This window comes from Homo sapiens, chromosome 10 (genome assembly GCF_000001405.40).
Source record: "Homo sapiens chromosome 10, GRCh38.p14 Primary Assembly".
Taxonomy (NCBI): Eukaryota; Metazoa; Chordata; class Mammalia; order Primates; family Hominidae; genus Homo; species Homo sapiens.
In genome coordinates, this window is record NC_000010.11 from 4,375,665 (window position 1) to 4,447,753 (window position 72,089).

At 36.7% G+C, this 72,089-nt stretch overlaps 2 long non-coding RNA genes across 5 annotated transcripts, besides 3 other annotated features; one reads left to right on the top strand and one right to left on the bottom strand.

Annotated features, from left to right (window-relative positions):
• Positions 1 to 8,549: 8,549 nt before the first annotated feature.
• On the bottom strand, positions 8,550 to 30,686 carry LOC105376372 (uncharacterized). Of its 2 annotated transcripts, XR_001747337.1 has the most exons (6): positions 30,461 to 30,686; positions 15,946 to 16,291; positions 14,429 to 14,493; positions 9,919 to 10,182; positions 9,712 to 9,846; positions 8,550 to 8,779 (listed from the first exon to the last, which is right to left on the bottom strand). It is a non-coding gene; the product is annotated as an uncharacterized LOC105376372 (long non-coding RNA). The 2 variants fall into 2 exon arrangements; XR_930592.3 differs by lacking the exon at positions 8,550 to 8,779 and having other exon boundaries at positions 9,476 to 9,846.
• Positions 8,582 to 34,948, top strand: LINC00703 (long intergenic non-protein coding RNA 703). 3 transcript variants are annotated; one of them, NR_108054.1, is made up of 3 exons: positions 8,582 to 8,813; positions 16,060 to 16,162; positions 32,791 to 34,948. It is a non-coding gene; the product is annotated as a long intergenic non-protein coding RNA 703 (long non-coding RNA). The 3 variants fall into 3 exon arrangements; NR_108055.1 differs by lacking the exon at positions 16,060 to 16,162; NR_108056.1 differs by lacking the exons at positions 8,582 to 8,813; positions 16,060 to 16,162 and adding an exon at positions 30,805 to 30,909.
• Positions 8,653 to 8,947: a silencer, noted in NCBI's record as "tiled region #7156; HepG2 Repressive non-DNase unmatched - State 24:Quies". NCBI's record gives its function as "represses a minimal TATA promoter and a strong SV40 promoter by Sharpr-MPRA in HepG2 cells {active_cell/tissue: HepG2}" and the evidence as "EXISTENCE:reporter gene assay evidence [ECO:0000049][PMID:27701403]".
• Positions 31,796 to 32,995: an enhancer, noted in NCBI's record as "P300/CBP strongly-dependent group 1 enhancer chr10:4449652-4450851 (GRCh37/hg19 assembly coordinates)". NCBI's record gives its function as "activates an origin of replication core promoter dependent on BRD2, BRD4, P300/CBP, MED14 and CDK7 cofactors, with strong dependence on P300/CBP, by STARR-seq in HCT116 cells {active_cell/tissue: HCT116}" and the evidence as "EXISTENCE:reporter gene assay evidence [ECO:0000049][PMID:35650434]".
• Positions 55,296 to 56,495: an enhancer, noted in NCBI's record as "CDK7 strongly-dependent group 2 enhancer chr10:4473152-4474351 (GRCh37/hg19 assembly coordinates)". NCBI's record gives its function as "activates an origin of replication core promoter dependent on BRD2, BRD4, P300/CBP, MED14 and CDK7 cofactors, with strong dependence on CDK7, by STARR-seq in HCT116 cells {active_cell/tissue: HCT116}" and the evidence as "EXISTENCE:reporter gene assay evidence [ECO:0000049][PMID:35650434]".

Consider the following 72,089-nt stretch of genomic DNA (forward strand, 5'->3'; position numbering starts at 1 on the left):
TTTACCACATCTTGTTTTGACATAAAAACTTATTAGCTTTATAAAGTAGGTTAGTAATTAATCTCTTTTTAATTTCTCTAGAAAAATATGTACAACTGGTATTAATCACTCTTCAAATATTAGATAGAATGAAAGAATATGTGCTTGGAAATTTCTTTCTTGAGAGCATATACATTTTAAATTCAATTTCCTTGATAGTCCCAGGCCAATTCAGATTGTCTACATCAGTGTGATTGTTTTAGTAGCTTTGGTTTTAAAGAATTGGTACATTTCTTTTAAGCTGCTGAATTTCTGAGCAGAAACTTGCTTGTAGTATTCACTTATTATCCTTTTAATGGCTGTTAGATCTGCCATGATAGCCCATATTGTATTCCTAATATTGGTGATTTGTGCTCTCTTTCTTTTTATTTCTTTAGTGTTTATAAAGGCTTTATTCAGCTCTTTATATTTTTATTTCCTTTGAGACTTCCTCCTTGACCTATGATTATTTATAAATGTGTTTTTAAAATTTTCATGCCTCTAGAGATTTTCCTGTTGTATTCCATTTAATGACTTCTGGTTTCATTCTGTTATGGTCAGAGTATATATTCTGTATGACTTCAATTATTTAAATAGGTGAAGATTTCTGTATGGCCTAGGTTATAGTCTATTTTGGCTAATGCTCCATAAGCCCTTAAAAAAGTGTATATTCTGCTGTTGTTTTTTGGATGTTCAATACACTTCAATTAGACACAGTTGGTTGTTGGTGGTGTAGAGTTTGTCCGTATCAATGCTGATTTCTTCTCTAGAAGTTCTGTCAGTTACTTACATAGAGGTTTTTACATCCCAACTATGATTGTGGAATTGTCTATTTCCTGCTTCAGCTCTATCAGGCTTTGATTCATATATTTTGTGGTTCTACTGTTTGGTGTGCACACATTTGGAATTCCTATGTCTTCACTGTGGACTGATTATTTTATAGTTATGTAACATCTCTCTTTGCATCTAGTGATTTTCCTTGCTTTGAAGTCTATTTTTCACATACTAATATAGTAAATTCTATTCTGTAATGATTAACATTTACATGAGATATCTTCTCCTATTCTTTACTTTCAACCTCCTTATGTCATTAAATTTGAAGTGAGTTTCATATGCACAGAAAAATGACTAGAAGGATTTTAATGTAAAGAGTTGGTCATTCACCTCATAAATGATTGAATTAATAAGAGGACACCAAAGCATTGAAATAAATAGAAAGGAATGAATCCATGATAATAACAATGACTGAGAACTCAGTAGATCTCTGTGGGAGGAGGTTTCTCAGACCTAGTGAGGAAGGCGTGTTTTTTCCCTATCCACTTACTATTAGAAAGGCTCTTAATCAATCCTTTTTGCCTGTTATGCCAGCTCCCCCGCTGTTGCAGGACAAGCTCCCTTTAGATCCTGGCAAGGAATGAGCCCACCTGGGTTACCTTTCATTGCTAGGTTAGGGTCAAAAACATCCAGGCTGGTTCCTCTTGTTCTACTGGGAGGAGGGGAGATGAAATATCTTCCTACCGTATTGGTCCATCAATCCTGGGGTCCTACATCAATTTGCCTCCCTCTTGCCACCTCCCAAATGTCGCCTGTGGTTGCCTGTTGAATAATTTTCAGGAATTATAACTGCACTTAGTTGGGAGGAAAAGGGGATAGAGGAAGACAGGGGAGTCTGTATTATCTGGTCCAGACTGGAATTCCTAGTTGTTTGTTTTTAAATGACAACTGATACTGTTCATAGTTTGACACAAATTAAATATCCGATTGACATAATTTCGTATGATACCAGAAAAATGTCGAAGGATTATGGTCTTAGCACTTAATGTGCATCACAAATGAACAACAATGCTTATTTTCAAAATCCCCAAATCTTGACTTTTAAAGCTTTTTTTCCTATTCTACACAGCAAAACTACACACTTATTTTTTCTCTTATTTGAGTTCTGTGTTTGATAACATGTAACATGCAAAACAGATAGAAATGGGGTTACTTTGCCACAGTGGATCCTTTTCCATGTCCTCCTTCATGTATTACGTACAATACTAGCCCCATGGAAATAATAATCCCCCGCAGCAGTGGTTCCCACAGTTTTCCTCCTGAATCAGCAACGTGAGTATCACCTGAGAATTTGTTAGAAATTCGTATTCTTACGTCCTATTCCAGATTTTCTGAATAAGGAATTCTGAGATGCACGGTCCTGCCATGATGCATGGCCTCTTCCCCCGCCTTTTTTTTTGTTTAGACGGAGTCTCACTCTGTCACCCAGGCTGGAGTGCAGTGGCGCGATCTGGGCTCACTGCAAGCTCCGCCTCCCGGGTCACTCCATTCTCCTGCCTCAGCCTTCCGAGTAGCTGGGACTACAGGCGCCCGCCACCACGCCCGGCTACTTTTTTGTATTTTTAGTAGAGACAGGGTTTCACCGTGTTAGCCAGGATGGTCACCATCTTCTGACCTTGTGATCCGCCCGCCTCGGCCTCCCAAAGTGCTGGGATTACAGGCGTGAGCCACCGCGCCCGGCCCATCCCCCTTTTTTTAAAGACTCAAATGACAGGGGCCAGATTACAGTAGATTCAACTTGACTGGAAAGAGAGGAAATAGAAATAATGAGAATAAACAACTAATAACACTCTTCTTCCTTAGTACCTGATTTGTATTCACACAGAATGACTTTCATTGGTGCATATCAACATACTCATCTATGTGATGAAACTTAAAGTGGTTTTATTTTTTCTACTTATACAGATCTTTACATATTATGAATAAGCATGTACTACATTTCACCAAGGCAAAGAAACAGGAAAAATGCTCTCTTGAGTAATTAGTTTCCAAAAGTTAGATTGACTACATTATCTGTAAAGTAATTGACTGTAATATTCCAGCTATGTATTTTTTACCTTATGGTACTCATTCAACTCTAATTCAGGAGGGTAATGTTCCAACAAGCTGCAACCTCCCCCTTATTATTTACAAGAAACCATAGTTCCTATTTTAGAAAGGCTATTTTTTTCTTTACTGACCCGATATATAATTTAATCAATCAATCAGATCTCCCTTTTATGCCAGCTGCTGTGAAGCATTAAGCAAATTACAGTTGATTGTTGAACAATATAGGTTTAAACTGTACAGGTCACTGAAAGAATTTTCTTCCACCTCTGCCACACCTGAGGCAGCATGACCAACCCCTCCTCTTCCTCCTCCTCCTCAGCCTGCTCAATGAGAGGATGGTGAGGATGAAGCCCTTTGTGATGACCCACTTCCATTTAATGAATTGTAAATATGGTTTTTCCTCCTCATTACTGTCTTAATAACCTTTTTTTCCTCTAGCTTACTTTATTGTAAGAATGTAGTATATATACATAAATATCTGTGAATTGACTATTGATGTTATCAGTAAGGCTTCTGGCCAAGAGCAGGCTACTGTGTTTTTGAGGAATCACAACTTTCACGTGGATTTCTGACTGCGACGTTGCTCAGGGCTCCTGTCCCCACATTGTTCAAGGGTTAGCTGTGATTAATATCTATAATATTATAAAGCACCATGTACCACAGTGGGTCAGAAAACTAATCCTGGGGCATAATTCTTAGGTATTACTCAAGAGAACAATTCTCTGAAGTGTAATGAGTTTGGGAAATTGCAGATTAAATGTAATTGAACGTCAACTTTGGTCTTTCCGTCATTTTATTTTTACTGCTGCGGGAGGTTTCGGCACCTTTAAAGGCTTCTCTAAGCATACAAACTGAAATATTTCCCAGGTTTACCTGTCTCAGAAAGTGCACTCCTGTGTGAGTGTGTTTGGGGTATAGTGTGGTGTGTGTGCATGTATGTGTGTGTGCATAGCGTGTGTACGAGATACTCTTGCAGAAGCAGTACCTCACGGAACATACTCTGCAAACTGAGAAATGCTGCTTGATGGTGCCTTGGTTTATGCCTTTTCCTGAATTTTAAATTCCATGATTTCTTTTTATAAAATTAAAACAAAATTAACATAATAGAGATGGGGACTTACTATGTTGCCCCGTCTGGTCTTGAACTCTTAAGCTCAAGTAATCTTCCTGCCTCAGCCTCCCAAAGTGCTAGGATTACAGGCATGAGCCACCATGCCAGGCTTAAATTCTCTCTCAGATGTTTCAAATGTACATTATTGTCTTTCCTCTGCTGTAAGACAGTATTTTTTTTTTAAATAAAGGAGAGTAAACAAACAACTTATTAAGTCATCATAGGTTAGCACAAATATTTTCTTATTAATTGTAAAGATTGTTGTAAGTATAAGGCTCCCCAGAATGACATTTTGTTTTGGATTATTTTAACCTGCATGCCAAAATTAAATTATAATGTCTTAATTACAAGATGTGTCAAAAAGCAAAATTTTCCAATTAACTAGAAAATACTGGTCACCTGACTTCCCAGAAATGTGCAATTCAAAGATTTCCTGATCATTTTACATTTATGACAACCTTAGTTATTTAAGGAAATAAATTAATAAGCATTAACATATTGTAAGTTTTAGTTCATGTTTTATCCATTTAAATTAAGTCTGTAATATTGGCTAATCAAATGATTGAATTAATAAGAGGACACCAAAGCATTAAAATAAATGGGAAGGAATAGATCCAGGATTGTAACAATGCCTGAATACCAATAACACTATTCTTTCTTAGCCATTTATTTTTTTTAGCCATTTATTTTCTATATATGTATATGTATTATATTATATATATATTCTATATATATACACACACACGCACATACATGCATGCATAATATATAAGTGGAGCTCAACACTCTGTGTCTGAAAAATATTTGAAATACTTTTCAAACACTCTGGATTAGACAAAGAAAATAAGTTCCATCAAATATATTTTCCTTGAATTTTGCACCCCTTGTATTTAGAGGAAAACTTAGTCCATGTGTTTCTGATTATTTAACATTTAACCCATCAAAACATTTGTTTTGAAAATAATACTTATGTCCAAAACTTTCTGAGTCTTTATAATGAGTTCTCCTTTCAAGAATTTGGCATAAATTGAGGAGATTTTAAAAAAGTGGTTTAAGGTATAGTAGTTCTTTCAAACCAATAACTTTTAATAATGAACTATTCTGGATAAATATTTCTCCAATATATATTTGTAATTCTAAATTATAATCTATGTTAAGATAAAATATATATGTATTTTTGTTACCTGAAGATAATCTTTCTATTTATTGTATCTAAGAATATACTTTTAAAAATACTTACAGAACTTAATATCAGATAGAACTATAAGCAAAATTATACTTTAAAGGAAGAAAGAAATGCAGAAGAAAATAGTGGAAGTCATATGTAAAAATATATACAAGATTTTTAGTGCAGAGATATATTATTAATAAATCCAAGATAGTTCTTAACAGAAGTGGTGTTTCTTAATACTTCTTATAATCAGATTGGTTTAACCTTTATTTATAACTAAAATTATAAGATAAAAAATTGATTTTTAAGTGTTTTTAACGTAAAATAACCATACATTAATATTTTATATGCTAGAAGATATAGTTGCTTAATATTATCTAAGCAATGTTGCAGGCAAATGAATTGTACTGGACTTAGGAAATTTAGAGATGTTAATATGAGTGCAAAACCATTTATTACTAGGCACTAATTAATTCAAAGAAAATTAGGATTTGTTAAAATAGAGATCATTAATAGTCTGATATAATATATATTATGTGTTTAATATATAATTAATTATATCTTTAGATGTACTTCTATGTATTTTTAAATTGACCTTTTTCTTTTACCTCATCATTTATCTATGTTTTATGGGAATTATCTCGATCTATGTTGATGTCTATATCCACATCTATCAATCATTTATCAACATTCATATAATCTAGATATATGATCACTTTAAATGGTTTCATAATATTCTATAATGTATGGGTATATCAAAATTGTTTCACTATTTCTTCCTTTAAAAAATATATCATGCTTTAATCCACTACCCTATAAAGAATGTTTAGAACTTTTGCGATGTACAATATGAAAGTTTTTGCAAATTCCATCTCTTTACACTTACAATGGTTCTAGGTGGGAAGACTGCACAAGACTCGCAGGCGATCTTAAATACGTTGTTCTGTATTTTTTTAAAATTGTTGTTGTTGTTGTTGTTCGTTTGTTTTTGAGATGAAGTCTTTCACTCTGTCTCCCAGGCTGGAGTGCAATGGCAAGATCTCAGCTCACTGCAACCTCTACCTTCTGGTTCAAGCTGTTCTCATGTCTCAGCCTCCCGAGTAGCTGAGATTACAGGTGCCACCATGCCCAGCTTTTGTGTGTGTGTGTGTGTGTGTGTGTGTGTGTATTTTTAGTAGAGATGGGGTTTCACCATGTTGGTCAGGCTGGTCTCGAGCTCCTGACCTCGGGCGATCCACCCACTTCAGCCTCTCAAAGGGCTGGGATTACAGGTGTGAGCCACCACGCCCGGCCTATTGATGTCTATTCTAAGTTCAATGGGACACCAATGGAGTCTTTGAAGCAAGCATTCAACATCAGATTTGTGTTGAGAAAAGACTACGATGATTGCAGAGTAGAGAATGGGTTGGAAAACGGTGCTGCTTGCAGAGAGACTCTGGAGAGACTGCTTAGAAAGATTTTTTTTTTAAAGATTTTAGCAAGAAATGTTTGTAGGCTGAATGATAATTTATTGATAGAGAGCAAGAGAAATAAATGCATTGGAGAAAAATTATACAATGAAATCATTGGGACTTGGTTTAGCAGAAGGTAAGTTTGACAAAAGAATGAGATTGAAATACAAGGCTGCAACTAATTATGAAGAAACCTATTACTCTAAGTACTTAAAAGGAGAATTTGAACAGAAATTTCTTTATTAAATCATTATTTTTCTTATTATGAGACTGATGATTAATGAAAATATTTGGTGCTTAAGACAGAGGCACTGGGTTAAGGATGTCTTAGTTTGAGTCGTAGATTCTCCATTTACACACCTTGTGACAAGTGATGTAACCTCTCTAAAAACTTCCAGAATTTTTATTTGTTTTGTTTTTGTTTGTAAAATGGGGCTACCAACCCCATGTGATTGCTGAGAATTAAATAATGAAAAATAGTGCTTAATATGACATGTGACACAAGTCAAAGAACTAAATAAATATTCATTATTACTGATAGGATTTTATCATTATCATTATTAATTGGGGACAATATTCTGACAAGAGTTCATTTTAAAACTACAAATAGAGGCAAGAATCACAGTTTCTATTGATTCAACTGCTATTACTGGGGTGGGGAATTCCCTCTCTTTAAACATGAACTTTCAATGTAAAAGGAGATCAGTGCTAATGTTTGGGAAGATCTGTTTATTTTTGACATTCCCTAGGGAGCTTTAGGAACTCTGGGCATCTCAGCCATGTATTTGTTTACCTTTGGTTTACCCAGGGAACAAAAAATCATGAAGAAATGCTGGACCAATTGTCATGGATTAATCGTTCATTAGTTACATAATTATTAGAGAAATAATCATAACACAGTAGATTTATTTCTAGAATAAATAAAAGAACATGCATTTTATATTAATTGATAGACAATATCATAGATAACACACATTAATATTCACTTCAGGTTTTATCCTGTTATTTCATTAATCTAGAAAACAAACTTTTTTTTGCTGGCTTAAAGTATCAGCTCAGTTTTTCTACTAATTTAAAATTGTACAATATCAGTACACGTATTATAATTGGTTGCCACAGGGTACAGATCACTATTTGTATGTGCAAAGTGGAAACTATAGCAAATACTAAATGCTAATATATGTGCTAAGTCTTAATTCATCATTTTATTTTGGAACAAAGGGAATCAAGGGAAATGTATTTGCCAATAAACTTTAATATATGTCTCCCTGGAGCAATGATTATAAGATTAAATTGCAGAGAAATACAATAGTATGTACACTAAGCGATTCAAAATATGTCATTCCCTACTAATTTGGTCAAAGCCAGGAATTTAGAAAAAGGAAAGATTAGTTTCTGTTGAATTTCATTTTATGCCTTATGTTAGAAATTTGTAAAACTGTCTCTTGCTGGCTCTCAGATTGTGAAATAACAATGAATGCAGCTCCAGGCAAGCTGCCTTTCAGGCAGACCTGTCAGGAGAGAGACAGACAGTTCAGGGTAATTCATTCTTGCCACCGAGTCTCAAGTGACTTGTGAAGGAATCTGGCATTTCTAAAATATAAATAGCATTAACTCACAGCAAGAAAGAGAAAGTGTTCTTCATGCTTACTGAGAGGCAAAAGATCAGCAGTGAGCAACGGAAAGCCATCATGGGGTTTAATGACAGGATTTTTAGAAAAGGGGAATTTCATAGTAACTAACTGTAAAGGACACACCTCACCAAGTCGACGGATTTCCTGAGGGTAATTGATTCCCAGTGTTTTACAAGTCCATGTTCTTCAGGATGATCTTAGTGTGCACAAAAATCATATGCAAATGAATTTTGGATCAAGATACAAAAATAAAATAAACCAGTGAAAATAAAATGAAGGGAACTAGGAAAGCGCAAAACAGACTCAAAGCCTTAATGTTTTTGCTCATTAATTCAGCATGTAACTCACATTCCAATGGAAGCAGAAGAGGTTGAGCCCACAATCAAACTGTCACTGAATTCTAAACCAAAACTGAAGTATGGACTTCTTCTCATTAGGGTCACGTTGCCAGGACTATACAATGAAATGCCTGGCCGTGAGAGTCCAGCAATTTTCTTTGCTCTCAGAGTTCCTGTTTGGAAAAGAAATCTGAGAACTTCATGGTGGTAAGTGTTATTACTTCAAGAATTCACCCCGTGGAATTCATAAATCATTGTATTTCTACTGCTGCTCTATTGAAGGACTAAGGGAAAATATGAGGAAACGTGAGTGAAAGGAGGTGTTAAGGAGGGTTTCCTTCTTTTCTTCTTTCCCTCTTTTTTGCTGCTGTTAATTTACATAGGATCATATGCTAGAACTGTTTCCCATTTGGGTTTTATTTCGCAGAGCCTACTGAGGAAAACATTAAAACATGCTTTAAACAGGTATTTGTCAACAGGAAAGACCAACAAGATAGGAAACGAATGATGTCCACTTAGCACCTATTTGTCACTGTGTCAGGGTAGGAATTGTCTTGGTCTTGTCCCTGGACATCTGTGGGTTGGTCGTTTTATTCAAATCTTTTTCCTACTGATTTCACACTGTTTTTTGGGTGTCATCACATTTTTAATATCAACAGGGTCCATGGCTTGGGATGCTTGACCACCATCAAAAGATCAATATATATGCATGAAGCCAGTCTTGTTAGACTATAGCCTGCCAGGCTATGAGACTCATGATTTCCCATCTCCCAGAGGTTAGAAGCTTTGGTGATCTTAGCATGGGCATAAACCCAGCCACTTACAATCTGTCCCCTGTTCATTTTTTAGGACTTTTATTTATTCTATGATAATATGTTCTGTTAGGCCAATATGCTTTATTATATCTCTTTGATGTCAACACAGCCTATAATCATATAGAGGCAAGGAAACGCCGCTAGATGATGTTCTATTCAGATGTAATGTGGATCAGATGGTGACATTTTATTCTTACTGCATTTGCTACCAACATGACACATGGTAGAAGTACATCCCCCATCTTCCTTGGATCTTATCGCAGGCCTTCCTACCTGACTGTGACTCTCACCTTCCTCACCTGCCTTCCTCTAGAGATGAGTGAGATGGCCAAATGGCCAGCAGCCCTGTTCCCATGGCAACACCTTTCCCAGTGCAAAAGAAGTTTGTGATTTGTGGTTCTCCCTGCTGTTGATGAGGCCTGAAACTGAATGAGATTTCATTTCTTAGACTTGAATAAATTGTATTTGAGGCGTCTTTTCTATCACAGTCAATCTACCTGTTATATTGGTCTCAGTGTCCTCGACTCTGTAAATACCCAGGGTATAGCCCTGGCAGGCGTGATGTGGAAACTCTTGACTGATATTCTTCATTCTTGCTGAAACATGCAAAGGCATGAGCTACAGGCTCAGACGGGAGGTTTACTGCCATGTCCTTTTACAAAGCTCCTTTTCCTCCTCTGTATAAGGGGAGTTGATGTGTGTGTCCTCTCATTTAAGCAGCCGTGCACTGAGCACATGCATCACGCTGCACACTGCTCCAGCTTACAGAGGAAAAAAAGAGAACAAAGCTGCTGTTTATGAAACATACATTCTGGTTGGGGAAGCAATAAACACACAGACAACTATTTGGGGGGATAACAGGAAACACGATCAAGTAAAGTAAAGTGTTAGAGCATGGGGGGTGCACAGCTTTCAACAGAGAAGGTGAAGACAAGAACACCTGCCGCCCACACTGTCAACTAACATGAGAAGTCCCTGCAGAGGTGAAGGGCTGGGAAAAAGGTAACTATTATCATGCTGTTGTGCCCGTTAATGTGGATTTGTGCTCAAAGTAAAAGCAAGCATCACCATCAGATATAGTAACAGAAGTGGTATGAAAACTAAATGATCACATCATGAGTAAAACCCATTCATTCTAATCACTTCTTTAATTTATTGGGCAGCTACCATGTACACCACACTGTAATAGATCATTCATATATAGTATTTTATTTTATGGTATCTACAGTCCTCTTTTACATATTCCCTCCACTTTATGGTTGAGTGGGCTAAGGTAAGAGAAATTAAATGACTTCCCTGGTGGACCGTGGTGTGTGCACTCTGAGATTGGGAATCCACCCAGGCCTCCAATCTCCTAGCTCTGTGCTCCTCCCTTCACATCTTATGACCTCCCTGGAGCTAGTTTCTCCAACTCTAAGAATTCTGCATCAGTGAGTAGGTTATGGATTGGCCATTTCACTTGGTGTTTGGAGAAAACCCTGCCTTGTTACTTATAATGCCCTCTCATATGGTGATGGGTTTGTGAGGTTATGTTGAGAGCTAGGTGTCCCATTGGGTGGGATGGAGTGGGCATCAGGATGAGTCTCTCCGGAGGGGATGGGAATCTCAAATGCCAGCCGCTGAATGATGAGTGGGTGCTCAAACCGGAATCTGGATTTGTGAAGGTGGATCGTAGGCTGGGAAAAAAGGTCATATTTTCTCACTCCAACTCTGATAAGCTGATAGGTTTAGCACAGGGTATGTTTTAACCCTATATTTGAGGTTACATATTTTTCCCCATATTAAGGCTGTGGTATATTTTATATTGTGTATTAGTCCATTTTCACACTGCTATAAAGAACTGCCCAAGACTGGGAAATTTATAAAGAAAAGTAGTTTAATGGACTCATAATTCCACATGGTTGGGGAGGCCTCGGGAAACTTACAATCATGGCAGAGGGTGAAGGAGATGCCAGTACCTTCCTTCACAAGGCCGCAGAAAAAGAGAGCAAACGGGAGATGCCAGACACTTATCAAACAACCAGATCTTGTGAGAGTGCCCTCACTATCATGAGAACAGCATGGGGGAAACCACCCCCACGATCCAATCACCTCTCACCAAGTTCCTCTGTCCACACATGCGGATTACAATTTGAGATGACATTTGGGTGGGGACACAGCCAAACCATATCATATTGAAAAACAAATTATCCAAATTCATAATAATGTATGTCTTCTTTCCATTAGTCTTTAGGAAAATCGTTCTTGACTTAGTTTACTTCTCTATGCTGCCGACAAGATTGATGTTGATGATAATGGTTAGTAAGAGATTATAGACAGCCCAAATTACATGGAAAATCTAATCCAAGCACTGGACCACCACCATGCTGATGAAATGTTTTCTTGGGGATATTCTTAGTGGTATTCCTCAAAATCAAAAGTTAGTTCTAATTGTTCTATTTTAGTAAAATTTACCCCCAAAACAGAGTTTGCTGTCCCCTTGGCTTTTAGAACAGAACGCTGTGATACTTTGGAATTAACTGATTTTTAAAAATGTTCTTTTTCTTACTAAAAAAAATACCCATTAGTATCTCTCCTAACTATTTTCATAGAGTTCAAGTACTGCAGTAAGAGCTCCATTAGGATTTTATTTTAAGCAAATTATTTTTATTCTTTTGACTTTTAAAAAATTTTTAACATTTATTTTAGGTTCGGGGGTACAAGTACAGGTTTCTTATGTAGGTAAATTTTGTGTCATGGGGGTTTGGTGTAAAGAATATTTCATCATTATTTTTTGTCTCAAAAAATATAAAAAAGTATGTATCTTCTTATTACAGAAATAACTTTTAAAAATCATCCTGAGTAGTAAATTATCAGCACTAAAGCATATAGAAATTGGCTTCATAAAATGAGAAAGTGTCTCTGCTACTTTCTGGAAGAGGTCAAAGGGAACTGGTATTTCTTCTTCATTAAATATTTCATGGAATTCACCAGTGAAACCTTTTGGGACTGATTTTTTTAATGTCATTAATTATTAATTCCACCTCTTTAACAGATATAGCACTACTCAAGTTATATAGGTTTCCTTTTATGGGTTTTGGTAGTTTGTGCCTTTTAAGGAATAGATCCATTTCATCTAAATTATCAAATGTATGACATAGAGTTGTACATAGTATTCCTTTAATATCATTTTAATCTCCATAGAATCAGTAGTAAATCTTACTTGATTTCTGGTATTTTTAAATTTTGCCTTCTCACTCTCTCTCTTTTTAAAAAAACTTTTTCTCATTTAACCTGGCTTGAGGTGTTGCAATTTTACTGATCTTTTCAGAGAACCAGGCAGCTTTTTGTGTTGCCGATTTTTTTCCATCGTTTCCTTGTTTTCAGCTTCATTGACTTGTGCTCTAGTGTGTGTTATGTCTTTTCTATGGCTGGCTATAGGCTTACATTGTTCTTTCTTCATTTCTTAGGTGGAAGCTTATGTTATTGATTGTAGATTTTTTTCTAAGTATGCATCCAATCCTATAAAATCCCTTTAAGAACCACTTCTACCACACTCGGCCCATTATATAAGATGCATTTTCCTTTAGTTAAAAATAGTTTTTAACTTTTCTTGAGACTTCTTCTTCGACTTGTAAATTATTTAAAAATATATTGTTTAATTGTCATATATTTGGAGGGTTTTCCAGCTATATTTTGGCTATTGATTTCTAGTTTAATTCCACTGTGTTGTAAACACATACTTTGTTTGATGTCTATTGTTTTAAATTTGTTAAGGAGTGCGTTTTAGACCACAAGATGGTCTATATTGGTGAATATTTCCTGTGAACTTGAAAAGAATGTGTATTCCACTGTTACTAATGTATTCTATATATGTCAATTTGTATGTGTTGATTGATAGTGCTCTTCAGTTCAACCATATCTTTACTGATTTTCTGTCTGCTTAATCTATCAGTTAAAAAAGGTGGGGTGTTGAAGTCTCCAACTGTAGCAGTAGATTTGTGTATTTCTTTCTTCAGTTCCATCAGGTTTTGTCACATGTATTTTTACCCTCAATGGACGCACCTTGAGGATTGTTATGCCACGTGGAAAATTCAACTCTTCATCTCTCAGATAGAGCCTGTGCCTTGCAGTGCATCTGTCTGTAATTCACTGTTATTATATTACGGGCGTGGTGGGGAGGTGGGGAGGAGGGGAGTGTATACCATCTTCCCTTTACATATCAATGTTTCAGGAGACAGTGTCTTGGAGATGTAGCTTTCACAAGTGTCTCTCCAGTGGTATAGCTTTTTTCTCTCCACTATCCTTTCTTCCTTCTATGGCCTTGATATTCTCCATCTATTTCCTTGAAGTCCTGACTGTTATTGCTTGTGGGTTTTGGAGGAATACCCTTCCCCCACGGGGATATGGCTTTGACAGCATCTTTTTCCCTAGTGTGTAGGTCTTTTTTATGGAAAAAGTTATGTGTTTTACAACGATTACTTTTATCTCCCCCCTGAAATGACCAAGAGGCGATGTTTCTCTGATTTTCACTGTAAGAAGTGTGGGTTCCTGGAGGTAAAGTCCAGGAAAGTGCGAGCTCCCCTAAGACTGCAGCGCCACGCTGGACACTAAGCCTCCCGCAGGTCCTCCAGTGACCATGCCAGTGTTCCTAGCCCTCAGGGATCCAGCAGCTTCTGTTCCAGGTGAACACCTCTGGGCTGTGTCTCTCCAGATGAACCTGTCTCTCCAGATGTTGGTGCTGTAGTTTGCTTTGCAACCTCAGTTCTCTGATGGCTCTTATAAAGTTGTTTTCAGTTTTTCCAGATTTTTTCTATTGTAAGGACAGAGTGACAGCTCCAAGTTCTTTCATGTTAAAACTGAAAACCTAAGCCCATACATATTGTATTTTAACAACTGTAGACATATGATTAAACTTGGACATTTTTAGATTAAATATCTTCCCTTAACTAGAGAGCTTACTTGCCAAGATGATGCAGTTATTAAGTGGTATAGAAAATACCTTTAAAATTACACCCAAGCTCATACCTGTAGCTGATAGTGAGTCAAAACTCCACAGATTTTCCAAGTCAAGTCAGTAGGCTTGCTAGAGGCTGGGAAGACAAGAACACAACATCTAATCTTGTCATCAAATTAAAAAGAACATGACGTAAGTATTGAAGAGCCGGGGCAGGCATCTGAAGAATATTAAAATACCCTTGTGTTAATATGAGTAGGATATAGTGAAAAAGTTAAATAGACAGAAGATGAGTCCAGGAAATCACAAGATACCAGGGATCCTGTCTTCATCCAGAGTTTATGAGTTCCTCCTTTTATGACATGCAGGACAAGTGAGCCTGTGGGGGCAGAGCTGATGCACATGTTCAGTAGGGGAAGAACTCACCTCATTTAAGGACACAGCTCTCAACTAATGATGCCATCAGTATGTTGAGTAATGCATCAAACATTATTAACTATTCCAATTAGATAAATTTTAGCCAAGAGGATTTAAACACATGTGGAAATGCTTGCGTAGACAAGCATTCTCATAGATAAAAATTCTACAATTTACTAAAAAGGGGAACTTTTTGAAGCCAACTTTTAGGCACGCAATGGTGAAAACAAACCAAGAAATTAAAAACTCAGAATGGTTTACTCGTGTAGTGGGGGAAGTTGTATTTCTAATCAAACTCACTTGGATTCAAATCCACTTTTGATTTTTACTCATCATACTCCTTAATTTGCTTAATCAATCTGCTTTCTACCTTCAGCTATGAAATACGCCTCCTGTGTATACAGCATAAGAGTGCTATGAATTATCCTACATCCGTTGAAAATTATTAAAAAGTTACTGTGATTCCCCCCATGATCTGTAGTATATTTGATGTCTGGAGTCATACTTTAACCACCTCTGCATCGCCAATGCACAGCCTAGTCTATGGCCCTGGACAGCGTCCAGTGAAAATTTGATGAACTAAATGTCCTCCCTCCTCTGACCATTTTAAACATTGCAAATTAATGTTCTTAAACTCATTCTTCTTTATTCACTATAAAATAACATGTTCACTACTCTGTACTCTACAAGGCATCATAGCAGTCACCAACAATAAATAAATAAATAAAAAGGTAGAAGGTAGTATCATCCTCTCAAGGAACTTACACTCTATCTGCAGAGATAAAAACACCTACACAGGTGTTTATTAACAACCCTGGGTGAGAGCTAATAAAGTACCCAATGAGTAGAGCAGATGTTGTACTGGTATCTATGTCTTACTGCATATGTGACCCAGAAACAAAAACAGGACTCAACCTGCATTCAGTAAAAAGGAGATTGATTGACTCACAAAACTAAAAGGTTAAAAGAAAACCTGGCACCAGACAAAGATGCTGCAGGGCCTGTCTTTGTCTGGGGCTCCATATCACCTGACTGGCTCCATACCCTGCTCTATATGGTGGAGTCTGGCGTCTTTAGTCTCACGTCACAATGGCATCCAGTCTAGAGTAACAGGGAAACTCTCTCCTCCAAAAACACACACAAGAAGTCATGCCCCTCAAGTTTCACTCACCTTATTGCCTTGCTTTGCATTATGTTATTATCAGGCACCAGTTCCTGTGGCTAGAGGGATTGATTATTGCTGATCAAATTCCCCCAGATCAATGCTCATTTCTGCATCTTGCAGATGGACTTGTCCCTGGAAGAATGTTATGAAGACTGTGGTAGGACAGTGCATTTGCTTCTCCTGAGGATCTTGTTAAATGAGATTCAGATTCAGCAGCTCCAAGGTAGAGCCTGAAGTTCTGCCTTTCTAACACCTCCGGGGGGCACTGCCGCTGCTGGGCTGATGCCACACTTCATTTTAGTTAGCAAGGGATTAGAGGAAGTGTTCCCCAGGGACTGCTGGAAAGTTCTTGCTGCAAGAATGAAGGTGGACAATGAGTGGTAGAAATAACAAATGCATATTCAAAGTGAGGGTTGAGAAGGGTAGCCCAGAGTGAGCTGAGGGCTGGTCACGAGTGGTCTTATTAGGATCCTGTGTGAGAGGGTGGCTTGGGAGCCAGGCTTCCCAGCACGGGACTCACATCTTCCACCAGCTACTCTGTGCCTGTTTCCTCCACTGTAAGATTGAAATGATAGAGCTATTATGTCATAGGGCTGTTAGAGGATTAAATTAGTTACTATTTCTAAAATACTTAGAATAATACTGTACATATACAATGTACTCTAAGTTTGCTCAGATGAAAATAACTAAAATCAGCTACATATAAAATAAGTATTTATTGGGGGTAGTGTTTATTTTTTAATTTCTTTTTTGTGAGATGGTCTTGCTCTGTTGCCCAGGCTGTAATGCAATGGCTCAAACACTGTTCATTGCAGGCCCGACCTCCCAGGCTCAAGCAATCCTCCTACCTCAGTCTCCTGAGGAGCTGGTACCCACCCACCATGCCTGGCTATTTCTCTGTTTTTTTTGTATTTTGTTAGTAGAAACAGGGTTTCACCCATTGCCCAGGTTGATCTCAAACTCCTGGGCTCAAGTGATTCGCCCACCCTGGCTCCCAAAGTGCTGGGATTACAGGCATAAGCCACCGCACCTGGCTGGGGATAGTGTTTAAAAAGGCAATATCAATAGGCTAGAGTTAGTGGTTCTCACACTTTAGCATGTATCAAAATTACCTGGAAGGCTTGTTAAAAGAAAGACTGTTGGGCCTCATTCCCGGTGTTTCTGATTCCACAGTTCTCAGGAAGTACCTTAAGCATGTCACTTCTAACAAGTTTTGCATTGATGTTGATGCGGCCGGCGTGGGGACCTAAGTTTGTGAGCCATCAGGCTGGACTGCGTGTCTCAAACAGGAGGGCACATTGAATGGGGACGAGGAACCCAATCCGACACAGAGTGAAAAGGATCTTAAACGCTGCATGTTGAGATAAAGTCTGCAGCTGAGAAAATGATGCTACATGATCATTTATATTCTCCTAACAATTTTTATTCCTACGGCTTGCCGCTGCATAGCAGTGACATAGGGAAATGCAACGAACCAGCAGAAGTGCCTCATTGGTGTTCTCCATGCTTGAATTACCTTCTCAGATTATAAGTTCAAGACATAGAATTCTCCCCTGTTTCCTTGAAGACCTGGTGATTTAATATCCATTCAATCTTCCAGTCTTTGTAATCTAACTTCCATCATGCATCTCCAGGTCAATTAAACACAGTAAAGAAGTGGGAATTAGGAGTCCTCTCTTCTAGCTAAAGCGAAGCCTCCAGCAAAGTCTTGGGCACAGCCCTCAACTCTCCACAGACTCAGGATCCTTGTCAGGTGAAGACGAAAATAAACCACCTCTACGTTCTCTTTCTCCACGCAAAGCTCCAGATTCAGCACTGTGGGATTTGAGTAGCCCATTCTGTTCTCCTGCCTACCTGCCTGCCTGCCTGCCTGGTTATAAAACAAGAAAGACGTTTCTAGTTATAGAACCTTTATTCCAATGTGAGCCATTCATGTTCCATCGAGAAATGTGGAATTTGACATTGAAAATTAACAAGTATAGGTTCCTTTGGCAGCAGAACCTGGTCAATGGTGACGCTCTGAAGTGTGGATTTATGAGGTGGTCCAGCGCCCCTATGTCTTAGGGACTGGCCTTTTAAATTTCACAAATCCTATCAGAAACACTTCCCACACTCTTCATATTTTTTGGTTTATGTTAATTGTGTTTAGGGTCTATTAAATGCAATGACAAAAGCAGCAAATTGTATTTCTACAACTTCATTTTTCCCTGATATATTTTTGTATCCTTAAATACAAATGATTCGCTGAACCTGACATCTGTAAATACACTGAATAAAGGGAGATATAAGTATACAGGACAAGTACCATAGCCTTCACTACAGCAATCTCATTAGACTCCACCCCAATTTTCCAGAGAATTCTTGTAAATGTGGGAGAGTGTTTTATTTTCCACTAAATGTGGGATTAAGATTTAAGCAATTTTATAAAAACCTTCAAGGACAGACTGTCTTGTCATATAAAGGATTTGAGGGCGATCTAGTGAAGGGATATCTTGATAACGTAATAAACTAGACAATCTCCTGAATACACCTGAATTTTAAAAATACGCTCCCTTGAGTGATAGTGCTTCTAACCCCAGTAACTTGTGGTAATCATTTTCTTCCACTCCTCATGACTTTGGCTATATTTTTTTTCCTAGGAGAGATCGGCCTAGTCATCCTTGTTGCCTTTGTTTATTTTTAAGTATAAATGTCCCTCTAGAAATGAAAATACATCCTTCAGATATATTGTTTAAAAAGGACTGTTCAGGGACAGGTGTGGTGTCTCATGCCTGTAATCCTAGCACTTTGGGAGGCCGAGGCGGGCGGATCACTTGAGGCCAGGAGTTCTAGGCCAGCCTGGCCAACATGGTGAAACCCTGTCTCTACTAAAAATACAAAAATTAGTCAAGCATGGTGGTGCATGCCTGTGATCCCAGCTACTTGGGAGGCTGAGGCAAGAGAATCGCTTGAACCTGGGAAGTGAAGGTTACTGTGAGCCAAGATCAAGCCACTGCACTACAGCCTGGGCGACAGAGCAAGACTCCGTCTCAGTAAATAAATAAATAAATAAATAAATAAATAAATAAGATGGACTGTTCAGGAAAATATCTGGTATTATTGGTATGTTGGTTTAATTTTAAATAGTCAGCAAGAGAACATATGTTTATCTAAAAACCTAGATAAACATCATCTGATGTGTTAGAAACTTCTTTAGAAAATTTAAAATTCTAATCTCCATACAATGGAGGGAAGCCCAGGAAAAACACAGAACACATAAACAATGATAGCTGAATCCAAACTAAGATTATCCTTAATCCAAAATGACTAGTGCAATGGAATATATGCTATTACCCCTTTGGGTCCTATGGAGAATGTACATCCCTTTCCAAATCTAAATGTAGCTCTTTCATGTGAGAAAAAGTTAGTTTGAAACAGTTTCATCAAACAATGGTTGAATATGAGAAGTAAGCACTTACTACATATGAAACACATGACTAGTCCTTACAGATAATTTAAAAAAGACTGAACATGACAGTTTTTTTGCTCCTAGGGTACACAAGCCATTGGTAAATAGTATGGGAGGCATGAGAGGAACTCGGTGATCCCACAAAGGTAATTTGGGAATTCAAGAGAAATTGTAGCATTTTAAGTCTGGTATTTTAAAGACGAAAAGGGAATTTAAAATGTAAAATTAACATGAAGATAAAGTTATTCCAAGTGAAGATAAAGTTATTCCAAGTGAATGGGATAAGCATCATGGAATGTATAAAGACAGTTTCAGGGTGTAATAGACTCCGGAGCAGGGTGATTTGTGTGTACTTTAGAATATGTTCATGTGTGGCAGAAGCATACCTCAGGAGATAGTTTGGGAAGGAATCATTGAGGGCCTTGCAGGTCAGACTAAGGAAGCTGCCTTTTATTTTGTATATATAGCGATACTTTGAAACACATTTTCTTGTGTGGGACATTCAGGGGCCCTTGAGCAATTCAGACTTACTATGCTAAAGTATCTCCAATGATTAAGGAACAGAAATAAACTCACGATGATATGCTATGAATATTGCAAAACATTTCTATATACTTTATAGATCAGTAGTGAAGTTTATTCCAAACAGATCCTCCTCGTCATTCTCTTACTTTAGAGTAAGTGCTTTTGGGAAACATTCCCAGGCAACAAACAAAGAAAATGTCATTATTTTAAATATTTTGAATCTAATTCAGTGACTAAGGCCATTAATAATTTTTTTTTTATCTTGGGGAAAATTTTTTCTAAAACAGGAATTTTGTCCACAAACCCAGAAGAATCGCTGAGTGAGAGTCTTTGCCTAAGGGCACAACAGTGGAAATCCTTTGAGTAGTAAATGTGACTGTGTTTTCGATGGACTGCGTTACACTGGCAAATGGCTTCGCACTTCTCTCTCTAGCCACTTAATCACCAGAATAGTGCTGATAAAAGTCATCGCCCATCTTCCCTCCAGGATATTGTGGAGATAAACTCATATCCATAAGAAGTATGCAGCTAATAGAATTCGCCTATGCTAATAACCATAACAGCAGCAAGACAGCATTCTCTTGCTGTGGATTAACATCCGCATATATTGGCATGGATTAACATCCAGATATATTGGCATGGAACTCAACTTGAGGCCCGAGATTGCAGAAATCTATGAGGAGGTGAAGCCCTCGGTAGAACACTCTTGGAGAGGTCCCTTTCTTTAGCTTTGCCATTGAGATGAGAAACATATGTCTATATTGGGAATGGTGAAGAGAGAGTTTATTTTCTCTTTACAGCTTTAAATTTAATAATACATGATGGTGACATTCTACTTTCATCCACATAGAACGGTTTTAAGAATCTAATACACTTGTCACTTTCTCTGTTTTTCTAATTATTTCTTTTTACCTGTTGACAGAAAATTGAACGGAGCGCAAATAGGACTTACCCCTCCAGTACGTAAATAGGCAACTACCCACATAACATGGTTTGCAGAGGGCTCAGAATTTCCCTCATGCTGTTCCTCTGGGTAGGAAATATTTAGGATTCAGCCCTTAGAGATGGAGGCATTGGTATCTGTGAGAGGCTAAGACACTGGTAGGACATATTTTATCTGATTAAACTTTACGGTCAAGTAGGACAAATACGGCTGGAGGAGGTTGAGGTGTGCCACACTGCTCTGTGTACTGCCATGTACCATGTAACAACGTCCTGTTCAATGACTGAATGTATATATAATGGTGGTCCTATAAGATTGGAATACCATATTTTCACCATACCCTTTTCTGTGTTTAGACACAAATGTGTACTGTTATGTTATAATTGCCTATGGTATTTGGTCACATGCTGTACAAAATGCCACCTAGGTGTGTAGTAGGCTGTACTGTCTACGTTTGTGTAAGTTCACTCTCTGATGTTTGCACAAGAGGGAAATTGCCTAATGACACATTTCTCAGAATGTTTTCCCATCATTAAGTGATGCCTGACTGTCCTTGTGTTTGTATTAGCCGGGAACATCTACCTACTATGGCAAATGACCCCCAAAGCACAGAAGCTTCACCCAATAGAAGCTCACATCCTGCTCACATAGCACTTCAAGCACCTGCTCCCAGAAAGCCTTCTGCATAATGTTTCAGGGACCCAGGACCCTTCTACTATGTAGCTTTATTTTCCTTTTTGACCTCTTCTGTGGGCTCTGAGGTCATCCTTCAGCTTCCCAATAGGGAAAGAGAGATAACGTGGTGAAAAGGCTTTAGTGGCCAGACCATGAAGGGATGGCATATTCCACTGGCAAGAGCTTGCCTACATGAGCACCTCTAACTGTAAGGGAGACTGGAAAATGTATCTTGCTGTGTGTCCAAAAAAAAAAAAAAGGAGATCACATCAGTATCTGCCACAGGGCCCTGAGTATGCAGCGAGTGTTTTCAAGGCATAGGTTTTAGCATCAAACGAGCCACATATTTATTCTGGCAACGCTCCTAGCCATGTGACCCTAGGTGAGTTGTTTAATTAGTTAAATGTGCACTTGCAGGCTCTTGAGCAAGTTTTCCTCTCTTCTCCTCTCCTCTTCTTTGTCCCATCTCTCTTTCTCTCCCCAGTCCCACTGTCCCATTTGTTTCCTACTTTCATTAAAATAAATATGTCTAAGCCTTTTTTTCTTCTTGGGACTTACCTTGCACAGTAGCAGTGAGAAAATTAACATGTAAAGCACAAAAAGTTACCTCTGTACCTGGGACCAAGTGTGAGCTCAAAGATTTATTAGTTTCCATCATTTTAATATACCCTGAAAAGAGTTAGGGCAGTGGTGCCTGAAGTGGATTTCAGACACGTGAGTTTCCTTCTTCGTCATTTGGCCAGCATGAATTAAAACATTATTCAGTCTTTGAACCATTAAATAACAAGGGTATTTCCTATCTCCCCTGACCCTATACTTAACGTTCCTGGAGACAAAATATGAAGAAAATTTGGGGCTATGAAATTCAACTGTAGTTACAGCATACCTCAGAGATGTAGTTTCCTTCCCATATGATTTGAAGAAAATGTATCAGTACAAAGAAACAAGATATTTTTTAAAAATAATACATTGCATAAGATCTTAGTGTCTTTGGGAGTTGAGCCCTTGGTACTCTTCAGCCTGCCTATCCTGACTAAGTGAGTCTGCTTAATTGAGCTACAAATCTATGAGGATGAGTTCTTAAGGGGTTTTGCAAGCCTCCTGCTTATAGATCAATCAAAATGATTACAAAATAGTTCCTCTCGGTGTGCTTGGCTTCAGATTTCTATGCAATGAGAAATAAAAGGAGGGAAAATGTGCGCTTTCTAAAATACGAAGAAGAGTTCGTTGAGCCTCAGTATTAGTTCAGCCAGGTGTTGCTGTTGGCTCCTGTTTAAAGAAAGTGTTCTCACTTCAAATCTGAACGATGAACATCCCCTGGAAATGGGCCTTCGATTGAGATATTTTTCTGCAAATTGCGCTACTTGCTCTACTGCTATAATGTTCAAAGTGATATGGACAAACAGTAATTAATGAAGCAGTTCTTTCTGAAAAGCAGGTAAATCGTAGGACCCTGAAGTTAATGTAATTTTTCAGAACACTTGTATCAGTATTCTGGGATCTACCCCAGTTAAAATTCATGGAACGAAGCTTTATGCAATTCAAAATGCTTAATAAAAAAAAGAAAGAGAAAAAGAGAGAAAGAAAAAAAGAAAGGAAGAAAAAGAAAGAAAAAGAAAGAAAGAAAGAAAGAAAAAAGAAAGAAAGAAAGAAAGAAAAGAGAGAGAAAGAAAAGAGAGAGAAAGAAGGAAAATGATGTGGTTAAAAAACAGGTATTTGAAGCCAGCTGAGACTGAAGCTTAGCTGTTGTTTGGCATTTTAAACAATAAGAATAATGCAAATTCTGCTTTCTGGAAATACTTCACGGAAAAGAATTGGTGGTTTAATAAAATATTTTCCAGCTGCAACCTTTTTCACTTCTGGCCATTATTTACAGATACCAGAAATGGAAGTCATGTATTTAAAATGATAATTTGTGAAGCTAAAACATAAAATGAATACAATTGATCACATGGTTAGGTTAATTTATACACCTAAACAAATGACTTTTTAAAATTCTCTCCAGCTTTAATATTCTGAGTTTTAGACTTTCTTATATTTTACCTTGCAACATAAAGGTAAAAGAGATTGGATGCGTTTTGTAAAATATCACCGTTGGTATATTTGAATATTTTATTTCTCAGTGTTAGAATATTTGATTTGAGAATTAAACTTCAGTATCAAAATAGGCAACATTAAGTAATGGGGCTATGAAAATGGGATCTGCTCTCTTCCCAAACACGTGTTACCAATGAGAAAATCAAAAGATTTTTTAAAGCAGCTTACCAGATAATGATTGTTTTGCAGCTTATTTTTTAAATTGTATTTTAAGCCAGGTTTGGAAACCGATGCCTAGCTCAAAGGTAATACCCATGAGACCTAATATGCTCCATTGAAAAAAAAGCTTATGGCATGATCAAATTGAATTTCATGAAGTTCATCTACTAGCTTGTTGGCCTTTACTTCCAAATCTGTTTTATCATATGCACTATAAATTGAAAAGCAACAGGAAAAGTTATGCTGAACAGCTGTCCTGCTATTACAAAAAAATTCTGGGAATGAAGTTAACTATGCCGTGTGATTCCATTTCTGTGCTGCTGAGAAAGGAGCTACATGACAAGGCAATTTCCTTTTACAGTATTTATGAGGACAGATACACTTATGGTGTGAATCACGTCCTCTACACGTGTGTGCAGACAGTAGGGCAATAGAGTCTAAACACCAACTTAGAGGGGTTACCAAAAGACCAGTGCTCTAAAAAACAAACATTTAAAAAAACCTCTTTTTTCACCAATATACATAATTCCTTCCAGCGCCCCTATCATTTATGCTTTTGGCTTGCATCATTTTAGGCCCTAAAAGATCTTCAGTTGGAAAAACATAATAGCTTGTCTTTGTGGGGTAAATTGCATATGGAGGAGCTGTTTCACACATATTATCTCACATGATCCCCACACTGTGGTTTTATAAAAGAAAAAAAGTGAATTTCTTGGAGATGACAAGACTGTCAAAAGCACAGGACTCATGAATTGAATCATGGGGCCAAAGTTTTCCCGTGCTGTTCTCCTGATAGTGAATAAGTCTCACGAGATTTGATGGTTTTATAAAGGGCAGTTCCCCTGTACACACTCTCTTGCCTGCAACCATGTAAGACATGCGTTTGTTCCTTCTTCCCCTTCCACCATGATTGTGAGGCCTCCCCAGCCATTTGGAACTGGAGTCCATTAAACCTTTTTCTTTATAAATTACCCAGTCTTGTGTATGTCTTTATCAGCAGTGTGAGAACAGACTAGTACACTTATTTATGTATTTTATTCGTTTTGGAATTAGAGTAAGGAAAATTGTCGTATAATTTAGTTCTCCTTTTCACCCAGGTGTTAAAAATAGCACCAAATAAACATTGACTTCTTTGTTTTGCCAGATATATAAGAAATTTCCCCTTCCATCTCATGCCCCTCTGTACCTCATGAGTTCCTATCTGTGCTAAATTAATCAGTGTTCTCTAGAAGCAGGTCCAGGAATTGACTCACATTATTTTGGAGGCTGGGGAGTCCCAAGAGCTGCAGTCAGTAAGTTGGAGGCCTAGGGGAGCTGATGGTGTCAGCTCCAGTCCAAGTCCAAAGGCCTGAGAACATGGAAAACTGATGATGGAGTTCCCCACCCAAAGCCCAACAAGCTCAAGACCCAGGAAGAGCCAGTGTTTCCATTTGAGCTTGAAGGAAGGAAAAATACCAATGTCCCAGCTCAAAGACAGACAGAAGTAATTCTCCTTACTCACAAGAGAGCCAGCCATTTTGTTCTATTCAGGCCTTCAATGAATAGGATGAGGCCCACTCATTTTAGGGAGAACAATCCACTATACTGAAAGTTCACTAATTTAAATGTTAATCTTATCCCAAAACACACTCACAGAAATACTGTTTGAACAAGTATCTGGACACCTCATGGTCCAGTCAAATTGACATACAAAATTAAACATAATGGCATACTTTTTCTTAACTAAATTGGGAAGAAAAGTACAAATACAAGGGAAAAAAGGAAAATGTATATGAGGTTCAATGCAAAATAGGTTTTCAGCAAATGACAACTTATTTATTTATTTATTTATTTATTTATTTATTTATTTATTTATTTATTTGAGATGGAGTCTCGCTCTGTGGCCCAGGGTAGAGTGCAGTGACACGATGTTGGCTCACTGCAACCTCTGCCTCCCAGGTTCAAGCGATTCTCCTGCTTCAGCCTCCTGAGTAGCTGGGATTACAGGCATGCACAACCACGCCCAGCTAATTTTTGTAGTTTTAGCAGAGACTGGGTGTCGTCATATTGGTCAGGCTGGTCTCAAACTCCTGACCTCATGATCTGCCCACCTCAGCCTACCAAAGTGCTGGGATTACAGGAGTGAGCCACCACGCCTGGCCACATTATTTAACCATAATTGATTGGTTTTACTTTTCCATCCCACTTGCAATGCTGTTCTGTCATCAGTGACAATGTGCATGTATCAACAAATTTTAAATATGAAAATTGGTGAAATATTGCTTTGAATTGAATTTTTTAAATATAAGATTATTAATGTAATATTCAGTAGATAGAATGGACACAAATAAACTATCCATTTAATGCTATCAAAATACCATCTGTGTTTGGGGGCCAGGCTATATCACCTTTGTTATACTGTCAATCTATGAGACTCTTTCTTCTAACAGGGCAATTAACATCATTAATCACATTTGGAAAAGCACTGCAGTTAGGGGATAGAGGGATGAGTAACACAGGAAGTGTAAAATTAAACACAGGTGATTTAAGAGTCTGCCTTGCAGGTACATAGTGAATATTATAAAAAATTACTTTACAAGGCTAAGCTTTTTCTCGAAATATAATACATACTTAGTTTACATTTTACTTGAGAAATCAAGTGTTTTTTGTTTACTCTTTGTATCACATCTACCATTATTTTATTTTTTAATTTTTTATAATTAATTCTTTTTCTCAATTGTTAATTTTTACCCTTTTCTTTTTATCTCTTGTTTTCTATACAGAAAATGCCTAAAATGGTAATGAAAGAGACGTGAAAGACTATAGATTATTTTTATGATTCTATATAATTTTATTTCTTTCATGAAACAGAGAAAGAACATGTATAGATTGCTTGCTAAATTTGTAAATGGTCAGAACTTCATTCATAAAGGGAGAAAAGTAAAGATCATTCTATTTTAATTCATAAAACAGAAACTACTTCAAGCATACTTAACGTGTAAAGTCTAAATGGCAAAGAGGAGAGGATTCTAATTACATGCTTGCCTTCAGACACTTAATTGAGTTGCCTGAGATTAGTTAATTTGCTCAAAACATTTTTGTTGATGTCATTTTAACTGTCCAACATAGTTCAGAACTTTAAAGATTGATTAATTGGTAACAACTTATTTTTTGGGTCTTGTATCTACTGTGAAGACATCTAAATTAATTCTAAGCATAAATAAAATTTAGAAATTGATTTTGTATCTGGCATTATTTAAGATTTTGTTCTATGTTGTTAACTATGCTGAGCTATAATTACATAACCATATTGAAATTCAAAAGTCAAAATGGATCTCATAGTGTTTTCACTGGCAAGAAGTTCTGATCAATAACTCATACCACATGCAAAAATCAATTCTGTTTAATTGTGTTTCTAAATGAGAAAGTTAAAACATTGACACTTCTAGAAGAAAATGCAGAAGGAAATCTTGATAATATACATTAGGTAAATACAGCATAATAAGTACTAATCAGAAAGTAAGAAATTGGTACCTTATATTCAAACTAATAAATTCCGTTCCTCAAATGATGCCCTACGAGTGAAAACATGAGCTACCACATGGATAAATGTTTGCTTCTATGTATGACAAATTAAGTCCCTACCGGACCTTCCTGCAGAAAGGAATGGCAAACCTTGGACACAGCACAAAAAGCGAGTGCCTGCAGGCACCAGAGTAGGCTGGCCAAGAGCAGACAGACTGGATGGAGGGTGTGCACATTTTCCAAGACCATTGAAGACCAGGAGGTATAAAAATTTGTTGCTTGTGGCCCGGGGCGAAGTAGTCCGTGTAGCATGACCAGTGCCGGGGGGACAGAGATGGAAGATCCCTCCAGTATTCTGACCAGGGGCACAGGAAAGCGAGGTTGGGAGAACGATGACAAGGAGATTACGATATCCCATAAAAAAAGGAGCAGAAAGAGGGATCACCTAAATCTCTCTACCCACATCTCCTGCTGATTCCTAAATCATGGACGTGTAGGATAGTTCAAAAATATCTCAGCTTAAATGAAGTGATCTGGACGAAGACCAGAGCTGCCTCCCAAGGAGTAGAGTTTGCAGATCAAACTAGCCAAGAAAAAGGCCTGCTGAGACATAGGAAACATGCCCATCGGAGAAACCTAAGGAAGCCTGAATCTCCTCACATTCATATTTACAACACCGCAGATATAACCCGAGATTACTCGGAAATGATCTGCTGAGACATAGGAAACCATGCCCATCAGAGAAACCTGAGGAGGCCAGAGTCTCCTCACATTCATATTCACAACACTGCGGATATAATCCGAGATTACCCGGAAATGATCTGCTGAGACAAAAGAAACCATGCCCATCGGAGAAACCTAAGGAGGCCAGAGTATCCTCACATTCTTATTCACGACACCAGAGACATAATCTGAGATTACCCGGAAATGATCTGCTGAGACATAGGAAGCTATGCCCATCAGAGAAAACTAACAGAAGCCGGAATCTCCTCACATTCACGTTCACGACATCGCAGATATAGTCCGAGGTTACCCGGAAATGATCTGCTGAGACATAGGAAGCTATGCCCATCAGAGAAAACTAACAGAAGCCGGAATCTCCTCACATTCATGTTCACGACATCGCAGATATAGTCCGAGGTTACCCGGAAATGATCTGCGGAGACACAAGAAACCATGCCCATCAGAGAAACCTAACGAGGCCAGAATCTCCTCATTCATATTCACGACACGACAGATATAATCCGAAGTTACCAGGCATACACAGAATCAGGAAAATGGAACACATTCTCAGGAGAAAAGAAAAACAATTGATTCTGAGCCTGAGATGAACCAGACATTTCAATTAATGGTAACAATTTTGAAGCAGCCATTATATTTATTTTTAATAACTAAATCAAAACATTGTTCCCAATGAATGAGAAACAAGAAGTATAAAGAGTAGAAACAGAAAAGTAGGATCACATGGAAATTCTACAACTAAAAAATAGAATTTCTGAAATAAAATGTTCAAAGAGCATAGAATTACTAAAAACGTCGATGAAGATGTGGAGCTGAAAGTCTCACACATTGCTTGTGGGAATGAAAGATGATCTTGAAGTTTCTCACGCAGATAAACATATAGTTAGTACATTACTCAACAATTCTACCTCTTGGCATTTACTAAAAAAAAAAGAAAAGAAAATTCAGTCAATAAAGGCTTGTACATAAAAGCTTTGGATGTAATAGTTTAATTCTTACTAGAAGATTAAGATTAATACTTAATAGATAACGGTGGAAACTGAAATCTACCTACATGCCCGGTTACTATTATAGAAGAATAGATAAACCAATCGTGGTCTCTTCACATAATAGAATAGTATTCAGTAATAAAAGCTAATGTCTTATTTTTATCAATGACAAGTATATCAAAAATATTTTCCTCAGTGAAGGAAGATAGGCACAAAAGAGGATGCCCTGTAATTCCATTAGTATTACATTCTAAAAACGGCAATAGTATTCTATATGCACAGAGGACAGAGCAAGGAAGGACTCTGTAAGCTTGCGAAAGGAGAAGAGCATGATTACAGAGAGCACAGAGTAGTCTTTGTGGGATGAAGGAAATAGTCTCTATCTTTACTGTGGCAATGGTAAAACAGTAACAGATAATCAGGTAAGTTTAGGGTTTACTTCAGAATTTATCCAACTTTTGAAGTGTCAGAGGACACCAATTTTAAAAAAAACTATTTAAATTTTTGTTAGCTCAGTTTTCCTGTGCTTACATGAACTGCAGCTCTTTATTCCTCTTAACTTGTTAACATCAAGGAACATACTGTTTGAAAAGCTGCTTCAAAAGGGATAGAAAGAAAATGAATCAAAAACACTAACAGTAAGCCCCTATACCCTTGTAGAGGAAATGATAGGGACGTAAACATATTTATTACTGGCATGTAGTGCTAAGTGCTATAAAAAGATCCAAAAAATGTGCTAGAAATTTTTACAATGTATTTTATATATTGCTTCCTAAATGCAGTATAAAGCCATGAGATAGAGACCTTTTGAGCTCAAAATTTCCCCCTGGAGTCCCTATTTTTAATGTAACCCACAGTTGCTGGAAATACTAACTTTTTCTTAATACATTTAGATTTAGAGAGAATTCCCTTAAGAAACAAGAATTGTTTTGACGTGTATAATTGTAGGAATTTGAGAGGAACATGAAAATGTTGCTAAGTAAAAATTTCTATGGGTATTTAGAGGTACTGACACATGTACCCAATATATATAGTTCTGTATAATGTCTGGGGAACTCTTAAGTTCTACTTCACTAATAAAACACATGCTAAAAAGGGGAAAAGGGGAAACATTTTCACATAGTTTTATGTCAGCAATCTAAAATACAACCTAAAGGAAAGTTTGATCTGGGCTTTATGTTTTTCCCAGCCTTTGTGAAGGTTTCTAACAGAATTGATTTATTTGAGCATCTAGTTTTAAAGTGAACAGTTCCTAGCAATGTGAATGCCTATAGTGACCTTCACAGCTTGTCTTTTAAGAGGCATGGTGACGCTTGCCAGTAGCTTTTGTAACTGTGGATTATTCTCTAAGCTTTACACACACTGAGCCCAATTTGCTGAGTAGGTGTGTTTTTCCCTGCCCAAAATTTTAAGAGATTTGAAAGGTGCTTTAATTCTTACCATGCAGTAAACGCTACACTGGTGATGTTGACATACTAGATTCCCCACACAACTATATTCCTTTCAGCACGTAGTTTCTGCAGCCTTATTTCATGTCCTGGTTTCCACCCTGGTTCACCATTCCATCAGGAGTCAGGGCTCCTGAATCTAGCTGGTGGCTGAACCAGCCTTGAACAGGATATCTCTCTTCCACTCCCCAGTGGAAGAGCAGACCCTGGGAACTCCCTGGTTCATTCCACATCTTGACAGAGACTAAAGTAAAGAGTGCTTTCATCACATTGTGATGTCAAAGAACTTTCACACACCCCTAAAATTCTGAACTCTTTGAAAAAACCCAATGAGGATTGAAAAATTGACACACCTGAAAGCTAGTGTTTGGGAAGACAACAACCCAGGGCTGTTCTGTTTCTGACTCAAGATATTGGAGCAAGCTATGCCTCTCCATGGAGGTAATCCCTCCTCAACTCCTAGTGTTGAGTCCAGGAGTCAGAGGGCCTGTATTATTGTAGACACACACGGGCATTTAAGCAAGACTTACCACACTAGGGTCTTCCATCCATTCTACCACTTACTGTCATCTTCTATAACATACACAGAAGAAAGCAGGAGGAGTGTATCTGTGTCCACATTTTCTGCCTGGCACAAAAAATGATGAATCCACAAAGTGCAGTTTCACCTAGCATTTATCAGCCATCAAAGCTGTACAGTAATGTGACTTTCTATTTAATTCCTCACCATACCATATTGTTTAAAAAAGATTCCATCAGGCCTGGGTACAGTGGCTCACACCTGCAATCCTAGCACTTTGGGAGGCCAGGTGGATGGACCACTTGAGCCCAGGAGATCGAGACTAGCCAGGGCAACATGGAAAAATCCCTTTTCTACAAAAAGTACAAAAAGAAAATTAGCTGGGTGTGATGGTGCGTGCCTATAGTCCCAGGTACTCAGGAGGTTGAGGTGGGAGGATCAGCTGATCCTGGGAGGTCGAGGCTGCAGTGAGCCCTGATTGCACTACTGCATTCCAGCCTGGGTGACAGAGTGAGACCCTTCCCCCTCACCCCCATAAAAAGGATTCTGTCATCTGATTTATAGAGGACCTTTTAAATCACTAAACTCAGAACAAATTAAAATATCCAAAACATATATTTATAATTGTACATACAAGATTCAGCTGGCTACCAGAATTTTAAATAGGTAAATGGGTATTTTAGCCCTCTATGAATATCAATTAGGTGCAAATATAGCCTTTGCCATCGGAGTGAAATATCATATAATGACTAGGTCTCTGAACAAATTTGTTGAATTTATTTTATTTTGTATTTTGAAGTTGCTTTTAATATGAGTGTTGGAATACAAGGGTCTTAGTAATTGGATTACCAGAGTATCTGAGTACCAAAAAAGATATGAGAAAATTACTTCCATTAGGTTCCAAAGGATTTATTGAGATCCTAAAATATCATATTTGCCATAGGGGAGAATTGTCTTCCAAAATCATTTTTCTTTTTTAAATTCGGGTGTCCAAAGCCACTGCACTTACTGCAATTAATAAAATTCTCTGGCAAGGCATAAGAGTGTTCTTGCTTCAAGCTGCAAACACTTTCCCCTGAAGACTTGGAATGACACGAAATTAATATGAAGGAGGAAAGAAAGAATTAATTAGTATTTGATAGTGGAGCATTAAACGTTGATTTATTAGTCACAACCAACATTAGGTAAGCTTACTTTATAAACCTCAAACCATATCCTTCCCAGGTTTGTTCTCATCACCACCATAAATTGCCCATATACTAACTGATGGTAATTTGTCACAAACAAACATAAGGGGCTCTTAGTCAAATGGTGACATATATGTGAGTGTATAAACTTCCTCTTATTAACATGACTCAAGGAATATACCAACTATGGGGAAGATTGCATCAGCAAAGAAAAAGGAAGAAGGATGTACCTACAAGCAAATGCAAATGGAAACAAAAGCAGGGATCATAATCTCTGCAGAGAAAAAGTGTTCAAGCCAACACATTATATAAACAATGAGGACTATGTTTTTTGACAAATGTTAAAATTTGCACGATCTTGCATTTTATTTATGTTGCTGATTTTATAATTCTGATTAAAGCTGACCTGAATGTATTCAGTTTATGTGTAATACCCTAGTACTTTAATGCATTTTTTGGAGGAATGAGTAATATTATTTTTCATAGATGAAGAAGGAACTGGTAGTGAGTCAAGACATACTGAAGCAAAATAATAATAAAAGTTATTATTACCAAAAAAAGTAAAATAAAACTTCTAGTCATTAAATATTGTCTCCATCTCCTTCTTCTCCATAGATGAGGAAGCCTGCAGCCCCCGAAGGTCACGGATGCTGTTGGAGCCACGAGGAAGAGCCATCAGCCCAGGGAGACCCTGAGGGTCAGGGCATCTCCATGGATGAACTCCGTGTACTGCTGGACTCATCCAACCCTTCGTGGACATCACTTTGTAGTGAAAATCCCTTTTGTTGTTGAAGAAAGCCTGAGTTGGGTGATTTATTACTCATAAAGTATGTTAATACCTTGATGCTAATATTCTCATGAGAGAATTATACTCTAGTCTTATGATAGCACTAAAAGTAACTTAAAGGCCCCACGCTTCTCCAGATAAAACCAACACTTGTGAAACCCTTGCTTTGCCGTTTACTATCTATGTTCCTGGACAAACTATTAAATGTGCCGAGTCTACACCTCCACCTCAGTTTAGGATCAATAATCTATATCTTTTCTTTTTCAGTTTCAATACATAAAAATAAGTGCCATGAGTAGTTCTTGTAACTGAATAGGCACTTAAAAGTGAAATTAGGCTCTTCATTTCTCCTGCTTTCTTATCGTACATCTTTATGATACTTTAATTTGAGCTACAACCCCTGAGATCTTCTTGAGAGTTAATCACTGCTGAGAGACAATACAGAGACAGGACAATAGACAGATCGCATGTGACGACAGAGCTCTGACCCACAACCTCTGCAGCAATTGCTCCCCAACAATGGGGACTTAGTGAATAACTGCTACCTGCCCTATTTATGCCCCCAACTCAGGAACAGCAGGTCAATCCAATATGCTTCTCTAATACCCACATAGTTCTCATTCTTTTATTTTTAATGTTTATTTTGATCTACAATTAAAATAACAGCTAACAATCATAGGTATGCATCCTTCAATGCTTCCAACTTATAATCATTCTTGTATTAAGAATTTTACTCTTTCATTTTCCTGTGGTTGTTTTTTTCCCCTCAGGTTCTGCAAACACATTTGTTGCCTAAAATTGCACCTCTGAGAAATTCCAGCACACTGGCATAGTGTTCTGGACTCTCGCTGTGGTATTACTGCCAGCACTATGCTTCCTTATTAAAAAATGTAGAGGCTCACTTGCAGCAAGCTTGATAGCAGGATGATAAAATGGCAGGGTATTTTTAAACACAGATTTTATGAGATGTATTACATGGAATTAAATTTAGACCATATATCAAGGAAATCACCATAGAGCTTTGAGCGTGATTCAGATCATCCTGGCATTAGTTGGACCACTCTGTTGGCTCAACAATGTCATTGCCTGAGTGGGAAATAAATGGCCAAGTCTATGGGGGCACTATCGGGTTGGCTTGCTGGTCACAGCATCCTCCCCCCACAAGATGTCTCATCTGGAAGGGTATGTAGGGCAGCAATTGGTGGAAATACACAGCAGAAGAAGATTGTGACTCTTTCTCCAACACACCCCCTCCTCCTCAGTACACAACCTCTGCTCCCAATGATGGTACAAACATCAGGGATTTGACAGTACACACTCAAGAAACTGTTTTTTGGTGGTGTGTTTGTTTTTCTTTTTTCTTTTTTAGTTTGTTTTTGGTAGGATCTATCTAAATGTAAGGTTATTTTGATGGTTAATATTGAATGTCAACTTGATTGAAGGATGCAAAGTATTGTTCCTGGATGTGTCTGTGAGGGTGTTACTGAAGGAGATTAACATTTGAGTCGGTGAACTGGGAGAGGCAGACCCACCCTCAGTCTGGGTGGGCACCATCTAATCAGCTGCTAGGGCTGCTACAATAAAAGCAGGCAGAAGAACATGAAGGACTAGACCAGTTGATTCTTCTGGCCTCCATCTTTCTCCCATGCTGGTTGCTTCCTGCCCTTGAGTATTAAACTCCAAGTTCTTCACCTTTGGGACTCTTGGACATTTGACCACACACTGAAGGCTGCACCGTCGGCTTCCCAACTTTTGAGGTTTTGGGACTTGGACCGGCTTTCTTGCTTCTTTGCTTGCAGACAGCCTATTGTAAGACTTCACCTTGTGATCGTGTGAGTCAGAACTCCTTAATGAACTCTTCCTCATGTATACAGCTATCCTATTAGTTCTGTGCCTCCAGAGAACCCTGACTAATACAGTTACACTCCCGGTCCGCATTTGGGATTCTGTATGTAAACCTCAGAATAAATTCAACAAAATTTGTCGAATTTTCCCTTTGGTGACTTCACATCTTTGCAAAGAGGGGGTTTTGGTGGTTGCTGTGATAAAACTATGTATAACAAAATCAATGTGCATCAAGAAATAAGGATCAAGAAGTCATGCAATGCCCACAGGTGAACATCTCCCATTATTGAATAATTACAACTACTTAACAATAAAACTGAATATTAGTTTTCTTTCAACCTATGTTATGTGTATGATTTTTTCAAGGATGCCCTAAGTGGTTAGGATAGAAATACTTAAATTTTTTTTGGACTTAGCGACTTAATAAATGTAAGCAGTCATATAGTTATTTTGGAGCACTGTGGAAATATTGCTGCAATAGTAAAGCCACTGCGGGAACTAAAAAAGCTTGTGAATCTGTCCCTATTTAATTAGACCAGGAATTTGGGCTTAAGACATTGGTGACTCTTCTGACCAGCATCTACAGAGGGTCAGCTATGAGATCCCAGTCCACCGAGGAAGCAGGCTGGTAAAACCAATCCACCACTCTCAATGGGATAGTCAGTGTGAAACACAGAAGACCCAGTAGTAGAATGGCTCTGGCTAGACAGGAGTCAAAAATCATGGTGGAGAAACTAGGAGGCTGTGTATGTTTGGATTGAAACCCTGCATACCTGACACCTTCAGGTCTGAGTGCCACCAAGAGGGAGCTGGCCACTCCACCCTGGAACGGGCCAGTCAGAAGAGGTGAAGACACTGAGGAAAGCTGACTCCTTGAAGCAGCCCACTCAGGTTGCTTCGTTAGAACTGTCTTTTAGTCTGAGTGCAAATGAGCAATGCCCCAGTTCCAGCCCTTGAAAATGTTTTCTTATGTTTCTTTCTAAGTCTTAGCATCCTTATTCTACCTTCCCCAACAGGCACATCTGCTGTAGTCTGTGTGATTTTTACCTTTGCATTCAAAAGAGAATAATTGGCTTATTAGCATCTGTTATGTGCTGTTTGTCTCATTATTTGTTTTATGTGTACTTTTAATTACCCAAATATTACTTTATGTTGGCCAGTAGCCCTATTTTATAGAAAATTCACAATAGAAGGCACATACAAGGTTTCCTTTATTGCATAAGATGATAACATATGGCAGGTTGTATATTTTTTGAACCATGCAAATTCTGTCTCCTTATTTTAAACATAAGAAAGAAATGAATTCTATTAAAAGTAAAATGAGAAAGCCAAGATCATATATAGTGAGCCATATCATCATAATTTAGGCTTACTCTTTTGATGGTGAACACTGATGTTCCATTCTACCGTGAGGGTAAAAATGCTGACTGAGTTATCCCAATTGGAGCCTGCATAATTTTCAGCAACTCCAGCTCCTTGACAAAATGTAACTCATCATGTATGTTAGTTTAGTATTTATTCCATGTGTCTTAACAGCCCAATAAGACTTCATGCTATAAATTACCTTTTTAGTTGTAAAACAAATCAAGATATTCATCATAAGAGATATTTTCTCAGCATGGTTCCTGAAGGGTTAACTGCTAAACTATGTCTTCAGACCCAAGGAGATGTACCAAAGAAAGTATCAGCTAAGTAGCCTGTATTTTATACATTTATCAACTTTTAATGATTCTCTGTTATTTAAAAAATATGTATTTTAGAAAATATCAGTTTCAAGGGTAGTGAAATGACCACTGATGTCGTCATCCAGATCTTTTGGCCAGGTTACTTATCATCGGCTTCATTTGGTCTTTATGGAGTCTCTGTATCCTTAAGGGAGGTTATTTTTCTTTAGAAAATTCATTGTCTGCTTGTAGAATGCATGATCTGTTTTATTGTTGAAGCCAGGTATTCACGGACCCGACATCATTAGTGATTAATGATAGTCAGCTCTGAGAACGCTGGTTTTACTTATTTGGTTCTTATGCTGTTTGTGTAATTCCAATTGTGTGTCCTGAGGGAGTGGGATGTGAAGTCTGTCTGGACACTTATGAAGACATAAATAGATACATATGTTCCTGCAGAAAGGTTTTCATTTATGTTGGCTTAGGTATATATATACACACATATATATATATACATATATATATATATATATATATATACACACACATATATATATATATATACATATATATATATAAGACATCCATCTACTATCTCATCTATTCACAGGAATATTCTGTAATATATCTTTCTCACATAGGCAGCTGCACTTATGTGTTTTCATTCTGTGAATATATTGCTTAATTCTTTAAGATGTCACAGGTTTTTGCATTGTCAGAATACTACAAGACTCATGCAATTTACATCACATCTAAGAAACGCATTTTCCAACATGCACTCGAGATGAATTTGTAGCTCAGCTTGTGGCAGTGTACACACTAATCATGCCCCTCCTCTTCAGGTCAGTTCCGCATGGTGCAGAGGGTCACTACTTATAGTATGTTACCATAGGTTTGTCACATTTTCTCCTTTATTGATTTATTTATTTTACTTCTGAAAAGACTAGCCTAAAATGAAAACTTGCTGATAATTTAAATATAGTACGTGCTGGATGGTCACTTAGGAGGATAGTAGCTTTTCAAGCAAAACATTTATATTAATTTACAGTTTCAATGACATGATTTATTTGAAAAGCATCTGTAGAATGCCTTCTTTGTGCAAAGCAGCATGGAAGTGTGGCTTAGAAAAGGAACAAAACCTAAAACTTGCTCTCAAGAGCTATTATAATTCATTGGGAAAATTTACAGATTTTAAGTATATATGTATATATATATACACCCTCTCCCACACATACATATAGTATATATACTGCACTAGTATAGTCTTTTTTTTTTTTAAGTTTTAGGGTACATGTGCACAATGTGCAGGTTAGTTGCATATGTATACATGTGCCATGTTGGTGTGCTGCACCCATTAACTCATCATTTAGCATTAGGTATATCTCCTAATGCTATCCCTCCCCCCTCCCACCACCCCACAACCGTCCCCGGTGCATGATGTTCCCCTTCCTGTGTCCATGTGTTCTCATTGTTCAATTCCCACCTATGAGTGAGAACATGCGGTGTTTGGTTTTTTGTCCTTGTGATAGTTTGCTGAGAATGATGGTTTCCAGCTTCATCCATGTCCCTACAAAGGACATGAACTCATGATTTTTTATGGCTGAATAGTATTCCTTGTTGTATATGTGCCACATTTTCTTAATCCAGACTATCATTGTTGGACATTTGGGTTGGTTCCAAGTCTTTGTTATTGTAAATAGTGCCACAATAAACATACGTGTGCATATGTCCTTATAGCAGCATGATTTATAATCTTTTGGGTATATATCCAGTAATGGGATGGCTGGATCAAATGGTATTTCTACTTCTAGATCCCTGAGGAATCGCCACACTGACTTCCACAATGGTTGAACTAGTTTACAGTCCCACCAACAGTGTAAAAGTGTTCCTATTTCTCCACATCCTCTCTAGCCCCTGTTGTTTCCTGACTTTTCAATGATCGCCATTCTAACTGGTGTGAGATGGTATCTCATTGTCGTTTTGATTTCCATTTCACTGATGGCCAGTGATGATGAGCATTTTTTCATGCGTTTTTTGGCTGCATAAATGTCTTCTTTTGAGAAGTGTCTGTTCATATCCTCCGCCCACTTTTTGATGGGGATGTTTGTTTTTTTCTTGTAAATTTGTTTGAGTTCATTGTAGATTCTGGATATTAGCCCTTTGTCAGATGAGTAGGTTGCAAAAATTTTCTCCCATTCTGTAGGTTGCCTGTTCACTCTGATGGTTTCTTTTGCTGTGCAGAAGCTCTTTAGTTTAATTAGATCCCATTTGTCAATTTTGGCTTTTATTGCCATGCTTTTGGTGTTTAAGACATGAAGTCCCTGCCCATGCCTATGTCCTGAATGGCATTGCCTAGGTTTTCTTCTAGGGTTTTTATGGTTTTAGGTCTAACATGTAAGTCTTTAATCCATCTTGAATTAATTTTTGTGTAAGGTGTAAGGAAGGGATCCAGTTTCAGCTTTCTACATATGGCTAGCCAGTTTTCCCAGCACCTTATGCTATGATAAGGATGTTGATTTTAAAAGTGGATAGTATTTTTTATAGTTTTTAAGACTATATTAGTGTAGTATATAGTCTTAAAAAACTATAAAAAATACTATCCACTTTTAAAAACACCATCCTTATCATAGCATAAGTATTTGAACATTTCTTCATAATCATTATCTTGAATAAGAGCATAACTTATTTTTCCAGAGGGTCTTTTCAATTTCTTCTTTTTCTTACTCTTATTCATATTGATAATTTATATCATTTCGTACTTTTACATAGCTTGTTTTCAAAAACATAGTCTTGCATGAAGTTTTCTCTTTCTCTCTTCCCTTCCCTCCTTCCTTCCCTCCCTCCCTGTCTCTCTTTCTTTTTTTCTTTTTCTTTCTTTCTTCCTTTCCCTCTTTCTCTCTTTCTTTCTTTCTTTGTCTCTCTCTCTCTCTCTTTCTTTCTTTCTTCCTTTTTTTTTAAAAGTGTCTCTCTCTGTTACCCAGGCTGGAGTGCAGCAGCAGGATCATAGCTGACTGTATTCTTGACCTCCCCAGGCTCAGTTGATCCTCCCATCTCAGCCTCACAAATAGTTGGATCTACAGTTATGTTCACCACTTCTGGCTAATTATTCTTTTTTTTTTTTTTTTTTTTTTTTTTTTTTTTTTTTTTTTTTTTGTAGAGACGAGGTCTCACCATGTTGCCCCAAGCTGGTCTTGAACTCCTAGTCTCAAGCAATCCTCCCGCCTTGGCCTCTCAAAGTGTTTAGGTTACAGGTGTGAGCCACCATGCCTAGCTGCATATAGTTTTCTACCCCAATATTTTAAAAAGTGTTTACTTAGAAGATATTTCAAAAAGTTATGCATGTTATCAATGAAGTGTGAATTCTAAGCTCCAGTGCTGTAGCATCAGCATTGTCTCTTGCCTGAGGAAACAAAAGAAGTGTGTTAGGTAGAGAGAGGCTTTCAAACCATGTCCCAGCACCTTCAGACAAGCAATATTGTGATAAGAATACTGTTAAATTAGTGAACATTTCTCTTACAGACCATTGAGAAAATATTTTCAAGACTGACTGAGCATTTACTGATAAATCACATTATAGTTGAAAAGAATATGCAACAAGATAAAGTTAAAATAACTTTTCTTTGGAAAGAAATAGATGTTTGGGAGGGGAAAATCATATACGTGTTATATTTAGTTTGTTGGTTTCTGCCCCAAATTTAAGTCTAACATCTTTTGAGCTTCATTTTTTATACTGTCATATTGACTTAAAAGCATTCTTGCTCTACATTATTGTTGTCACAGATTTTATGGACATCATCTAGTTCTTTTCGTTATACTTCTTGACAACCAGATAGTTCCAAAGAAAAGATGTGTATTATATCACAAGAGACTTTCATTCACATAAGTATTGATATGCTATCAAGTCAAATGCCAAGATTTTCACTCAATCCACAGATTTCCCATGCTATCAAAAAAGATATGATGAAAGACTCAATTAAAACATTCACCAACATCTAAATAAACTGTATCTGAGCAATTAATGTCTTTCGTCTAAATCTTTCATCATTTACTGTCAGCAATAAAGTCTTATTTATTGCAACGCAAGTTTAATCACAGTACTATTCAACTAAAAGCAAAAACAAAACAAAACCAACCTGGAAATGCAGAAATTGCAAAGAAGCAAAAATGCATAACTTCAGCTGCCATGTACCAGTACATGGTTTCCTCAACACTGCACCTGGAGGCCAACCCCGGGTCAGCATTCAAAAACACAACAGAAAACATGGCTTTTCCTTCTGCCTGCTAAATGTCATTTGAATATCACTCATTGGAAGGATGCAGCCAATGATGGTGACAAGAAAATCTGGAAAATAAGGTTCAAAGGAGAACTTAGAAGAGTAGGGTGCATATAGAGTCTCAACAATGACACCATTCTGACCCAGTGCTTTGTAAGCTGTTGTGTGTTGATTTATATTTTTCAGCCTCATTTTCTTCCACCTTATGATATGACATGCATCCTGCTCCATAAGCACCCACAACTATCCCCAAATTTCCCAGGTATGCCTTTTCCAATCATTGTCTTCAGAGCCACACCCATGATGCTATGGGAAAACTAGACTTATAAGTACCTCATATCTGCTTATCCTACACCACCTTCACCCATCTTTTGACTCCACTCCTCTGACTTCTGTATCTCAGCGGCATCACCACCCACACAGTTTGTGAAATCACAAACTTGGGCTTTATTGTTGATTCTTACTTTGCCTCCCTCTCCATCTAATCCATCTTGAAGTCCTGAGTGTTCTGACTCTTCCTTCTGGCTTCTCCACCTTATTTTAGGCTAAGATCATGTATGTCCTGGGTCATTCCAGAGCCTAAATTCCACACCCTGAACATTAAAAACATGTATCCAATGCTCAAATCCCTTTTGCATATGTATACGGGCTTAGAGAAACTAGAGAAGTTAGTTCTGATACCCTACTTCACTTGACATGTGCCAGTCAGATTTAAATCCAATTTATTTTCTAGCATTACCTTCCTTAATCAATAGAAAAATTGTTGTCTGTTTATCCATTGATTCCAACTGCAGAAAAATAACTCTTTATTTTCAGAGTTCTAAGGGAACAGGGAATACGCACTCATTCATCTTAGAGACGTCAGATGGATGAACAAAGGCTTAACTAGGCCAGCAAGCATGAATATTCTCTACTTTGGTCCTTACGTCTCATCCAGAGTCGTTCAGACCAGACAAAGCAGTGACGTTAGTAAGATTTGTATCAGGGCCTATTACCAATCTAATACCAACTGCAACCTAATAACCCTCCAACATGTATTGGTTGGAATGTGATTACTTTATCACTTTGATTTTTGTAGTGATATTAATTGGCTAATATGTTATCAATTCCTGTAAAAATATTTTAATGTTTTTAAGTAATTCTGAAAGACTGGAAATTGTATAGGAAGACAAAAATCCTCTCTACCTCCTGAAGCGTTTATCGAAGATATGATATCATGACCAGGGTTTGGGAAGAACAGATTGACAGAATATTGGTAATTCTTGAAGCTAAGCATTCAGCCACATTGTGCTGTCCTTTGCATGTTTGTATATTTTGGAATATTTTCATAATAGATAAATTTTTACCAAATTCTACCAAAGCCAAACATATGTATTTTTGCTGGTGGAATTTCAGAGCTATGGTGCAGGGTACAGAGACTTTTACAATGACAATATTTTACTCCCTACAGAGGCCACTGTAAGAGAGCACTACAATTTTATGAATAGATTCATCTCATCATGCAATTTTTATCATCCTTTTAATATGTATAATGTTATTTTTTTCTTTGGATGTCAGCCTTATTACATCAATTTAAAAGTTTTGTGCTTTGAATTTTTAGAATGAACATTTTAGTTCATGTATTAATCTTGTTTTTAATAAAGAGCTTCTTCTAAGCTTTTCTATAGCTGAACATAATTAAATCCTCTCATAAAAATGAAGTGCACAAATTCCTTGGTAATACAAATAATGATTCTGCACATGGCAATTTGTAGGATCTTGTCTTTCTAAATTCCAGGTGTTTCTGAGGTGAGCTTTACATGAATCGGGTCAAAATCTTTCTAATTAAAGTCATGTTTGCATAGGTAAATAAAGTGGTCCAGGATTGAAAAACAGGCATATAGTAACCGCCTATTTCAAGTTTATATAAAGCATCTGGCTACTAGATGACCTTTTGGGTCTTTTATATTATATTAACATCAAGGAATTCCATTCTGTCTACTTCTCTCTCCTGCACTGTACTAGAAGAGGACCTCCTCATCACCAGAAGCTTCCTGCAGAGAGTTGAACAAAAGTCTCCTCCTAGTATCCTTCAAGAAATGAGCTTAAGTATCTTAAAGATAAAATGGTCTATTTTTTAGTAAATAGTGACAGGGTGGTGGAAGAGTATGATTTATTTTGCCCATAAAATGTATTATTTTATGAACATTTTAATTATTTTTCAACATTTCACTTTAATCATGAAATGTAAATTCAAAGCAAATTTTTCTTTTAAATATTTATTTATGTCTGATAATTTGACAATGTTTTCCTTCAGTTTCAAATATTTACCCTTAACATTAGTAAACTAAAAATGATCAGCATTTTCTTTAGAAAGGAACTATTCACACAACCAATTTAGACTAATTTTACTTAAGTAAAGTATATATTTTACGAAATCAATTACTTATTCATTAGGAATAATTCAGAAGTTTCCAAATTTTTATAAATAATATGCCAATGGCAAATGTAAATTTGAAATGTATGCAAATTTAGATTTGTATCCTTTTCAATTAAAAAATAAAGCCAGTTCTGACAATGGTTCCCAGGTTACTTCATTGGTTCTAAAGTGGCTTCAAATTTTTAAAATTTTTTTTTCATACATAATACACACATAATATCAATGACCAAAACAATTTGAGAAACATTATTTTTACTTGACTTTTTTTGTGGAAAAATAAAATGAATCATGATATGGAGGATATATAATAGCGTCAGTTACACTTTTTCTCATACTTCTTTTCTTTCTTACAGGAATATGCCCAAAGTTTGGAGGTGATTCCTTTATTTTATCCCTTTACAGGTATGGGGACAGAGAGGCACTTAAGTGTCTATAATAGTACCATAAAAGGTTTCTGCTTAAGGTATGCAATTGAAGACATGTAATCATAACTTCTGATTTTACCAGTCTACCTATTTGTCACTCCAAATACCTTACATCCAGCTCCTTTTTGTTTTAGTTCCTGCCGCCCTACCTGGTGGAATCAATTGTCCTGTCCAGGAGCTTTGGCAAGGGTCTCTGTGCAGAGGTTAGAACTATTTCAATAAACGTGTGTGTGAACTAATTTTAAAAAAATGAATCAATGTTTAGACAAAGCAGATTTCACAGCAAACAAAATTACCAGGGATAAAAAGGAACACTATTTAACAATAAAGGGTTCAACTCTCCAAAAAGACACAATTCTTAATGTGCATTTGTTTAAACAAGAAAACTTAAAAATGCGTGAGGCAAAAACTGACAGCAATGCAAAGATAAATAGATGAATCTACTGTCATAGTAGAAGACTGCAACTTCCACAGTCAGAAACAGATTTAAGAGCCAGAAAATCAGTAAGGACATAGCTTAACTCAACAGCACCAAATATTAACCGGATATAATTGACGTCTATAGACTACTTCATTCAACAACAGCAGAATACACATTCTTCTTAAGATCCCATGCAACACTCACCAAGGTAGTCCAGTTTCTGGGCTATAAAACAGGACTTAAAAAGTTAAAAGAATGTAATTCATACAAAGAATGCTTTCAAACTACAATGAAATTGAACTAGACATGAATAACAGAAAGATAGCTAGAAAATTCCAAAATACCTAGAGATTAAAAAACATACTTCTAAGTAACACATGGATCAAAGAAAGATTCCCAAGAGAAAGCTAAAATATTCTGAATTAAATGAAAATACAGTAAATAGCAAAAGTAGTCCTTAGAGAGAAATTATAGTGTAGAATGCAGATGTGAGGAAAAAAAGATAAAGATCCAAAAAACAATAATCTAAACTTTTCTTAGAAAAATAGAAATAGGAGAGGCAATTAAATACAAAGCAAGAGAGGAAAAATAAACAATAAAATTTAGGGCCAAAAGTAATAAAATTTTATAAAGAAAATTAATAGAGAAAATCAACAAAACTAGAAGCTGGTTCTTTGGTAGGATAATAAAATTCACTCCTTGTAGCTTCTTTACCTTTAGTGAGGCTAGCCAAAAAAAAAAAACAAACAAACAAAAAAAAAAGAGGGAGAGAGAAGGCAAAAAGAGCTAATATCTGACATGTAAAAGGGACCATCACCACTGATCCCAAAGACATTAAAATGATAATAAACAATTTTATGAAAACTATGTCGAAAACTTTGACAACTTAGCTGAAATGGACAAATTACTAGAAACACAAGCCACAGAAACACACAAAGAGAAATAGACAATCTGAATGGGAAAATATTGAATAATGAAATTATATCAATAATTAATAACCTTCCAAAACAGAAAGTACCAGCCATATGGTGAATTCTACCAAATTTTTTTTATGGAAGAAATTTTGCTAATTCTCTACAATCTTTTCCAGAAAATAGAAACAGAGAAGAGTTTTATTTTTTTTAATGAACTTCTATCTGTACCAGAGAGAGAATAGTTCTTAACTTGTTCTATAACAACCGCATTATCGAACACAAAAACCAGAGAAAAACATTATAAAAAATTAAAATGATAAACCAACATTTTTAATAAATATAGATGCGCAAACCATCACAAATAAGTTCAAAAACTCAATTTAATAACATATAAAAAGAATTATACTCCACACTGAAGTGGGATTTATTCCAGGTGTGCCAGACTATTTCCACATTTGAAAATCAATTAGCATAATCCATCATTTCACAGACTACAGAAGCAATATCATATTATCACATCAATTGATGAAAGAACAGATTTGACAAAATCCAACACTTATTCATGATTAAAATGCTCAACAAACTAAGAATAGAGAGGAACTTTTCCAATAAAATGAACATCTCCAAAAAACTTACATTACATGTCATGCTTAATGGTGAGAAAGTTGATACCATCTGCCTAAGATTGAGACCAAGGCAGGAATTTCCCCTCTGAACACTCTAATTAAACATCATACTGGTAGTCTTGGCTAATGTAGTAAGGCAATAGAAGGAAATAAAAATTATACAGAGAAAGAAAGAAGAAATTAAACTACCCTTATGCAGAGATGGTATTATGTGATATGATTGTCTATAAGAAAATAACCCTAAATCCATCAAAATACTATTGGAGCATGAAAGGAATTATAACAAGATTGTTGCAGGATACAGGATAATATATAAAAGTCAATTGCTTTCCCATATACTAGCTCTGAAAAATTGGAAATTTGAATTCCATGACAATAACATTTATATCAGCAGACAAAAATTGAATATGTAAGAATTAATCTAACAAGTATGTACAAGATTTATATGAGAAAATGACACAACTCTAGTAAGAGAAATCCAAGATCCAAATAAATGGAGAGATATTCCACAATATGGATAGGAAGTCTCAATATTATTAAGATGTTGATTTTCCCCAACTTGATGTATTGATTCACCACAATCTCTATCAAAATCACAGGAAATTATTTTTTAACATAGAAAAATTGATTCTAAAGTTCATATGGAAAGGCAAAGGACCCAGCATAACCCACACAGTACTGAGCAGCGACCCTGGAGGACACAAACCACATGACCCAGAACTTACTACAAAGCTGCAGTGATCTAGAAAGTGTGATATTCACAAAATAATGGGCAAATAGATCAATGGAACATAATAGAGATCCCTGAAATAGACTCAAACATATACACTCAACTAGTCTTTCATCAAAGACCGAAGGCAATTCAGTGGAGCAAAGAGTTTTTTCTATAAATGTGGCTGGAACAACAATAAAATGAATCCAGACACAGACTTTAAACTTTTCAAATAAAATAACTGAAAAGAGCCACAGGACTAAATGTGAAACAGACAAAAATAATCACACAACTTTGATAAGATAGCAGAGGTGAAAATATAGGCGACCTTGGATCTGGTGATGACTTTTTAGATACAAAGGCATGGTCCATTACAGAAGACAATTGATACAAGCTAGACTGTGGTGCATGTGGGTGGGCGGAATTATATGGAAATTAATTTTACTTCCTGTGTAATTATTCTATAAACCTAAAACTGCTCTAGCAAATAAAGTCTATTTAAGAAGAAACAATACTCATTAACTACTATTTTTTCTTTTTTTTGAGATAGAGTCTCTCTCTGTTGCCAGGCTGGAGTGCAGTGGTGCGATCTCTGCTCACTGCAACCTCCACTTCCCTGGTTCAAGTGATTCTCCTGCCTCAGCCTCCCGAGTAGCTGGGACTACAGGCGTGCGCCACCACACCCAGCTAATTTTTGTTTTTTTAGTAGAGATGGGGTTTCACCATGTTGGTCAGGGTGGTCTCGATCTCCTGACCTTGTGATCTGTGCGCCTCCGCCTCCCAAAGTGCTGGGATTACAAGCATGAGACACTGCCCCTGGCCTCATTAACTACATTTTTTAAATGGGTGCCTTTTATTTTTCTTAAAATTATATGCCAAAAAAGTTGATTAAAAATTGGAAAAACGTGGATAAATGAATATACTTTAATCAGCTCTGTGATTACTTCTCTCAGCAATGTATTGGCATTATTTATTATTGACCTCAGGCTTTTTGATGGAGAGGAGGGCCAGGATATGGAAACCTGAAAATAGTTTTCAGAAAACTAGAGCTGGCCAGGCACCGTGGCTCACACCTGTAATTCCAGCACTTCGGGAGGCCGAAGGGGGCAGATCACTTGAGGTCAGGAGGTGGAGACCAGTCTGGCCAACATGGTGAAACCCCATCTCTACAAAAAAAATGCAAAAATTAGCCAGGCATAGCAGTGGGCATTTGTAATCCCAGCTACTTGGGAGGCTGAGGCAGGAGAATTGCTTGAATCCAGGAAGTGGAGGTTGTAGTGAGCTGAGATCACGCCACCGCACTCCAGCCTGGGTGACAAAGTGAGGAAAAAAAAAAAAAAAAACACCAAAAAATTAGAACAAGGATGTATAGGAGCCATACAGGCTTCATAACTCAAAATAAGCTATAATTAAATGAAACACTTTCAGCTTCAGAAAGAATTCTGAATTTTAAATGAATTGTGATATTTTGAAATAAAATTTCCATGTGGAAATTTAAAAAACTGTAATACTAATATTTTATGAAACAGCTGAATCAGAAGATGCAGTTGAACATTTAGAAAATGGAAGTATATCTGATTTGAGATCGCATCAGGGTAGATCTCTCTCACTGAAAGCACTTACTGCAGCAAGCATGGGTGGTAGAATGGAAGTTTCTGCTTTCTTTCCCTGTGCCACAGTCTTCTACGTGGCTGGTCCTTGAAAGTTCTTCATCTCTAAGACTCAGTTTCTCTTTCATAAAATAAAGGTAATTGTAGTGCCAATCCTTAGGAGATGTGAAAATTAAATAAGACAGTACATATAAAACATTTAGTATATTTTGCAGTAAAAAGTCAATACAATTTGTTAATATTATTAATGGCATATTGTCATGAGTATTTATTTTTAATTATTCCCTCTGCCCCTGCAAAAATTTCATGGAGAGAAAGAAATATAGGAGAAATAACTAGCAAGGCTTTAAGAAATGATGATCTGTGATTGCAACCATTTTGGTATATTAGGTTTATAAAATCACTTTTTTTTTAAGTCAAATGTTCTATTTGAACTTTACCTGCATGATTTTTGAAAACTATGATGTTTTATCAAATTGCAGGCTTTTTTTTTGTATTAAATGGCACTGTAAATACCACAGTCATCTGATGGCATTCACAGGTGATTGGTTTCAGAACCCTCTCAGATACCAAATCCAGGATGATAAGTCCCTTATATCAAAAGGTGTAGTATTTGCATACAACGTACATACACATCCTGCCTTGTACTTTAGACCATTTCTAGATTACTTATACTACCTAATGAAAGCAAATGCTATGTAAACAGTCGTTACACTGTATTGCCTTCTATTTGTATTATTTTAATTTTTTTCCGATTATTTTTGATCCAAGGTTGGTTGAATTTGTAAATTAACTGGTGAAAACAGAGGGCTGACTATATAATATATGCTTCTCTCTTTTTTTTTAGTTTTGTATAATTTCAGACTTTCAGAAAAGTTTTAAGAATAGCACAAAAAATTCCCTAACACTTTCCGCTCAGAATCCCCAAATGTTAACACATTACTACATTTGCTTTCTCTAGTCCCCCTTCTCTCTGCACATATGTACACATTTTCTTTTTCTGAAATGTGTAAGAGGAAGTTGTATATATGACACCTCTTCTTCCCTAAATAATTCACTGTATACTATCTGAAAATAAGGCATTTTCTTACAACATCGAAGTATAATAATCCAACTCAGGAAACCGACACTGAGGTCATACTCCTCCTTCATATACAGACCTGATAGATTTTACCAACTTTCCCTATAATGTTACTTATAGACAAAGTAAATCCAAGCTGATGGGTTTTATTCAGTTCCCACATCTCTTTGGCCTCACTTAATTTAGAAGAGTTGCTGATTCTTCTTATATTTCAATATACAGTAAGTCCTCACTTACAATATACAGTTAGTCCTCACTTGGTTCTTGGAAATTGCAACTTTAAGCAAAATGATGTACAGAAGATCCTCAAATAAAATTCCTTCCTGCAACATCACGTTTTCCTAATATTGATGAGCAAAAATGATTTTAAGTCATTTTGCTTTAAGTCTTAGTTTCCAGGAACCTATCAGTTTCATTAAGTGAGTACTTAATGTATTGATATTTTAGAAGAGTATTAGACACATTCTGTATATTATCCCTCAGTTTGGGATTTGTCTGTTGTTTTCTCATGACTAGATTTGGGTTTTATATTTTTGATAATAATACCACAGAAATGACACAAAGTTTTTCTCAGTGACCATGTTAGGAAGCACACACTGTCAATGAGTTTCATTACTGAAGGGGTCACTTTGATCATTATGTTAAATGATGTGGACTCAGTTTCTCCACTGCCACGTCACTATTTTACTCTTTGTGTTTAAGAGAATTCTGTTCTGAGATACTTTGTGACTATACAAGTCTTGCTGTTTAAACTTTCACACACTCATTTTGACATTCCTTGATGATTTTTGCCTAAATCAGTTGTTATTTTATTATAATATTGTCTTATAATATTATTGTAGTGAATTTTATTAATCACCAACTGATAGCAATCTGTCATCTATTGGCATCTCTGGAAAGGTCATCATTTTCCAATTAAACAGCAGTGGATTAGTACAAGTTTTCACGATGGTCAAAGCCATGTGCTGTTTCATTGACAAGAAAGCTCAGGATATTCCTTGAGAGTCCATCTCACTTGGGTTTAAACTGTGACATTATCATTTTTTAGCCATTTTATCTTATGCCAAATAACCAATTCTCAATTTTTTTCTACTTAAAAGGAATTTAAAAAATCACCATATAGGTTTTTTCTTTTAAGGTTTACATGAGATAATTTAGGTAAGGCACCTGTAGGGCATTATTTACATATAAATATAATAGGTTCTACCTTTTTTATCCTAGATTTTGATTCACGCTGATAGAGAAATTTCACTGTATATGTATATGTATGCATAAGCATATCAACCCCAAGCACACGCTTGATCATTGTATATGTCATGAGAAATTTGTTACTTTCACATTTTATTTCAACTCTAATAACAGGATGTCATTATAAAGAATGAAAAAAAAACTGTGTTTCAATCCAGTTATTCTCTTGCATTCTCCATTTCTCAGTACACATTTCTTTACTTACGTGGCTTCTATGTTTGTCCCCTTCAAATCTCACGTTGAAATGCCATCCCCAGTGTGGGGCCTGGTGGGAGGTGTTTAGGTCATGGGGTCAGATCCCTCATGAATGTCTCGGTGCTGTCCTGGAGGTAATGAGTGAGTTCTCTCTCTCTCTGAGTTCACCAGAGATCTAGTTGTTCAAAGGAGACTGGCACCTCCTCCCTCTCCTGCTGCCACTCTCATCATGTGATATGCCATCTCCCCCTACACCTTTCACCATGATTAAAAGCTTCCTGAGCCTCCCCAGAAGCAGATGCCAGCATCAGGCTTCCTGTACAGTCTGCAGAATCATGAGCCAAAATAAACCTCTTTTCTTTATAAATTACCCAGCCTGAGGTATCTCTATATAGCCACACAAAAATGGACTAATACATCTACTTAATTGAAGTTATGGGTTTTGAATGGAATCCAAAAGGCGACTACTGAAGTAGTTATATCAGTGTTTAGAACTCTTGCTGTTCTTGTCTTTTCTCTTGTTGGTTAAGTTGTTTCAATAATATATTTCCAGAATGAAATATAGTTATAAAGCATTTACCCTCTGGGCTTTATGTTAATTTTGCAGTAAGAAAGATAAATATTTATTAAACAGGAACTGTGCACATGACACCAACGTTGCAATTTGGATGTTCCTCTTTAAGATAGGTTGAACTCCTTCCTAATGTGGATAATCACAAAAACATTTAAATGCACATTGCCACAAAATTTATATAGCAATTAGGTTTCTAAAAACATATATGGTAACAGTATGAAAAATTGGAAAAATTACCATTTTTACAGTAGCAGCCCAATTAAGATATTTGGATTCAATAAGGGATACTAGAATAGCACAATGCACATTTTTGCAGCTCAATATTTATTTCTAAAATGAATTAACAAATGAGATGAACAAATGGATTGCATTGTGGTGAATCATGTTTAATTATAATTAAGCAATAATTTTACATGAACCATAACCAGTAAAATATTTCATGAGAAGCGATGTTGCAAACAGCATGTACTGTGCTGACATTAGCCAACTCACTAGGTACAGCTATGTTAATTTTTTTAGCTTTTAATCTTGATATTTTTATATTAGTCTACCTATTCTTTTAAGACAAGGAGGTCTTTTACTTCTACATTTACAGAAACTAATGTAGAAAGTATAATTTCCTAGTTGTTAAAAAAGATTATTATCGAAACAAACTAATAAGCAGAAATTTTACACAAACATACTAGTTTTAGATATTTAAACTATGATGATTATGTTTTTATATTAAGTTTTCATTATCTTTTAAAGTGAGCTTCTAGTATGAAGACAATGTTAATAGTTTGGGTAAAGCATATCCACGTTTCTACTTTATTTACATATCAACATTTAAAATGAATTTAAAAGTTAATGTTATTACTTCTAGAAAACATATATTACAGTCAAAGTAGGCCTTGTTTTGAGAGTAAGAATGACATGTCAGATGAATTTCTTAATTTTCTCAGTGTAAGCTAAAAATATCTCATTTGTTAGAAAACAAATTTTAAATGTCTAAATTTTGCCTTTACTGTAAGGAAACATTCTTCTCTGTCTGGTCTTTTTGGCTTTCCTGTAACAGCCTGGTGGTTCTGGCCATGAAATAAAGCCATGTGACTTCTGTTAGGATTCATCCACTAAATCATGAGATTGTGGAAAGAGTTCCAGCTCTTGCTCCTGTTTCCAGTGGCGAATCCTGCCTCTAATTGCTCTGACCTTTTCTTGACTGTCAACTATTTAAATCATACACTAAACTTTGTATAAATTTATGTAAGTTTAATGTAGTCACTGCATTGTCTGATATCTTTATAATAAGTTTTAAAATTCTGTGTGGTGTAGAGAAAGTCATTATCGTATTTTGACATGAAACTAATGAAATAACTTAGATTTTTAAAGCATAGTTGATTCACAGAGAAAATGAAGACATCATCAGGCTTTCTACAGCCAATAAAATGCCACAACACATAAACTTATGTGAAGTTTGGACATAATGTTTCATAACGTTTGAGTACATATCATCTCCAATCCCATGCCTCTCATCGTATTTGTTAAGAATTGATACGGTGTGCAGATACCTTTAAATAGACTTCATTTCATTAGCTCTGTAGGAAATATGAATCACCAATGAGAATTTTTCTTGTCAGAGAATCTAAGAAGTTGGTCATAAATATCCTCAACCTCCAGCCCGCATATTGGACCAGTCATGTGACAGGAAGTCTATAAGAAAGAATATTTATCAAACTTCTTTCAAACAGATGCAGAATCTAATTAAAACAGAAAGAGGGTTAGCTATTTTTTACGTTTTCTCGTGAAAAAATTGTTAGAATGCTTTGAACTAAAAAGCATGATAGTTCTGATGAATTATTACACTGATCATTGTATTTTCTTGAAAATGAAACAGTGTCCTTGCGTAGTTTCCAATAAATATCAAAAGACAACTTTTTCTATCATCTGGATATTTCTTTTTCAAAGTAGAATCCTCTACCAGCTGCTTCAAATGGAGTCATCCTTTTCTTCTGTGTCCTTGTTGTTCTAAATGGCCCTTTTTCCCTCTGGCCTCTATTGAAAGTTCCTCTATATCACTAGCATTCCCCAAACCAAATAGTGTTTCTAAAGCATTTCCATTTCAATAAGTGTCTCCATCCACTCACTGACACATTGTTTTAGATTGTATAACCTCAACCTTGGAAGTCAAATGCAAGCATCATCACTCCTCTTAGTTCTGTTTATGAGACTTAGAACAGTATATAGAGGAAAAAATATGTTGGGCTTACAGAACTTATTTTTCACAAAGCTGTGGTACACATATTTGCTGCAGATAGGAGAGCAAAATCCATGCAGACTAGTTCTTGAGTTTCACTCAACATGGAGTTCACATACATGCAAGTAAAAACACGAGTATTACTAAAAAATATCAATTTACACATGCCAGAAAACTGGGAAACACTGTTTAACAAAGGAAGCACAATTATACTCCTTATATCAGGCTCAAAACTATTTACTTCTGATTAGTTTTTGAATGTATACTGTTTCTTGGACTTGAATAAAATAAGCATGCTGTCTTGGTTGCAGTGTTCATAGTATCCTAATATCAGGGAATGAGGACAAATGAAGAAGTTGAGGAAACCATGAACATTTCCACCCATGAATAAAATCACTGATTTGACTGGCCATAGGTCTTTTATTTACGTTTGTTTTTTCACAGTATTTTGATTTTTCATGGTCAGGTTGGCCTCAAAGCCCTCCCACTAATTAAGGCTGATTTGAAGGAATGAACCATTCCCAGTTAACCTGTGGCCCCTTAGTAATTAGCTCAGTACCTAGCAGCCAAGACGTATTCAATAAGTACATGCTGATTCCATGAACAAAACAGAACCTTAATTCTTTTAAAATGACTTTTTCTAAAACAATGGTTAGGGCCTCCATATTACAAGAAAATTTTTATCTTTTTTATTGTAAAGCATATCCTATAACATGTACACGTGATATGTGAACTCTGTTCATTTATTTATAAGCATCAGAGTTTTGAAAAGCCTGCTTTTAGAGTTTCAAAACATCTTCAGCCAGACTTCCTTTGGCACACAACCTTGGTGTCTGCGTTTGGATGCGGTCCTTCAATTTCTCCACACACCCTCAAAACAGCAGAGCCCTCAGCTCATTGCTGCTTCAATCAGCTGCCTGTGTCGCAGAAGCTGAGCCGGCACACACGGTGGACGCTGGCAGATAAAACACGAAATTGCTAAAGGAGCCATGACAGATGGGAGAAATACCTCTAAACCCAAATCATGAGGGTTATCAGAGCATGACACACCAACAGGAACCAAGCACCAAGAATGCAGTAGCTATAAAATCTCAGTCCGCTCATTGCAAGCCAGGTAGACATATATTTCAGTCCATAAGTAAAACTGTTAAATTAATACGAAGCAAAGATGAGACACAGTTAGCAGAATTATCTTGAATTTATTAAACTTATGTTTAAGGAATGGATGAATGAATTCAAAAAGGCATGAGATATCAGAAAAAAAAATTGAGTCCTGTCATATAAGCATTTAATATATACCCAGCATGTAGAATGTAATACTATCTATGCGAAGTGTTATTATGTGATCACTTTTAATCTTTTCTGTAACTAAAAAGTCTGTAACCTTGCATGAAAATGATACAGACAATATTAGAATAACACATATCCTGCTGGCAGGGAGAGACACTTGGAGCTCACAACCACCCCTAAACCATCACTCAAAATCTTATTGTTATCCTAAAGGCAGAGTGGCTTCAATGTCCAATTATCCACATGTAAAATTATCTCATTCCCTCTCCAGTTCAAACTTTGATGTGCCAAAAGAATTCTCCACAGAGTGCAATACTCTAAATGTGGTATATTGATGATGTTGTAGGGGCTATTTATGGTTTTGTAAAGGGTTATTTTTACTCTCAACCATCTTCTACCCATGTGCTGACCTTAAAATGTAACCTTTTTTAAAAGATAGAAAATAATTGTGTTTTTAAAAAGGCCCAATCACGCCATCAACAATGAAAGTCACAAGAATGAAAGTCAACTATTTTTGATTGCTTAATTGACTTTTTATTTCATTTAATTAATTTTGTTAGAAATGTGTCCAACTATAATTTGTACATGATCATAAAATGGGTAATTGATAATACTCTTATAACTTAATTTTGACAAACATACATTGGAGTTGGTAAGCTTATCTCCTATGGAATTGTAGAATTATATCTCTTAATATAATTTTGATACAGTGTTTATACATAGCATATAAAGCATTCTACATAAGTTGCATAGTTTTTAGTTGTTTCATGTGTAAATAAGAGTAAAAATACTTATATCACAGAAAGTTGTGAGACTCAAATAAGAAAAAAATTACAACTAGATGCATATGTTCGAAAACTTTGATATCCCACTCCCTTGCTTTTTTTAGTTGAGGGATGTGTATTGAGAGTCTGTGCAGACTAACTCATTCTAGAATAGCATAACGTGAAAAGACAACAAAAAAGTAGCTTTTCTAATAACAACTACTATCAATAGAATGCTTACATTTTTAACCAGTCACTGTTCCAAATGTTTTACATTAAATTGCCTTTTTAACCCTCAAAGTATCTCCATGAAATCGGTGTTAATCCTGTCCTCATTTCACAGCGCAGGCAAAGGAGGTGCCAAGAAGAGAAAAGGTGAGCCCACAGTTACAGAGCTGGTGAGCTGCAGAAGGTGGATTCCCACCTAGGATCATGGATGCAGAGCCCACGCTCCTCGCTGCGATGTTATGCTGCCTTCGTGTCCAAGATAAGTAAAATAATCTCTGTTTCAAAATGTTGAAAAGAGTTACAAGTCTCAGAATCAATGTTCCCTTCCCCATAGTCCACCATTCCATCATGATCCCTTTTGTAGTAAACCGTGTAGCATGACTCACAGTTACAATCATGCCATAGATTCAGCAAGATCAAAGCATTGCAGGAATTCTGAAGCTCCGCAGAAATGTAATCCCTTCCGAGAGAGATGGCCGTAGCTGGACCAGACATTCAAGCAATCCTGCTGTGAAAAAATGACAAATGATTACTTTGGACATGGGGGGAAATACCTTTAGCTCAGTCTAGGCTTCCCAAGTATAGACAGAGTATAGATTAAACCTCCAAGTCTATCCCACACTCTATACAAGGGAAAGGCTTATACCTTCGGCTTTTCCACTTAGACAAGATGAAGAGCTAAGTTAATACAGCTGGAAGTTAAGCCATTTGTTCCAGATGGTGCAGATATTTCAAACTCGGTGTTCCTAAGGCGATGGTAACACACGGAATTTTATTCTGGTAGAAGCAATAATGTGTGTGAGAGTGTGATGTTTACTCGTCTGGTATATGAACAAAAAGCACATCTATTTAAGTAAATATCTGTGTTCACAAAGCAGAATACAGAAATGGGGTAATTACCTGCATAGTCAAGCTTAAAAAATATGCCTTTGACTCAAAAATCTGATGATTTTGAGCTCATTTTTTGCTTTAATAATCTGTTTAATTGCTTTACTTATGGATTTCACTTCTATGTAGAAAAAGCCTTAAGAAACAATTTGCTTGCAGGCACATCTTGGAGATATTGCAGGTTCGTTTCTAGGTCATTATAATAAATATTGCAAAGAAGTTAGTAACACAATTTTTTTGATTTTACGAGTACATACAAAACTTATTTTTTTACACTATACTGTGGCCTAAGTTTGCAATCGCATTATGGCCAAAAAAAAAAAAAAAAAAAAAAAAAAAAAAAAAAAAAAAAAAAAGTGCATACCTTAACTTAAAAATACTTTATTGCTGAAAAATGTTAACAAATATCTGAACCTTCAGTGAGTCATAATTTTTTGCTGATGAAGGGTCTTGCCTCAATGCTGATGGCTGCTGAAGGTTGGAGTAGCTGTGACAATTTCTTAAATAAGACAACAATGAAGTTTGCTGGCTCAATGGACACTTCCTGTCATGAAAGATTTCTCTGTAGCAGAAGATGCTGCTTGATAGCATTTACCCACGGTAGAGCCTCTTTCAAAATTGGAGTGAAGCCTCTCCAGTCCTGGGGCTGCATTATCAATTAAGTTTATAGAATATTCAAAATCCTTTGCTGTCATTTCAACAATGTGCACGGCATCTTTACCAGGAGAAGTTTTCATCTCAAGTGAGTTTCTTTACTCAGCCATAAAAAGCCGCTCCTCATCCATTCAAGTTTTCTCCTGAGAGAGCAGCAATCCAGTTACATCCTCAGCCTCCACTTGTGATTCCAATCCTCTTGCTATTTCCACCACATCTGCAGTTACTTCTTCCACTGGAGTCTTGAACCCTTCAAAGTCACCCATGAGGGTTGTAATCAACTTCTTTCAAATGTCCGTTAATGTTGATATATTGATCTTCCCCCACCAATCAGAATTTTCTCAATTTCTCATGCAGAATGGTAAATCCTTTCCAGGTTTTCAATTTACTTCGCTTGGACCCATCAGAGGAATCACTGTCTATAGCAGCTATTGCCTTATAAAAATATATTTCTTAAATAATTAAACTTAAAAGTTGAAATTACTCCTAGATCCTTGATCAATGAGCTAAAGAATGGATATTGCATTAGCCGACATGAAGACAGTGTTAAGCTCTTGGCTGACCAAGTGAGTTTTCAGTGAGCAGTAATACTTTTAAAATAATCTTTTTCTTTTTTTTTTCTTGAGTAGTAGGCTTCAACAATGGATTTAAAACATTCTGTAAGCCATGCTGTACACAGAGGCACTGTCATCCAGGGGTGTTGCTCTATTTACAGCACACAGGCAGAGTAGATTTAGCATAACTCTTCAGGGCCTTAGGGTTTTTGGAACACTCAATGGGCATTGGAGTCAACTGAAAGTCACCAGCCGCATTAGCCCTACCAGAAGATTTTGATTCTAGATTTTGGTTTAAAGTGAGAGATATGCAACTCTTCCTTTCACTCAGACACTTAGAAGCCATTTTGGGGTTCCTAATTTGCCTAGTTGCAATACTGTTGTGTCTCAGAAAATAGGGAGGCGTGAGGAGAAGGAGAAAGACCAGGGAACTGCCCATCGGTAGAGAAGTCAGAACACACAACACTTTGATGAAGATCACTGTCTTCTGTGGGTGTCGTTTGTGGTGCCTCCAAAACAATTACAATAGTGACATCAAAGATCACTCATCATAGATCAGAGATATATAATAATATTATTGCATTATTAAAAGTATAATAATAAAAACGTTTAAAAAATTGTAAGTTACCAAAATGTGACACAGATACACGAAGTGAGCACCTGCTGTTGGAAAAATGGTTGCAAGAGACTTGTTCCACAACACAAAACTTCAGTTTGTAAAGAACTCCCATAATCTGCAAGATGTGATAAAGCGAAAACAGTAAAACGGGTTGTGCCTGTACTTGGTATGTGTGTGTATGTTGAATTATAGATGTGGCCCTATACCATGTATTGTGTGTAGCCTGAGAACCAGGGCGAGAATCTCAAGGAAGGCAGTGAGCTCTGGCCATCAGGGCTGTGGGTCCTGGGAACATGACCGCACACCTGCAGAAGGCTGCCATGCCACCCCATATGGCTTTGTGACAGCCGCCACTGGACCCGATATAATTTCTTCTTGTGATCAGGAGCATATGGCTGTCACCACTGTTGAAAACTCACAGGCATCCTGTGCATGCCCACAATCCTCTCTGGCCTCCTCCCAGGCCCTGTGCCCTGCTGAGCAGTTTTACCTCCATGTAGGACTCTTGAGTTGCTGCCCCCTTCACCTCTCTCAGAGGCAGGACAGGGCCTGGATGGGGCCACCCACCCTCCTGCATACCCCCAGGCTCTCAGTGTGTGTAGTCTCTGCACTCTGAGCCCAGAAGCCACCATGTGAGTGTAAGCCCACTCCTCCAGTGAAGGAGCTGACTGCAAGAGCACAGTGCTGACCCCTAAAAGTGTCTCCTCATGGGAGAAGCATGCGATGATGTTCACAGCTCTGACTCCTGCCTTCCTCATTGGCCAACAATTGTAAACTTGACAAATAACTGTGGCCCTCTTAGGTCAGATGTTTTATAAATTGTATGCTAAAATGAATATGAAAACAACACCTGATTTACAACATGACTTTGATCATTTATCCAAGTAAAATAATACTTAGGGAGTAACTTACAAACTCTAGCCAGAGCATGTGTTGACACAGAGATGCAGACTTTAGTGCAGGGTCATATTCCTATACAGAGCACAGGGACGACAATCCTACAGCTGGGGAAAAAGCAGTTTCAAAGAAGGAATGAAATAAGAAGGGTGTCTCCTATGTTGAAATCAAGGGAGTGAATGTTGATTTTAATGCCTGGTTTGTAAACGCTTGGGAAAGGGATTACTACAGGCCAGTTTTGATTCATACTATGTCATGCCTGAAAAAAAAAACTCATTTTTTTAATTACCTGAGACTTTATAGATCTGAGGAATGAGTAGATATCATGCACCTCTATTTCTGCTAGGAAAGAAAGAGATGTATTTATTCATTTATCCATTAATAATTGTATTCGGTTTATGAATAAAAAATGTTTTTTGAGTGTCGCTTGAGTGCCAGGCACCATTCTAGGCCTGTAGATGCAGGGAGGGAAGAAAACAAGGCCCTAGCTCATAAGAGGATATGACTATAGACAAAATAATCAAACAATGTATATAAGTCAAATGGTGACGAGCACTCCTCAGGCCTGCTTTGTTTGTGTCATTTTCTGATGGCTGCGTGACTCTGCCGCCAGCCTGTGGGGGCCTCCTTCACGCCTTCTTCACAGGCTGCTAGTCTAGTCCACTCTTCATGCATTTTGTCTTTAGTTCAATGGAGAATTTTACTTTTTTGGTGAAGTAACAAGAAAGGAAATATTCTCCATAATAAATGAAAACTGTTATTCAACAAGAGGTGATGCAGAAGTGTAAATGGAAAGCCAGCCATTAGATCACAAGCAGAGCAGCTCAAGCCAAGCTTGGTCAGGAGGCCGGGAGCTGGAGGGAATTGGGCTTAATGTGGTTTAACGTTGCAAGTAAGGTCCTGAGTCTGGTTACCTGCCCCTGCCGGGCACTGCCATCCACTCAATGGGTGTACAAGCATGTCTGGAGTCCTTAATTTCTGAAGACTGCACTTTAAGGGACTAGAAGCAGACTGGTGGCTCCTATGCAGAGTGACTCAGTGAACCGAGTGAACACTGTCAAGGTAACCGGAGCCCTTTGTGCCCGCTGCAGAGGAACTTCGGTTTCATCAGGAGGACATGAAGAGGCGCAAAAGCTTTTGGACATCTCACAGGGAGATGGTCCCTATGTCCTCTCTTACAGATGCACATGGACAGCCTCACCCTCCCTCTGGGGCAGCTATTATGCATTCAGTAATGCCCTTTCAGTCCTTAGCCATACTCAAATATGACAGTGAGTTTCCAACCCTTTTTTCATTCCCCTTGTTAAGTGTCAGAATTGCATTTGACTTTATGTAACAGAGAAGTCCCAGATAGCAATAATTTTGAAAGAAAGCAGTTGGTTTCTCCCTCACAAGAGAAGAAAGCCCATCAGCTAGCAATCTAGATGTCTTACAGGCACTCCATGAAGGCTTAAGGCCTTTCTGCTTTCTGCTTGTCATCCCTGTTCTGTGTGGCTCCCATATTCATGGTCCAGTATGGCTGCTGACATCCAGTCATCAAGATAGAATTCCAGGCAGTAGGTGGAGAAAGAGGGAGGATCCCTTCCCTGCATAGAATATTCCTGGACTTTTTAACTCCATACTTGACCTGGTTTTGACTCCTGCAAGTCCTCCTTCCTCTGACCCTCCCTGATGGAATATCTAGGAGAACACTTCCAACCTGGTCCTTATGCCATCTGAGCCAGCACTGCCAAGAATATTCTCAAACAAAAATGGGTTTCTCTCAATATAAAGAGGATCTGTTTTTAAAAATATCCATTGGTTAGGAAGTGGAGGAAAGCTTCATCTACTGATGGAGGTAAATTTGCTGCTTCTGGTGGCATTTTAGCAACATCTGTAAGAAGACTTCAGTGAGGAGAAGCAGACATCAGTACCTCCCAAGTCCATCTGATCCTTAGTTCTTGTTTCTTTCATGTCAGCAGTAGGCACATTGGTGCCATGGTTTTCAGATGCTAGAACAGTGGTTTGGAGATTGATAGTATTCTTGCAGATAGGAAGGGCAAAAGCTCACGCTGGAATGCCTGGACTGGAAAATTCACATGAAGCTTTTTGCAAAACTTTTTAGATACATGAACTTTTAGAAAAACATATGTCATTTTTCTGATTGCAAATGTAGACTGATTGTGCATATATACCCATAAATTTTGCTAATGGTGTGGGGATCATTTCAGTCCAGTCCTATAGTTTGCTGGATTATAATTCAATGTCTGCTTTGTGTTTGTTGGGACATTTTTATTGGCTGCGCAAATTTCGACAAGTCACCTAGTAGCTATGACTGTGATTGCAGTTTACTTGAGAATAGACTGGGGATGATGACCCCGGCATCCCGCAGAAACACCTTAAGGATTTAACGTTTTACCTGCATCTACATTAAAACGCACAGTATCTCTCAGATATGTATGTGTATGATCGCCAGATGGGAGCTATCCGTATCTTTCTGAAACAGTCACTGGCGCTGTTGCTGTGTGAGTACAATTGCCTTCATACTCATTACTGTCTGCTCATTGCTGATCACTGTAAAACTGAAAGAATGTCTCCAAACATTCTGCTTTGAAATATAACTCAATTTATTTCAAAATGTTATTTTCACTCCAAAATAATGTCCTTTGTTTTATTAACTTCATTTTTTTCCCAGCACATAAACTCATTTGCTTTTCATATTTTATATTCACAAGCATTTCTTTGTATTATCCATTAATTAGCAGAGCACTACATATGTTTTAGAAGGATGCTATTTATGGACAAAATAGTAAGGTTACTGTTTTTTTTCCCCTTTCTAAATAAAAAATATATATATTCTTTAAATCTTTCTGTTTGCAGCCAACTCCTGAGGACATCTGTAAGATTTCTGCTTACTGTTGAAGATAAATTTTTCAGTTAGTATGTCTTCTTTGTAATTCAATTACTTCCTGTTTCAATGCCAACTTTGTTAGATTATGATCAGTTTTTATGTATACAATGCCAATTGCCAGCTATTGAGATCCTAGACATGGTATAAATATTTAACATTAATAATAATACATTTTTCCTTGTCCTGTGAAGTATGATAAACATCTTTACTATTTTTATCATGCAGGTAGAAATTTACTTTAAAAATTATAGTCACTTATTTCATTTGACCCACTTTTTAAGAAGCCATTGATATCCTCAGGGCATTTTTTTTTTCATTCCACTTCCCTCAAAAGGCATTGTGTCTATTAAGGAGAACTACTTCTCAGTATCTAACTGAATCTCACTTCCACAAAGTTCCTCTTATTTAGCAAAACATCAAGTCTTTTCTGTGTAATTTACATTCGGCAATGATGTTTACACCACATTTTTTGTTTATACAGAGCTACAATGCTATAAAATAGAGACCTAGGAGAGTCAATTTATTGCAAAAACATAAGTTAAAAAAATAAAAAAAACTATTAATCAGTCCATCCCCACAAATCGATGATGAAAGAGGAGCCTCTGTTCCTTTTCACAACTGCAGAGAGCTCCGGAATTGGACTCCAAGGTAATTGCTTGACTCCCAGAGAGTCCTTCCCCTTCACACTGATGCTTTATAGATGACTATTGAACTGTTCCTGGAACACGACAAATCTAAATTAACCTGAAATACAACAGGGATTTCAGGAGTTAGATCACGAGTCCAGAGAAGAATTTGAAAATATCTCTATTTCAGGAAGCCTTATCTTAATTATTTTTCTTATCAATGTAAGCATAACATTTTCAAACGGTGCATGATAAGCCTAAGACTTAAATACATATCAGCCTGCTGCCATATCCCTCTAGCTCCCACCACAAAATTCTAGACACACACCTCAACCTCCCACCCTTGGGACAGAGAGATTTCTTTAACTGGCGTTTTTTGTTTCTATGAATGCTATTTATTGATTCTATCACCATACGTTTGCCATAAAATGACCAGGGTTGTTCTTTTACAATGAAATACTTCTTTCTGTAAAGCAGTATTTCATTGTAAAAGAACTGGCTAAAACAATGGGTTGGAAAAAGAAAACATAATTCAATTTACTGTTTGGCTCATTGATAAAACACAAAACATGCAAATAATGACTATCAAAACAAAATGAAACAAAACAAACAAAGGAAAAAATAACAGCAAACACGGGTTTATTATCTTCCTTGGAGAAGGCAATGCTGTGGAAAATAATGAATTGAATAAATGCAGGAAGACACCCCATCATATAAGGATAAGAAGAAAATGCTAAACAAGTTGATTCACTGAACTGACTGGTTAGATGAATAAGCTAATTATTGTCACTATGTTTAGACTGACCCAAACGTATTGTTACAAATTCCTAACATTCTGTTCTGTCTAAAAAGAGTGAATAAATTTTCTCTTTCCCATGGTTAGTGTATTGGGTGCCAGGTAAAATATTAAACTAAAAATTCTCTTTAATCCCCGACCTTGACACTATGTAATTCAAATGAAATGACCTCTTACCAGGTCTATCTTTTCAATTTAAAATAAAGGAATGAGACTCATTCTGTCTCATGTCTTTTAGCCAAATAGAACATACGTAGGGATGGGAGAGCTCACTGACATATTCAGGAGAAATGGGAAAAATGAGTGTCAAACCCCATATTGAATAGGAATTATGCACAATGAATCTCTGATGACCTGTTGCTTATGAGGTTAGTCTTATTACACAAGTGCGGAATTAATACATTTTAGAAATGCAATTTAATTTTTAACTCATGGTTAATAGAAGTAAAAACATGTACTTAAAAAGATTTCAGCAATATCATAAGATTGATTTTAATTTGGATGCTTATGGTTTCCTCTTCCAAATGAGCATTGAACTGGCATTACATATTAAAATTAATTAATTAAAAAGGCTAACAACACCTTAAACAAATTAATAACTCCTAAAATGTCTCTCTACACATAAACATGGAGACACACAGTTGTGGCACGGACTGTCAATTAAATAATGCACAGGCAATTGCTGTTGAGTAACAGAAGATTTTTAAATCAGATTAAATAAAACATGAATTACTATTAGAATTACAATTAATTAAACATATAAAAATGATACCTGATCTACAAGCTCATTCAATTCTTACAACACTTCCTTAGAGAAGAAGCCAGCTTTGAGGGTACTTATATGCCGTTTTTTTAAAAAATAAAATTATCTGAAACACATTTAGACTCACAGGGCTGTTGCAAAGAGAGTACAGAGAACTCCACTAAGCAAACTCAGATTGCCACTGGTGCAATGTCAGAAATTAAATTGCTGGTTTTATTTGTATTTATTTCACTGATATTTCTGCCAATGTCCATTTTCTGTTCCCGGTCTGGTCCCAGAGCCCACATTACATTTAGATAATATGTCTTTTCAGTCTCCTCCGATTCCACCAGTGTCTCTGCTGTGGCCTGAACACTGGGGACTGTTGTGGGGTGGGGGGAGTGGGGAGGGATAGCATTGGGAGATATACCTAATGCTAGATGACGAGTTAGTGGGTGAAGTGCACCAACATGGCACATGTATACATATGTAACTAACCTGCACATTGTGCACATGTACCCTAAAACTTGAAGTATAATAATAATTTAAAAAAAAAAAAAGAAAGAGCACAGCCAGAGCTGCTGCCAAGCAGCACCCACTTAGAGACTGTGTGGTGCGTTCGGCTCTTCAGAACTCCAGTAAGGTCAAGAGCTCTTCTGGGCACACCGATCAGGGCTCAGGACATCAAGGTATCCCGTGATGCTTGGTGTCAACCTTGATTCCTGGTTAAGGTGGGTCTGGCTGGCCTCCTTACTATACAGGTACTGTTGTCTGTTAGTGGACAACAAAATTGTATAGGAGACATTTTAAGGTCCTTTGAATACCCTGTTGCTCCTTATACTTTCACCTGCCGGCTTTCTCATTTTAACATTTATTTAATCCTGCCCACAGCAGGTATTTCTGTGTTGTTTCAACGGTAATTTTCTATTTCCCTTACCCTTTATTTACGGAAATTCATTTGTTAGGGAGGTTTGTCTCTCATCCTCTTTTATTGTAATTTTTATTTATTTAGAGACAGAGTCTCACTCTGTCACCCAGGCTGGAATAGAGTGTTGCAATCACAGCTCACTGCACGCAGCCTTGATCTCCTGGGCTCAAGTGATGGTCCCATGTCAGTATCCCGAGTATCTGGTACCACAGGCACGTGCCACCTTGCCCAGCTAATTTTCGTATTTTTTGTAGAGATGGGGCCTCACTGTGTTGCCCAGGCCGGTCTCAAACTCCTGGGCTCAAGAGATCCGCCTGCCTCGGCCTCCCAACGTGCTGGGATTTACAGGCGTGAGCCACCGGGCCCAGCCCTGCTTATTTATATCAATATGCACCCATGGGTATTGATTTTCCGGCTGCTCGGATTGTTCCAGCGTTGACCGTCATTGCTCTTTCAGGTGTTTCCTGAGCCTTTTTGCATGCCTCCGGCTTATTCTTTCTTTTCTTTTTACTCTCTCACCCTAATTAAGCTCCACAAGATGTTACATGCTTATATAGTATTGTTCTTCCCCAGCTTTAGAATCTTCTCTAAGGGGCCTTGGTTTCTTGTATAGGAAAATGCTCTTTAGAAACTAGATCTGTGACCTCACATCGTGTGTTCATTGCTATGGAAATGTCGCAATTTCTAAAGTTCTCTCAGCGGACAAAACAGAAAACATATATATGTATATTAACCCATGTATACACACATATATATTCATTTCTGTGTTTATTCCTATGAATTTATATATATGTATATATATTTTTCTTTGACTTCATGCTGATATCTTCCATCCCAGTGCAACACGACAAAGTTTATTCTAACCATTTCCCTTTGCTTACTTGAAACTTCCTTCTCCAGTAGTGAGAGAGCTCACTCTCATTGGCTTCTATATATTTAATTATTTTTTAACCTTAAAACATATCAAACACAACTTCTGAATTTCTTTTATGGTTTTTTATCTAAGAAATGTCATATGGTCCAGCATCACTTATTAAATATTTTATCATTTTGTTTTTTATCTAAGAAAAGTCACATGGTCCAGCATCATTTATTAAAAGTAATATCTTTTCCCATTGCCTTACCTTGACACTTTCGTAAGACAGCAATTGAAGGTCCATATGTGTGTCTAGTTCTCAATTCTATTTTTCCCTTTGATCCTTATTTTTATCTTTACACCGATACCTTCCGTTGATGAGCTCTACAACTTTATTGTTCTAAAAATAAAACCGTGATAAGTCAATGTTTCTTCTTTTTTAAATAACAGCTTTATTGGATTACAATTTACGTACCATAAACTTATCTTGATTTAAATAATAATGCAATGATTTTGGTCTATTTACTGACCTGTGCCAACAATATATTGTGAGAACATTTCCATCATTTCAAAAAGAAACCTCATGCCCACTGGCAGTCAATCCCTATTCTCACCCCCAGCCCCAGGTAACCACTCATCTACCTCCTTCTTTGTAGACTCTGCTACTCTGGACATTTCACATAAAAGAAACAATACAACATATCCAGGATTGCATCTGGCTTCTTCCATTTAGCATAGTGTTTTAGCGACTCGTTTGCATGGTAATGTATTCCTGTACTTTGCTACTCTTTATTATTGAACGACATTCCATTGTATGGTATACCATATTTTGTATCCATTCACCATTTGATAGACATTTGCATTTTTCCCACTTTTGGGCTCTTATGAATATACTGTTCTGAACATTTGGCTACAAACGTTCATGTGGACATATGTATTCATATCTTTTGGGTAGATGCCTAGACTTGGAATTGCTGGATCATATGGTAACTCCATTTTTAACTATTTGAGAAACTGTTGCACTGTTTTCTAAAGCAGCTCTATCATTTTACATCTTCATCAACAAAATATGAAGACTTCAGTTTCTATCTATTATTGTCAACACTTATTATTATCAGTTTTTTTGATTACAGCGTTCTTGTTTTTCAATTTGCATTTCGTAATGATCAATGTTGTCTCTTTTTTCTTTCTTTTTTAACAGTCATTCATATGAATTCTTGTTGAAATGTCTTTTTAAGTCTTTCAACTATTATTTTAAATTGATATTTTTGTCTTATTATTATTGAGGTGTAAAAGTTCTTTTTATATTCAAGTTCTGTATCAGGTGTATTGTTTGCAAATGTTTTCACCGAAATTACAATTTTGTTTTTCATTTTATTAAATCTGTCTCTTGAAGCACAAAAATATTAATAATGATAGAATCTACTTTATATTTTTTCTTTTATGGGTCATGCATTCATTGTCATATTTAATAACTCTTGGACTCCAGATAAGTTGCAAAGATTTTTCTCCCATGTTTTCTTCTAAAAGTTTTAAAATTTTACCTGTCCCATTTAGGTCTACGGTGATATTTTAGTTAATTTTTGTGTAACGCTCAAGGATCTAAAGTCAATGTTTACAGATGTCTAATATTTCAGAAGCACTTTTTAAAACATTGTGCCTTATGAATTGAATTGCCTTGAAACTTTGTCAAATATCAACACTAAAACTGTCACTGAACTCCCAAGTCTTCTTCATGGATTTGCATGTGTATCCTTGTGCCAGTAGCACATGGTCTTGGTCTTGATTACTGTAGGGTTAGAGTAACTTTTGAAATTAGAAAGTGTGAGTTCTCTAATTCACAGAGTACTTATACTTTCTAATTCTGCATTTCAAAATTGTTTTTCATATTCTGTGTGCTTTCCATATCCATGTAAATTTTAGGACTGGGCCTGGTGTGGTGGCTCATGACTGTAATCCCAGCAATTTGGGATGCTGAGGCAGGGGGATGCATAAGTCCAGGTGTCTGAGCCCAGCCTGGGCAACATAGTGGGACTCTGTCTCTACAAAAAAGCATTTTAAAAAAATTAGCTGCATGTGGTGGCATGTGCCAGTATCCCTAGCTACTCAGGAGGCTGAGGCAGGAGGATCAATTGAGCCCAGGAGGTTGAGGCAGCAGTGAGCCGTGATCACACCACTGCAGTCCAGCCTGGGTGATAGAGTGAGACCCTGTCTCAAAAAAAAAAAAAATAAATGAATAAATAAATAACTTTTAGGACCAGCTTGTTAATTTTTGCAAAATAAGCCATTGAAATTTTGATAGGAATTGAATTAAATCTAGAGATCAGTTTGGACAGAAGTGTTGTCTTAATGGTGTTGAGTCTTCCAATCCATAAGCATGAAATATCTCTCCATTTATACAAATCCTCTTTAACTTATCTCAACAGCGTTTTATAGAATTCAATGTATAAGTCTAGCACTTTTTAATTAAACTTATTAGTTAGTATATTATTATTTTTGATGCCATTGCGAATGGATTTATTTTCTTAATTTCAGTTTTGGAATTTCCCTTGAGATTATACAGAAAACAAAAGCTGTCTATAGAGATAGATTTAGACATATAGATATCTCATGTATACAAACCTGCTGAACATTTTTATTTGATTTAGTAATTTTGTAGTGTAGTCTCTAGGATTTTCTACAGATAAGATCATGTTATTCATATATAGAAATAGAGTTTTACTTCTTTCATTCTAATCTAAATTCCTTGAGTTTTATTTCTTTGTCTCATAGTAATTGCTAGGACCTCTAGCAGTAGTATGTTGAATAGAAATGGCAAGAACAAATATCATTCACTGCCTTTTTCCTGATCTTAAAACATGCATTCAGTCTTTCACCATTAAGTATAATATTAGTATTACATTTACTAGACATGATCATTATCAGTTTAGAATTCTCTTTTCTAACTTGCTGAAGATTTAAAAAAAATAATGAGTAAATTTGGAACTTTGTGAAGTGCTTTTTGTATGTTTATAGATTTGGTCATTTGTCTTTCATCTTGTACTTTATTAATGTGGTGTACTGGAATAACTTGATTTTTGTAGGTTAAAATGATCTTGCATTCTTGGTACATCTAACATGCTTATGCTGTATAATATAGTTTGGCGCTGTGTCCCCACCAAAATCTCATCTGGAATAGTAAGTCCCGTAATCCCCACTCATTGAGGAAGGAACTGGCTGGGAGGTGATTGGATCATGAGGATGGTTTCCCCCACGCCATTCTCATGATAGTGAGTGAGTTCTCACGAGATCTGATGGTTATGTAAGGCAGTTTTCCCTGCTCTTGCTTGTTCTCTCTCACCTGACACCATGTAAGACGTGCCTCTTCCCCTTTCCCCATGATTGTAAGTTTCCTGAGGCCTCCCAGCCAAGTGGAACTGTGAGTCAATTAAACCTCTTTTCTTTTTAAATTACCCAGTCTCAGGTATGTCTTTATAGCAGTGTGAGATCAGACTAATATACTGTAAAATCCCGTTCTCATATGTTGCTAGATTCAGTTTACTAATATCTTTTGGGAATTTTTTTACTAATATCTTTTGGGAATCTCATAACATATCTATGTTCATGAGATATGTTTGTCTCTAGTCAGCTTTCCTTCAGATGTCTTTGGTATAGTGTAGCACTGCATTATGGAATGAGTTAGGAATTATTCTCTGTTACTGTATTTTGTGGAGGAGTTGTGAAGTCCTTAAATTCTGGCTAAAATTCATCAGTGAGACCATCTAAGCATTGGCTTTACTTTGTGGGAAAATTTTAAATTACTAATTCAAATTATTTACTTGTTATAGGTCTATTAGGATTTTCTATTTATTTTTGAGTGACTTTTGATAAATTATATTTCTAAAATGTGTCTATTTAAACTAAGTTGTCTAATTTGTTGAAATAAAGTTGTTAACATTATTTCCTTATGATCTTTTTAAATTTCTGAACAGTCAATAGTTATCCCCTCTCATTCATTACTGATTGTGATAATTTGAATTTTTTGTATTTTTTTCTTTGTTATTCTAGCTAAAGATTTGTCAATTTAATTAATGTTTTGAAATAAGCGTCATCTGATTTCATCAATTTTCTTTATTGTTCTGTTTTCAACTTCATTGATTCTTTAACCTTTAATATTTCCTTCTTTCTTGCTCTGAGTATAATTTTATCTTCTTTTTTTTTAAATTGGATGTTTAAGTTATTGATTTGAGGTCTTCTTTTCTAATGTAATCATTTGAAAAAATGAAATTCTCTCTAAGTGAAGCCTTAGTTTCATCTCATCAATTTGATATTTTGCCTTTCCATTGGTAATAATTTAAAAATATTTTCTAGTTTTTCTTGCATTTTTTCTTTGACTTATGAGTTATTTAAAAGTGTCTTGTTCTATCAGAAGACATTTATGCAGCCAACAAACACATGAAAAAAAAAACCTCAACGTCAGAGATCATTAGAGAAATGCAAATCAAAACCACAATGAGATACCAGCTCGTGCCAGTCAGAATGGTGATTATTAAAAAATCAAGAAACTATAGATGCTGAGAGGCTGTGGAGAAACAGGAATGCTTTTACACTGTTGGTGGGAATGTAAATTAGTTCAACCATTATGGAAGACAGTATTTCTCAAGGATCTAGATTCCTCAAGGATCTAGAACCAGAAATATCATTTGACTCAGCAATCCCATTACTAGGTATATACCCAAAGGAGTATAAATCATTCTACCATAAAGACAAATGCACACGTGTGTTTATTGTAGCACTATTTACAATAGCAAAGATGGAACCAACCCAAATGCCCATCAATGATAGACTGGATAAAGAAAATGTGGTAATATACAACATGGAATACAACACAACCATAAAAAGGAATGAGATCATGTCCTTTGCAGGAACATGGATGAAGCTGGAAGCCATCATCCTCAGCAAACTAACACAGGACCAGAAAACCAAACACCGCATGTTCTTACTCATAAGTGGGAGTTGAACAATGAGAACACATGAACACAGGGAGGAGACAACGCACACCAGAGCCTGTTGGGAGGTGGGGATTAAGGGGAGGAAACTTAGAGGATGGGTCAGTAGGCGCAGCAGACCACCATGGCATACACCTAAGAAACAAATCTGCAAGTTCTACACATGTATCCTGAAACTTAAAGTAAAACAAATTTAAAAAAAAAGAAAAAAAAGTCTTGTTAGTTTCTAAATATTTGTTAATTCCTTAACTTTTTCTCTCTTATTTATTTAATTTACAATTTAAATTTGTTATTTTTAGGAAATACACTTTGGATGCTTTCAATCATTTTTAATTTACTGAGATTTTTATATATGGCTTAGCATATGATATATTGTATCATATGTATTATTTACTGATTATTCTAATGGTAGCCTGCACTCATGATTCTGTGATAATTCCTTGTCACAAACTTGTTTTACATTTTTTACATTTAAAATTTTTTTTATTTTTGTATTTTTTCTATTTTTTTCAGAATGAAAAGCACTTGAAGAAGAAAAAAAGAAACCTGAATAACAGATGCGTTTGCATTATTTCAAAGACCCATCTGGCATGAAAGGTCTTGGCAAAAGGCAGCCTCTGTATGTTGACTTCATTCTTCTCTTTTTGCAACTGGCTTCTGTTACTGGTCCACACGGCAGAAGTCAAGGCCACCCAGAGCTTCAAACATGGTGAGGATCCAGCCTATGATAAAGAAATTGAATCCATCTTTTAGTCACAGTTCTAAAGCCTTGGGGATACTCTGGAATTAGGTCCTCTAAAGAGAAGAATCCTCTGTTTCAGTTCATAAAGAACCGTCATAGGTGCTGTGAGTCACCCATGTGATCATGTGGATTTGCAGAAGGGTCAGTAGAAGGACTGGGGAATGGGAGTGGGAAAGTCCTCCAATTTGTGAATCGCAAACTTCACAACTTTAATAGTAATGGAAACATGTCTGTTTAATGAAAATCATTATTTATTATCAAATCCAAATGTTAATGTGCATTAAAAGATTGTTCTTAAAACAGAATACTTCCAATTTCACATTTAATCAAAGCCAACATGAATTTTAATGTTTATTAAGGGACACATACAGCATTGCCTCTGAAATCTGTAAGAAACTATTAGATTCAGTGACCCAGAAACACA